Genomic DNA, 70907 nt, shown 5'->3' on the forward strand with positions numbered 1-70907 from the left:
TTTCGGAGCACTAGTACAGTCTTTAGCCATATGGCCCTTGCCTCCGCAGTTAAAGCAGGCTCCAATGGCCCAATAACACTCCCCCCCATGAATCTTGCCACAAGTCTCACAGGGGCGGGCAGAATGTGAACCCCTGCTCGACTGTTGACCAGACCTAGGGGGTCTCTGTCCAGAGAATCGGCCCCTACCAAACCTTCCACCTCGACCCCTGCTGGGTCCACTAAACTTCTTTTTCTTTCCAGAGGTAGCACCAGAACTCTGTTCAACTGATTTTTCCCCCTTGTCTTTTTCTGATTTCTCAGCTTTTTCCTTCACTGGGGTTGCTTCTGCTTCAACTCTTTCCAGTTCAAGTGCTTGGGACATAAGTTCTGAGAAGTTGCTGTGTCGAAATCCCACAACTTGCATCCTTATGCTGGGCTTCAAACCCGTCTCAAATCTCTTGCATCTTGCTTTACTGGTAGTAAGGAGACTCTCCGCATAGTGACTTAAGCGGGAGAACTCCCTCTCATACTCTGCCACTGATCGGTTCCCTTGTTTCAAACTAAAAAATTCTTGCAGTTTCTGATCAACATATGCGTCTGGGATATATTTCATGCGAACTCTCGATGAAGTCATCCTGTGTCAAGATCGTGGTTCGACCAAAGGCGTGGGGATGGTCTTCCACTAGTCATACGCATCCCCTTGCAGTAGTGACACAGAGTATTCAAACTTCAATTCATCTTGGCAGTGCAGCTTCTTAAATACTCTGTCCATCCTTTCAAGCCATTGCTCTGCCTCTAAAGGGTCCACCGTACCCTTAAATTCTGCAGCCCCATACTTTAATAACTTGTCATATTGTCTGGCTGGAGGCAGTGGTTGTGCCACAGGTGGTTGGGGTGGAGCTTGAGCAGGCATACCTGACCATTTCTTTGAAACATCGCGACCATCTGTTGTGCGGTGTCTGAGGAATCTGCGGCATTTGTGGGGTGGTGCTCGACCCACTAACATTCGGCAAAGCTGGGGCTTCCCCTTGTGCCTCAGCTTCAACAGACTGCTCAACTGAGCGATCCCCTTCTTCCATTTCAAGCTAAAGTTAGGGTATCTCCTGAACAAGTAACACATGGAGATTTCCCTCCGTTAGTTCATATTCATGATGTAATGCACTGTATGTAACAATTATGGACATTGAGCAGTTGTACTTAACAAGAAAGACACAAATTTATATGTTAAAACATACTTCAAAAATTTGCTCTGATACCACTAAAATATGTCACACCTTACCCCTCTGTAAGGCATCACATGATCCCGTAGAATACCTAATGAACTACCGCACTTCACCTACCGATAACTCATTAAGTACCCTACAAGGGATTTTAAAACAATTTTCCTATTTCTGATAAGTGGTGAGCATTTCTAATAAGTGTTTAAAACATTTAGTTGAAATTAAAACTAATTAATATTTTTGGCCATTTTAGTTTTCCGCAAATTTTATAAAAATTTTGACAGAGTTTCCTCTGTATTTTGAGAAAACCGTTCTTCGAATACCTGTAAAAAGCACTTCTAAAAGTTTTTCTCAACCACTACTTCGGTTTCACAATCAAACTCAATCAATTTCTCAAAATTCACAAGTTCAATAATTCTCAAAATACTGTCAATCAATATCATTCATATTTCATTAAAAACAAAATAATTTATACACAACCTTACAAATTTATATCAAAAGAAACACAAACTAAACTTTATTACAAACTTCATACAAATTTGTGTACAAGCTGCTCAAGACCCATTTTTACATGTCCATACATTTATGTGCTATATATACATCAAAAGAAGTATTTACAGTTAGAGTATAAATTATACCCGAAAACTTTAGGCTGGTAGCTTCTCACACCTCAAGACTCATCACGCTTCCTCTAGTCTCTCAGATCTGCGACAAAGAATAAAGCTATCACCGAGTACTAGGACTCGGTGCAGTACAATATACTAAAATAATCTTTATGCAAAATTTAAAGCACATTCATTCAAAAATTTGGCTAAACATGAAAATTAAATACAATCATGCATTGTAAGATTTTACATGTAAACCAAGTTCATTTCAAAGTATCAAACACATTTCATAAAACCCACAGTTAGATCACGCCATTCGAAACCAATAGAATCTCAATAGCCAGAGGCTAAGAGAAATCACATGAATCTCAATAGCCAGAGGCTAAAGAGAAATCATATCACAAGGCTAGCTAGCTCAAATATATGGATATCCATTCACATCCTCTTCTACTGGCACACCTCAACACTTCTCCAGAGAAGGAATCAAAATTCGAAACAAATTACCCCCACTAGTCGTGCTAGTGAGGTGTTCAAATATATGGTCATGATACTGTGGTTTCAAAACTTATCTTAACAATTTGCTAAACATTGTCATTTCAAATATACATAATAAATTTCGACAATTTAGATCAAATATCATAAGAATGTCATAATCCAATATTTCACATTATTCAAAACAATATGCAAAAGATGATTATTAAAAAGTATACATTGTGCACAAACCTCAAACGAGTCGTCCTTTAGTCTCGACTCGGTTCCTCGGGTTCCTTCCCGATATTCTTTTCAACTGAAACACACAATTTTACAATGTTTCAGTACTAGAACTTAAAATAAATCCAAAATAAACTTAACTTCACATTTAGCTAGCTCTAACGTGTTAAATTCGATGTTCTCGAAATTTTGTGTTTCGAGTTACTATTCACTGCACTATTCAAGTCAAATTATTGACTTTCTAAGGCTTAATAGGTATGGGAATTCCAACTTCACCCACATACCACATTTTGGTCACCAAACTTGTTGGTTTTGGTCATTTGTTTAAAGCTTAGGTCATTTTGGCAAAATTGCCAATTTTCGGTTTTGGTTCTCCGGTTACACTGTTCCATTGGTCGATCTACTGTTGGAATTTGACAAAACTTCCTTCATAGAAAATGTTCCTTATTGTCTTAAGTGTATTCTCATTTTTGGATCACCTCAATCGGAGTTTTGTAGCTCAAGTTATGGCCAAAATAAGTTTACTGTTTACGTGCACTGTTCATACTGCAATTTAGGTGCTGGCAGATTTTTGATCCAACTTTGGTCAGTAATTTGATCAAGTTAAGTTCATAATTTGGTCTCACTTTCTTCATATGAAATGTTCTACTATGTCTCAGGTTTCCATCGGTTCAAGAATCGCCTAAATCCGAGTTTTCTAGAGAGAGTTATAGCCATCCAAACCTTGCTGCTCAACTGAAAATTCTGCAGAGTTTCAGTACAGTAATTTTAACTTTGCTCAATGATTTGAATGAGTTAATGGCCTAATTTGGGTTGGTGTTCTTCATGAAAGTTTTAGGTCTATATCATATCTAATTGCTGGTAAAATTTCAGGTCAATTTGACCTACCTAGCTCGAGTTATGACCAAATGAACAGTTACTGTTCATTTGGTCAGTTTTGGTGCAGGGCAGCCTGCAATCAATTCACTTTGGTCAATTGTTTCACCAAGTTTTGGTCAGTTTTTTGTCATGGTTCCTTAATGAAAATTGTACTTTTATGTCTATTTTCATCTCCAATTGGTGGCATATCAATTGGACTTGTAAAATTTGAGTTTTGGTCCTTCAGTGGGTTTGGTCATGCTGCCAGCAGCATGACCATTGACCTACGAATTTAGCTAAATTTTCCACCATTCCCATACAATTTATTTGGTCCTAATTGATCATTATTTCATTTCACAATAGGTCAAATATGCCATTTATGCATTTCTCTAATTTTTGGTTCATAAACCCTTGCATTGAAACCCTAAACTCACTAACACTTGCATTTAACCATAACTAGTGCACTTAACCTTAACCATTCAACTAATCAAAGCTTTTAAACTCCTTCTAATGCATCAATTTCATGTAATTCATACTCCTATCAAGCTGCCCAAATTTCAGTTTGGTCCCTCTCCCATATTTGTTTCATTTAAATCAAGTTCTAAGCTCACTTAATTACCTAAACATGCATTTGAATGGATAAATAAAGAGTTTAGCATACTAACCTCAATTTAAATGCCAAACCTTCAATTGTTCTCTTTCTTTCCTCTTTCTTTCTTGTGCTTAAGTTGAGATTAAAGGTTCTAGTGAGGTATTTAAGGAAGTTAAGAAGGTTAAGTGAAGAAAATTTAGCTTAAATGTAAGCTTAAATGAAGAACCATTCATGGAGGATTTTGGGGAAAATGGGGTGGCAAAGAGAGAGGTGAAGAAGAAGAAAACCCTAAATTTTTTTCCTTTGTTTTCCTTTTACACGTTTTTTGCTTATGGAAGACCCCTAAATCCAAATTAATTAATTCAATTTATTAATTTAGTTATGACATCATGCATGATGTCATAACTTTTGACTTTTCCAAACTCTTTCCTTTTTCTCTTTTTTTTTTTTCTATTTTTCTACTAGTTCTTTAATTTAATTCTTGATTCCGAAATTTTCTTTTCTCCGATTTTATTTGACAGTTAGGTCAGGAGTCAGCTCTCGGGGTCAATTGACCAAATTGCCCCTCGCCGGTTCATCCCGGTTTGCAAATAATCCAATATTTCTTCCGGCTCCCTGACCTAATTATTTGACTGACTTAACAGTTTTTTTTCGTGATTTTCTCTTTTCCACTGTGTTCATAAGGGTCCTAAGGACCGCAGCGTCACTTTTTACGGTTCGAAATTTGAGTTTAAAACGACTTCGCAGTCGTTCCCGAGGAGGTCACTCATCGCTGTGACTCTCGGCTCGTTTAACCTCTTATGTTCTGTTTTTCTTATTTATATTTAACTAATTAAACATTACTAATTATTTATATTTATGGCTTCTCAAATTGTCTTAAGTGTGGCCCTAATCCCATTAATTGTCCGGATCGACACCGGTCACCGGAACAGTGAAATATACCAGGCTATACCAATAGGGGTGTTACAATATGACAGGAACATTGGCATTTTTGAGTGAATTGCGTGACATTGTGCCATGCTCAGTCGGGTTACCTAATAGAGAAAAGGCCTTGGCAGTGAAAGAAGGAAATATGTTGCTTGGAGGAGACTTGAAATTGCAACGAGTCCTTTATGTGCCAAATTCGAATTGCAATCTAATCTCCGTATCATAACTACTTAATGATTCAAATTTGGTTATTCAACTCACTAACAAAAGTTATACTATATAGGACCTAAATTCGAGGAACCTGATTGGAGCGGGTGAGCAACGCGAGGGGCTGTACTTTCTCAAGGGAGTGACATCGGTACATGCTTGCAAGGTAGCTGATGTGGGGTCTTTTGAGCTTTGGCATAAGAGAATGGGTCATCCTTCTTATAAAGTGGTAGAGTTAATTTCAGAAGCTGGTAGCATAGTTAGGAAAACTAATAAAACTTGTGAAGTTTGTTTTAGAGCAAAGCAAACAAGAGAGATTTTCTTTTCTAGTGACAATAAAGCTGATGGTTGTTTTGAATTGATACATTGTGATTTGTGGGGACCTTATAGAGTTCTAACTTCTTGTGGAGCAATTTACTTCTTAACAATTATTGATGATTACTCTCGTGCTATTTGGATATATTTGCTGAATGGAAAACAAGAAGTAGCTTGTGTTCTTAAGAAATTTGTTATGATGGTTAAATGTCAATTTGAAAAAAATGTGAAAATTGTCAGAAGTGATAACGGAAGTGAATTTATGTGCTTGAAAGAATATTTTGATGAACAAGGGATGTTGCATCAGACTTCCTGTGTAGGAACACCTCAACAAAATGGCCGAGTGGATAGAAAACATCGCCATATTCTTAATGTGGCAAGAGCCTAGCGTTTCTAAGCAAATTTACCCATAGAATTTTGGGGAGAATGTGTACTTACAGCCAGGTATTTGATTAATAGGACTCTATCTATGTTATTAAATGGTAAAACCCCATATGAGATGCTCTTTGGGAAAGTACCTTCTTACAAACACGTTCGAGTTTTCGGTTGTTTGTGCTATGCGCATAATTTGAATCGAGATAAAGATAAATTTGGTAGTAGAAGTCGTAGGTGTATTTTTATTGGGTATCCATTTGAAAAGAAGGGATGGAGATTGTATGATTTGGAAACTAAAGAATACTTTGTATCAAGAGACGTGGTATTCGCTGAAACAGAATTTCCATATGCAAATGAGAAAACAATGGGTGATGAACTCATTAAAAATGGAGTTGAGGAGTTGGGTGATGAAGTTGATGGTTTAGAAAACAACTTGGGAAAGGAGCATGATGAAAGTGTGGGTAGAGAAAGTGAGGTAAATCCTGAAACGGAAGAATTGATCCATGAAAACAGTGAGGGAGTGGATAGAGGTAAAGTTGTTGAGGAGCAACTAGGTAGGAGACAAAGGGCCAAGCAACCTAGTGTTCGTTTGAAGGATTATGTGACAAACGCCATCAAAACAAGCCCCTCGGTATGCTCACCTTTCCAATCTGATTCCTCAGGTACGCCTTACTCTATAGCATATTATGTGGGTTATGATAAATTCTCTGCACAACACCAATGTTTTTTGGCAGCCATTACTACAGGACATAAACCAAGCTCTTATGCAGATGCAGTTAAGGATGAACGGTGGAGAGCGGCTATGAGAAAAGAAATACAGGCTTTGGAGGATAATGGTACATGGACAGTTGAAAATCTGCCATTTGGGAAGAAAACAATAGGAAGCAAGTAGGTGTACAAAATTAAATACAATTCTGATGGAAGTGTTGAACGATATAAGGCGCGGTTAGTGATATTGGGAACTAATCAAGTTGAAGGCATAGATTATCAGGAGACTTTTGCTCCTACAGCAAAAATGGTTACTGTGCGCACCTTTCTTGCCGTTGCGGCTGCAAAGAATTGGAAACTTCATCAGATGGATGTCCAAAATGCTTTCTTACACGGTGATTTGGAGGAAGAGGTTTACATGAAGATGCCGCCTGGATTTGCTTCTCAATCACCAGGGAAGGTTTGTAAACTCCGGAAATCTCTATACGGTTTGCGGCAAGCACCTAGATTTTGGTTTGCAAAATTGGCTGCATCTCTGAAAGCTTATGGATTTTAGCAATCATATTCAAATTACTCTTCGTTCACTTTTCGAGCTGGGACTGTTCAATTGAATGTGCTTATTTATGTGGATGACCTTATTATCTCCAGCAATGATGTTTCCGCTATACAAAAATTCAAGAACTATTTGAGTCGTTGCTTTCATATGAAAGACTTGGGGAAGCTGAAATTTTTCTTAGGGATTGAAGTAGCCAGAAACTAGAATGGTATTTTCTTGTGTCAACGTAAGTATGCGTTGGATATAATTTCAGAAGTTGGATTACTGGGTTGCAAGCCGGCTAAAACTCCTCTTGAACAAAATCACAAGCTGGCCTTACCGAGAGTGATGATGTGGATGACCCTGCTCAGTATAGGCGTCTGGTGGGAAGGCTTATTTATCTAACAATAACTCGACTCGAGTTGTCTTATTGTGTGCATATTCTTGCCCAGTTCATGCAACAACCGAAGAAAGCTAATTGGGAGGCAGCTATTAGAGTTGTGCATTATTTGAAAGGAAATCCAGATCAGAGTATACTACTGCATGCCAATTTTGATTTCAAATTGTCTGCTTACTGTGATTCTGATTGGGCTAGCTGTCCTTTGACGAGACGGTCTTTGACCGGTTATTTTGTTCTTTTGGGTGAATTCCCTATCTCGTGGAAGACTAAAAAGCAACAGACAGTGTTTCGCTCATCCGCTGAAGTTGAATATCGGTCTATGAGTACTACAACTTTTGAACTTAAATGTTTGAAAGGATTATTGAATTCTCTTGGTGTGTCGCATACTAAACCTATGAATTTGTATTGTGATAGTCAGGCAGCTCTGCATATACCTGCTAATCCTGTCTATCATGAACGTACCAAGCATATTGAAGTGGACTGTCATTTTATCCGTGATGAGATATTGAATGGTAACATTCAAACAGATTATGTACGTAGTTCAATGCAACCTGCGGATATCTTCACAAAGGCGTTGGGAAAGAATCAGTTTGACTTTCTTCTTCGCAAGTTGGGCATTCGAAATTTCCATGCTCCAACTTGAGGGGGATATTGGAAAGGCAGCTGTTAGCTGTCACTTATTTTGCATTTATTTAGGGCATTTATTTAGGAATTTTGTGTGCATATTTGTTCTTATCTTTTATTGTATGATTCTGATACAATTTTGGTAGTTTAGCTTGATTAGGAACCTATTTGTTAGCTGTAATTTTTTATATATATATCTTTGATTTCTGGAACAATAAACATCATAATTCTTATTCCAAAATTTCTTAGTTCTTTTACACAGGCATAGATGCAGATCTTAGAACTTAACAATATATAGCAGAATACTTCATGAGTTCGACAACTATAGTACTCTGTGCTCAAACAGAATCAGGGTGGAAGAATGAGAATTGGATTCCACAGGATGTAAAAATTAGCAATTGCATTGGCCCATTAGTAATCGCAATAATGTGAAAACCAACTGTCAATATATTACAGGACTGGCTTGTGTGTAAGGCTACATGAAATTAAACTGAATTATTTCAACATTCCCCCAGACAACCTTAAAGAAATTCCAAACATCCTGGAGTACCTAAACAATGCTTACAAGAAGCAAAGAAATGCAGGACCAAGTAGACGTGCAAATATATCATACTTCCAAAAAATAACAGTACCATACAACACGTGATTTTTCTTTTGAGATAAACAAAACAAGGCTATGAAAGAGGGAGGATGGACAGGATGGTATAAGTGCATATCAAGGTGCTATGAAATAAAATAATATTTGAGGTATATTTGTTAGATTTTTGTCTTTTAAGGGTACAAGATTCTCACTCTAACAAGCCTAGCAACAGTATCATAGCAAAGATGTAGATGGTCATCTTCGGCCTCACCTTCCTGTGATACAAAAAAATTAAGGAAATCAATTGATCAATAAGAATATTGGATGAAACCCACATGAGAATGACAGAGAGAGAGACCTGTCAAAAATAATGGCAAAAGGAGAAATTACGATGGTGGCAATAGCATGCCCATAGACCACCAATACATGTTGGCTCATCCCTTTATTTAAATTATGGACGAGTCTGCATGCCCAAACTGCAGAAAAATCACAGCCAAAAATGGCTTAGCTTTTTCAAAAAACTTAGTGCAGGATTCCATAAGCTTGTTATTATATTCTTCCAACTCTAGTTATATCTTTCTCAACCTCTCTTCAGAAGCTTATTCTATAAATGGAGAGCTTGCCTTCTAAGTATATATATATCAATATCATGGAATGAAATACAATACCAACACGCCTTGGTTTGAAGTCTAGGGAGCTCAAAAACCACATTTGTTTCCAATATCAAGAGGATGAGAAAGCAGGAGCAGTCACTTCTCACATAATAATAATATCGGACATCATTTTTAAATTTGATGACTAATGATCATTAGCAGAGGATAAGGATGCTGATTGCACCAAGCAAAAATATTGTCTACGAAAGTGGTGGCTTGGTGGGCGTTTCTTGAACGCTACCATGTGTATATGTAAATTTTAAAGCATTTTTTTTCATAGGAAGTTGATGGGACTTTGATGCATTGATGAGTGTTTTTCTTTATTTCTTTCCCATTTTCGCTTTGCTTTATGCTGTCTGAAATGCTTTCGCCATGTGATTAAAAAGCAAGAGTGCCTCTGCTATTTTGAATGTATTAAGCTAATGTGAGACTTAAAATTTTTAAAAATGATGCTTCTATTTCTAGTCTCTAGAAAGAGATTTTCCTCTCAGAGTCTAGGGTTTCTGGGACCTTCGTCCCTTTCTTCTGCCAACGACGTGAAGAAGATGGGAGGGAGCCTCAAGTTCCCAAGTAGACTCTCTGATAACACAAAGGAGCCCAAAATTGTCGCTTAAACTGAAAAGTATTCCAAACTTTTGACTCCAGACATTTAAGTGCGGAGATGCTTTTAGATATGTGTGAACGTAAAATGTACAACGTTGTTTCATGTGGATATATGTCGAGCCTATCCATACACCCATTTTTGTAAAAAAAAAAAAAAAAACCAACTTCTTGATGAACGCTCTTTTTAATACAATTACGACCTGCAAATAAGAAAAAAAAATACAAAAAAGGTAGAGACTAATTTTAGCATCCTCACTTTGCTAAAACTCTCAATGGATCTCTTTTTTTTTAAAAAAAAAAGGACAAAAACACGTTTAGAAATTAATAAACAAGGCCAGCTGAATGAAAGTTGGTTAATTAATTCCATGCAATTATTGCTAATTACTTTTGTAACTGAATAAAAATTCCTTCAAGCAGATTCACCAGTAGGTTTCACTTTGATGACATCAATGGCAACGAATTCTTGATTTGAAGTCTCAAGACTCTCATTTATGGTGTCCATTTCTGAAGCAGTCGCAGCTACCTTATCATTTGTTGAAGTTAATGGAGATTGATCCTTGCTCTTACCCCACAAAACTAGGTATAGCCCAATGACGATGGCTGATGCTCCGATTACCCTACAACAATACATCAATGAACTAAGTTTTAGCCCCTACAAATGCCCAAAATACTTTTCTTCTAAGTCACAATAAGAGAAATTAATAAGAAACTTAAATTCTGACAGTATTTGCACTTCAAAATTCTTCAATTTTTTATTTTTAGGGAACATTTTATATATATATATTTCATTACAATTTGATTAAAATTCGAATCCAGGATCTCATAATTTCAAAGAACCAAAAATTCTCATATGAGGTTATGCAAATATGACAATTAAAGTTTTTTTCTTTTTTTTTTTTTTAACAAATGGTTTTGACTGAAACTTGAACTCAAGATCTTATGAAGAAGTATATTTTACTATTAAAAAAAATTATCATTTAATCACTATATTTTAATGAAATTCGCTATTTAATTATTTTATTTTAAAAAATGTATTATTTCTATTTTTTAGTCTGTGAATTGTTCAACCACTCTCGTTATTTTAAAGTAAATTTTTTTCCAAATCAACCATCCAATCCTATAATTTAAATAATACAACTATTTAGTTTTGATAATTTTACATCCATTAACTATTCAGTCAATGTTTACAATTATTCTCTCTATTTTAACTAACTTGATTGGGACTAAATATTATATGATTTAAAATAAAAAGATTAAGTAATTAGTATGATAAACGTGTAGAGACTAAATAGTCATATTCCTCGTTATTAATAGTAAAACTTGTAGGCAAGTAGGAGGAGGATGAGAGAGAGCCTCACCTTCCTAAGTAGACTATCTCTGATAAGACAAAGGAGCCCAAAATCGTAACAATAACCATGCTTAAAGGACTGAAGGCAGTCACAAAAACAGGACCTTTGCTCTTCATTGCCAGTCCTTGTACATAATATGCAACTCCTGAGCAAATTACCCCCTGCATCCAAAATACATAAAATATTTATAATTAAAAAAGTTTAAGTGAAAGAGGCTTTCTTAGTCCAGATTCAGGACATACTACCAATCAATTTCTTTGAGTGATTACAGTGGAATGCAGGGAGCATAAAATATGTGATATAATGAAATGGGTAAATCTGTAAAAAAAAAAAAATACTGTAAATTCCAAGCAGAAATGCCTTTCAAGTATTAATTACTTACACCGTAAACAGCAGCTAATAACCTAGAATCAAAGTGTATAGACCAAGCAGAGGGATTTCCCTTTTCCATTATAAGAGCAAATATAGAGCCTTCAATAGTGCCCACCAAGCATATCAAAACTGTTAGGGAGAGCTCCGCAGGGTATGTTTTTAGAGTTATTGCCTGCGAACCAATCATTAAATCTATACTGTTAGAAAATTAACTTAAGAAAATATTGAATTTAAAGGAGTATATATACAATTAATTTATTACCTGAAGGATGATGAAACTAGACCAGCATAAGCAGCCTACTCCAATCATAAAAGCACCCTTAATGGGATCATCATGTGTGGTCAGGACACTGGTAGATCCATGATGATCATATCCTTTTGTCCATGGCAAATCAAGCTTTGCCCATTTAATTAGAGTCATTAACATTGCTCCTCCCACTGTCACCAGAGTCCCTAATATCTTTGCCTGGCTATGCAATTTCCTCAAATTAACCTTCTCAAGCCTGCAAAGAAAAAAAAAAAAAAACCAACCAAGAAAAGAATAATCAAATTCACTATACAACAAATATATTTCTTTGGGTTACAGAGAATTATTAATACCTTAAGGCCCAAGCCATGAGAAATGCAAAAGCAGGAACAATATTGCACATAGTAGCAGCAAAAGTTGCTGTGGTGTACTTCATTCCAGTATAAAACAAGTTCTGGTCAATAGTTGGCCTGCAAGCCATTATCTAATTAAGTTAAATACAAACACGCATGAAATAAAATTAATTTGAAGCTCGTTAGTAAAATTTTTGTCTTATAAGGGTATGAGATTCTCACTCTAACAAGCCTAGTAACAGTATCTTGGCAAAGACGGAGAAGGTCATCTTTGGCCTTACCTTCCTGTGATACAAAAAATTATTGAAATCAATATGATTAATAAGAATATTGCATGAAACCCACATGAGAAAGACAGAGAGAGAGACCTATCAAAAATAATGGCAAAAGGAGAAATTACAATGGTGGCAACAGCATGCCTATAGACCACCAATACATGTTGGCTCATCCCTTTATTTAGAGCAAACTTTGAAATTATGGACAAGCCTGCATACCCAAACTGAAGAAAAATCACAGCCAAAAATGGCTTAGCTTTTTCAAAAAACTTAGCCCAGGATTCCATAAGCTTGTTATATTCTTCCAACTCTAGTTATATCTTCTCAACCTCTCTTCAGAAGCTTATTCTGTAAATGGAGAGCTTACAATACTAAGTATGTATATATATATATATATATATATATATATATATATATATATATATATATATATATATATATATATATATATATCATGGAATAGAATACAATACCGGCACGTCTTGGTTTGAAGCAACGGGACTCCACTAGCTAACCAAAATTGGGAGAATACTCAAAAACCACATCTCTTTCCAATACCGACAGGACAGGAGCAGTCACTTCTCAAATAATAAAAATATCAAACACCATTGCTAATTTAATGTGCTGACTGATGATCATTGGCAGAGAGGATAAGGAGGCTGATTGCACCAAGCCAAAATATTGTCTACTAAAGTGGTGGCTTGGTGTGTTGGTGAGCATGTCTTGAAACGCAAACATATCTATACATAAATTTTAAGGCATTTTTTTTATGATAGGAAGTTATGGGATGGGACTTCGATGCATTAATGATTATATTTTTCTTTATTTCTTTCCCATTTTTCGCTTTGCATTATGCTGTGTGAAATGCTTTCGCCATCTAAAGCAAAAGCACCATGTAAACGCCAAAGTACGGTCACAAGTTGGGTGCCCTTCTTTTTTGAATGTATTAAGTGAAGCTGAGGAAGTGTACACTTAAAATTGCTTAAGAACTAAGATTTAATCGATCAATCAACAACCCAAGACTCTAACATTCAATTATTTCTTCAATCACTGTTAATTTCAATTTTCAAATATTGTTTTTTAATTTCTAAAGACTTGTTTTTAATTACTTTTAACAATCAATCCAATTTCAATACATAATTCTATCCAATGTTATTTTCAGCATATATTCTCTTTCTTAATTTACGTTTATATCGCATTAAAAATAAAACTGCGTTCAGTTTTCATAATTGTGCATGGATTAAAAATCAGATTTAAAATATCAAATTTAAAAAAAAAAAATCAGAACATCAAAATCAGATTTTTAAAAAATGGTTATAATATATACTGTGTGTAGATTAAATAAGGTTTTTATTCTCCCCCAGATAGATAACAGTAAGTAGTCAATTTTATAATAATTTCTTAATGAACTTGATTTGGTGCATTCTGACAATTAATTTAATCTAGATTTTGAGTTGGTGGTGCTTATGATTCATAAACTTATATTAACATTTGCCAATGAGAGTTCAAGTTAAGATTTTTTTTTTAGATAATTAAGTGCTGGGAAAGTTAATTAATTAATTAATTAGTGGCTCTAAATCAAAGTAACTTTTAGGCCATTTTCATATCTTCTATTTATTCATTTATTTATTCTCGCGTTGACAACCATATTAATCAATTAATTAATCTTAATATATAGCAATATTGCAATCCTTGTCATGCTCTAATAAGTAACATCATGATTTTGTTGATAAGCATAAAACCTACATCTGGATTTGCCCGTTAAACCGGTTAAACTCGTGTACTTAATCGTAAATGAATTAGATTGAAATTAAATCAGAATCATCTTGTTGAATTTTAGGTTAAACTAAAATTTTCATTTAAAAAAATTAAAAAAGAATTTTAGACCGTTAGATTTAAATTAGACCGGATCAAATCATATTGAACCCAAATCAAAATCAAAACTTAAACAAAAACCAAAATCTTAAATTTTTAAGAGCTGATTTAGATTCATTACTATGAATAAGGATGGTAGCAAGTAGGGTTTTTAGAGTAATTGATCCTCCTAAACCCTAATAGAACAGGTTTGCATAGTACGTAATCGAGTTCGAGTTTGAAAAATAATACCCATAATGAATTTAGGTCAAATTTGAATTTTATATGTTGGGTATTCGTTATCCGAACATGTTTATATAAGTATTTAGTTAAATATAAAATTTTATGTTTTTATAATAATATAAACTTTATATTTTTATTTTAAATAAACTAAAATATAAATATTTTATAAAATTATTAAATTTTAAAGTATAAATTATTGAAAAAATAAATTTTTATGTAAATTATTATTTAAAATATCTATAAAATTAAATAAATTTAATTTTTTTCATGTAATAAAAATTAAATTTGAAACAAATTCGAGTTTTGAAAATATTAATTAGATTTAGATTCGAATAGAGTGATTTTTATGAGTATTCTACCCATTATCATAATCGAAAAGTTACCAGATCCAAACCCGGTCTAATAAGGCCATCATTATATTTTGTAGGCTACTAAAATCAATGTGTCCTTGCTATTATTACCTTCCCTATATGAGAAACGAAATAAGATATATACTTTTAATTTTTTTTTTAATTAGTTCTTCTGTTCCTGTAAATTCCTTGTCATGCAGCATTAATTAATATCTTAATTATTATTTAATCTCATTATTATTTATTCTCAATTTCCTCTTAAATATTATAATTATAAAATTATAACTGAATATACATCCACTATATTGTCCACTTGCAGTATGCCATATCTGGGCCAAAAACTTGTACCAAGGAAAAGAAGCATCTGGTCTTTAAGCCAAATTGGGTACTTGAAAATGCACCATTACCTTAGTTTCATAATGTAGAAATAAGAGATCAAAGAAATTGTCTCTGAGAGCTGGGTTTGGGGGTTTAAGTTCTTAACCCGTCAGCTGTTAGGAGACTGCTCGATCTGTTCCCACAGCAAGAATGCATTGCCGTGTGCCGGCCAAGGGACAAACTGAAAATGGCTCATCCGGAAGCCTTCATTGGGCATTGAACAGACAACTTAGACTTAATATGAATAAGGGGAATCCAACTATTTAATTAAAATAAAGCATTGCGATGAAAAAAATTGAGGTGAACATGTATATTTTATGTAAAAAGAAGTGTAAATATTGTTGAAAATGTATTTTATAACCTTTAAAGATGTCAACAATTAAGATAACTCTGATGTATTTCTTGTACGTGTGGGAATGAAAGCTTAATGATTGATGGGCATATTAAGCATATCCAAACAACCATAACAGACAGCTATAAAACAAAAGTTCCCATGCACGTATATCTTCATTTTGTAGTGGTTTTTCAACAATTAATTAACACACCATTAATTACCATCCTTCAACAATGCCACTAATTGCCCACACACAAAGGATAATATGGTGGCACCAAATGATACTTAGCAGGATTTTCTTGTCTCACTCTAAATTTTTAGAGAGAGAAATATCTCTTTCATTTTTTATTTTTAGGATTAAGATTTACCACACAATATAAAATAAAATTTCGAAAGATCAGCCTTTGAGTTGACTTGTATATATTATTTTGTTTTTCTTTTATTTTTTTTGTGACTAACCTGGCTTCCCCTTGTTGGGTTGGCTTGTATACCTCCCCTTCTTGGGCAACATGAGCAAGACATTGTATATTTAAGAACTATTAATTGACTATAGAAAAAATCAATCAAGCAACCAATGTAAATTTTATAATACAATAGGCAGTAATTAATCAAGTCATTCAAGCAGTAATTCATTTTAATTCATCACTGATTGCATTTAGCAAGAACAAATTCCTCTCTAATAATTTTTGGTAACAATAGTTTGTACAATAAAAAATTTATAGAAACTCAATCTATCATATATTTAAAATATAAATATATGAGACTTATATATTTAATAAGTGAATTCTATCATAGATTTTATATCTTAAATTTATAGCAGACCAGATTTAGATAAGAAAAATCCATGAAATCAAATAATCTAACTCACAAATCAACTATATATTGACACTTATTCTTTATTAAAAAAAAAAAAAAAAAGAAAACTAATCTCACTTTTTTTTTCTTTTATCCAAATATAAATTTTAATTTTAAAACTAAGTAGGAAAGGATTTTAAAAATTAAATTCTCAATAAATGAAAAAGTGACTTAAATAAGAATTATAAATTTAATTTCCATGTTTTACAATAAGCTTCATTCTAAGGATATTTGAAAATTATTTTAGTTTTCATTTTTCTTATATTTCAATCGATTCAAAAAGCTTTATGATTAAAAAAAAAATGATTTTTTTTTAGTATTTATGATTAAGGTATTTTTGGATCAATATGCATTAATACAAATTTTTTATAAGCAATTTTAAAATATATATTTTCCCGTATCAATTTAATATATTTAAAATAAATGTATTTGAATCTTTGTTATTAATTATCTTTCATTTGTTTTTCTCTTCGTGATTTTATGAATTGAGTTATTATTATTATTATTATTATTTTTTTTTTTTTTTTTTTTTTTTTTAAATAACTTACATCAACTAAACTTGAGCAACACTTAGCAGAACTAGCTCTACCGAAAACAAAGACGAAACACTGGATTGCATCACATTATATATTGGGAGTGTGACACAGCTTGTTAAAAAAAAAAAAAAGAAAAAAAGCATTGTGAACAAGACATATAGACAAAATCCAGTCTCCAAATAAGGAGATTTATCAATGGATGAACGGCTATTGTTCTTTTAAAATTTGCAGTTAACAGATTGCAAAGGCTTCAGAAGGGATAATTTATTGGCTCAGGTTGCAGGGCTTTTTGCAGAAGTTCGGTCTGCTCCTTTACATGCACTTGGTAGAAACCAGTAGCTGTTGCAGCAGATGGAGCACGTCCAACATAGTTGATGTCCTCAAAAGATCCTCTTCCCAGTGCTTTCATGGCAGTGCAAAGACGGGGTGCAATGTAATTGTATGCACCCATGTTCATTGGCTCTTCCTGGCACCAAACAATCTCGGCATCTAAAAGAAACAAGGAAAAAAAAATGTCAAAGGCATATTTTCTTTGCAAAGTCCATAGAGAGATGCCGTAAATGGCAAAAAAAAGAAATCAAGCATAATTATTACTCCACATAACCCGCTCAAACAGCCATGATAAACAAACTTACACTATGAGTGTATTTGGCAATGCTATTAAGAACATTTTTTTTTAAATATGCTAGTTAGAGGATATTAAAAATTGATTTAAAATTAAATTTAACATGTTTTAATTATAAGAATTATAAAATAACAAAATATTTTTTACTAAATTATTTTCTTCAAAAACATCTAAAATGGTATTTTCTTTGGAAAGCGCATTTTTGAGCTACCACGTCAATGCTAAAAGGGACCTATGTTTGGTTTGGAGGATGGGAAGGAAGGAAAGAAAAGAAAGAGGGAAAAAACATCGCGAAGAAAGATATATTTCCATTTTTTTGGTTGGAGCAAGGTTAGAAAGGAAGGATACGTCTTCTTCTATTTCTTCAAGGGGCTCACAAAAATCAATCCGTCCAAATTGGAAAGATTGGAGGGGAGAAGCTACTGATTACTCAAATTACCTTTTTATCCCCATGATTTACAAATATGTAGTTTTTCTTGAATGGCTAATTTGTCGATGCAAAAAAAGGGGAGATTCCATCCTGTCCTCATTTGATACCAATCAACACAGGAAATACCATCATCTTTCCTTCGTCACTTCATTCTATTATATACTCAACTCAACTTAACTAAGCCTTTATCTCAAAAATTTGGGGTCGCCTATATGGATTCGCTTTCTCCACTCTAAACGATATTAGGACTTCATTCTATTCTATCCCTTCCTAAAATTCCTTCTAACCCAACACAGCGTTAAGTTCAAATAAACAGGTCATCAGGTTTAATAGACTGGAAATTTAAATAGCAGAATACTAACAAACTATTTCATTTTATTGTTGATAAAAGTTAGAAAATGTTTTATGCATCATAAAATTTTATCAGACTATATTTTTAGAAAACATACTTGGATATCGCTTGAGCTCACGCTGGATGAGATCATATGGAAATGGACACAGCTGCTCCACCCTACAAATTGCAATGTCCTGAGCACCATTCTTTTTGCGCTCTTCATCAAGTTCATAATAAACCTACAAGCAAGAGTTTCAAACGTTAAACGTTAATATCTTCTAAATCTTCAGTTTGAAACCAAAATTCAATAGGAGTATAAGAAAAAAGCAGGCAATAGCTGAAAGCATAACACACCTTTCCAGAGCAAAGAACCAGGCGTCTGATACCCTTTTCAAGATCAGAGTGGTCATTCTGATCCTTTATGAGACGCTTAAATCTGGTTCCCTGTTTGTCAAAGCCAGGGTGGCCTTGGACATCATCAAACTCAGACAGATTTGATTTGCAGTCCTTGTGGCGAAGTAGGTTTTTGGGAGCCATCACAACAAGGGGCTTACGGAATCCCCTGTGTAGCTGGAACATAAAAATATAGAACATAAGAAAATGAAGATGTTCATCCTTTTAAGAGGCTGTTTCATCAAAAAATTAATTAATTGGACCCACCTGACGCCGCAAGACATGGAAGTAATTAGCAGGGGTTGTAACATTTATGACTTGCCAATTACATTCCTGGATTTGCTTCCTAAGAGTTGGGTCCATTTCAGGAATGACATAAGGATTGTCATCACTCATCTGCAAAAATACATAATTATTTTAGTTGTACTGTTTTGGAATCCCAACCAGGTAAGATGCAGATCTGACAACATAACAATATATAGCAGAATACTTCATGAGTTCAACAACTATAGTACTCTGTGCTCAAACAGAATCAGGGTGGAAGAATGAGAATTGGATTCCACAGGATGTAAAAATTAGCAATTGCATTGGCGCTTCAGTAATCGCAATGATGTGAAAACCAACTGTCAATATGTTAAAGGACAGGCTTGTGTGTAAGGCTACATGAAATGAAACTGAATTATTTCAACATACCCCCAAACAACCTTTAAGAAATTCCAAACCCAGGAGTACCTAAACAATGCTTAAAAGAAGCAAAGAAATGCAGGACCAAGTAGACATGCAAATATATTATACTTCCAAAAAATTAACAGTACCATACAACACATGATCTTTCTTTTGAGATAAACAAAACAAGGCTATAAAAGAGGGAGGATGAAGAGGAAGGTATAAGTGCATATCAAGGTGCAAATACAATTCGTTTGCTTGGGAATACCTGAAGGAAGCGTTCCAACCGTGCACTTGAATGTTCAGGACCCTGACCATCATATCCATGAGGAAGAAGTAAAACAAGCCCAGTTTGACGCAACCACTTTGATTCACCGCTGCTAAGGAACTGATCAAATATCACTTGAGCCCCATTAGCAAAGTCACCAAATTGAGCTTCCCAAATTACCAATGAATTGGGACTTTCCATTGAGTAACCCAATTCAAATCCAAGAACGCCAAACTCTGAAAGAGAACTGCAGGAACAAATATTTTGCTCTAATTACCAACAAAAATTGACTATATAAAACCAATTCAACCAGATTTTCTGCATCTCTATAATCATATGGTATAGTTGTAAATTTCCACAAGCAAGTAGGGATAAAATATCCTTTTCCACCACAAACAGAGTCACTTTAAAAAAACTACCAACTTAAGTTCCAAGGATGCTCAAGCTAAGTTCAATTATTTTCTTCCCAACTGAAGTTATGCAATGAAAACATGTGAAAAAGTATAGTACCTGTTACTGACAGTAAACATCTCCCCATTTTGGTTCATGATAACATGGTCCAGAGGGCAATACTTCTCCCCAGTTTCTTGATCATGAATTACTGAATGCCGGTGACTAAATGTGCCTCTTTCAACATCCTGACCACTCAATCTAACATGATTACCTTCTACAACCAAAGTGGCAAAAGCAAGAGCTTCTGCAAGTGCCCAGTCAATTCCTTCCCCAGTTTCAATCATTTGTGCACGCTGTTCATAAACCTTCTTTACAGCTCTGTGAGGCTTAAAATTATCTGGAAGAGTTGTGATTGCCTTGCCAACATTCTTCAAGATCTCAGGTTTCACCCTGCATAACAGCAAAATAGTTTTAACAAAGAAATGCTTAAGTTAGAGGCAGCCCCAACATTCAAACCTGGTAAGCATGCTGGCATACCCAGTGTTTCGGATACGAGATAGCTGCTCGGGTGACTTAAACCCAGCCCAATGAGATGAAAGCCAATCTCTTCTTTTAGGAACATAGTCTTTGCTGGCCAAGAATTCTTCATTGAGGATCTTATTGACCTTCTCTTGTATCTTGAGAATATCTTCTTCACTCACCTGCCCAGATTCTAAAAGTTTCTTTTGGTAAATCTCAAGAGATGAGGGATGATTTCGAATGACCTGTTCACCCAACCAAATAAGAAGTGTGAGAAATCATCTTGACACATCTGAAGACAGCAGTTGAATAAATGCTACTACCTGCCAGTAGAAAATCAGGATATACACCCAAGACAACAAAGTAAAGAACATCACATAATGGAGGGAAAGGTTGGTTACAGAAGATTGTAGTCAAACCTAACAACAAAAACAAATTCTAGCAAACTTAGGCATAGGGGAGGGCAAAAAAGCACATGAAAAATTAGAAGGGCTAACCTGATACATTTTGGGCTGTGTGAAAGATGGCTCATCAATCTCATTATGCCCAAATCGACGGTAACACACCAAATCAACCACAACATCCGAATGGAAAGTCTGGCGCCACTCAGCTGCAAGTTCACAGGCATGAACAACTGCCTCCATATCATCCCCATTAACATGGAAAATAGGGGCATTCAAAGCCTTGGCAACATCCGTACAGTACTGTGAAGATCTGCCTGCCCTTGGATCAGTAGTGAAAGCAACTTGGTTATTCACCACGATGTGTATAGTCCCACCAGTAGCATAGCTTGGCAGTGCACTAAGATGCAGAGTTTCATACACTACACCTTGTCCAGCAAAGCTACCATCACCATGAATCAAAACGCCCATGTTTTTTGTCCTGTGCTCATCATTGGAGTAATATTGCTTAGCCCTAGTCTTTCCAACAACGACAGGATCCACAGCTTCCAAGTGACTAGGATTTGCAACCAATGACAAATGGATTCTCTTCCCGCCTCTGGTTGGACGATCATAAGAGGTTCCCAAGTGATATTTCACATCACCAGTTCCTGTGTAGAGACCAACTTCATCTACAGGCTTTGTTCCACCACTAAACTCGCTAAATATTTGTCGGAGAGGCTTCCTAACAACATTACCAAGAACATTTAATCTTCCTCTATGGGGCATTCCAATAACTATGCTTTCAACGCCAAGATCTGCTGACCTATCAAACATCTCCTTCATACCTGGAATAAGGGTCTCTCCACCTTCAAGTCCAAACCGCTTAGCCGTTGTCCACTTGGTGGCCAAGAAGTTCTCAAATTGCGTACTCCATATTAGCCTATCAAGAATAACTCCACGGCGCTGGCAATTGTACTGCATAGGAGTTGGGGTTTCAATTTTGTCTCTTAACCAGTTACATTTATCACGATCTGCAATGTGCATATACTCAAAGCCAATGCTCCCGCAATAAGCCTGCTCAAGACGGGTCAATATGGACCTAAGGGTCTGCACTGGACGGTTTTCAGACAAAAAACCAGACATTCTCCACACTCCTAAAAAGAATTCTCTATCAAGGTCAGCTTCTGTGAACCCATAAAGTGCTGGGTCTAAATCCTCTGGAATTTCTCTTTCTTCCAACCCCAATGGGTCCAACTTAGCTTTCATGTGGCCATTAACTTGGTAAGCCCTCACAAGTAACAGCAAACGCATACTCTCCTGAATTGTCTGACCCGAAATTCCAGGGGACGTGGCTGCCTGACCCACGAAATTTCTAAAGAAATTGTCCCATGACTCATCCACGCTATTTGGGTCAGCTTCCCAAGCTCGTTGTAACTCCTCCAAGTAAACACTACTGGTTCCATCTAAGAAGCTATCAGTTAGCCTGGAGAGAGGTACAGGACGAGGGACAGGTGCAGTTTGTGCCTTGGACTTAAAGACAGTGGTATGGAAATATCGACTCTGAGAAGGAATGACCCGTGTTCTAGTTGTGTATGATCCACTCTGAGATAAAGTCCTCCTAATGGCAAGCCTTGCCACATTAGTGCCAGCTCTAAACCACGCCATAGAGAACAATGCACACTATTAAATATCACAAATTTGTCAAAGATTGCAACTCCCTGAATCAAACCTCAAGCATAAACATATGAATTTTCTCTTACGGAAAAAGCCCTGTTAAACAAAGTTTAAAATAAATTTAAAAAAAAAAAGAGTTAAAAAAAGAAAACCCAACAATATTCCAAGTATGACAACAAAACCCAAAAAGGACTAACTAGCTGCCCAACATATAAATACATAAAAATGGGGGAAACATAATATATCAATGACAAATTAGTTTGGATTTGGTTTGGAGGTCAGTGACAAAGTTTCAGATTAAAGAACACCAAATAGGATAGCAGAAACAAAAATCAAGTATATAGATAACAAATCTTAACCGAAATCTCCTTATTCAACTAAAGCATAAATGGTGGAACCAGAAACAACATTTTCCATTTGTTGCCTTCAGTCAAGTACTCCCATCCCAGAAACCAACATAGTTAATCAGATACAAGCAAATGATCAAGATGACATAGCTGGAGCAGTAGATTTGAAAGAAAATAACAGATTGAAATGCAGTGTTTGGAGACAAGGAAAGAAAACATTACCGATGAGAGAGATAGAGAGAGAATTGTGAAAAGGAAGAACCTAATCGCTGCTCAGCGATGACCGTCTTAAATCCAGGTGAGGAGGTGGCGACTTTCCATTTTATTCTTTCCTTTCTTTTCCCATATTCTGGAAGCTAGAAACAGAGTTTTCATAATAATAATAATAATAATAATAATAATAATAATATTTTCAAGCTGTTTAATTTTGACAGGCGTTTGGTTGCTGATTCAATCTTCCACGTTTCAAATATTCTTATTTTATTAATAATCTATTGAAAAAACTAATATTTAAACCTTATATTTTGATAAAACTATCTGTTCAACAAATACATTTTAAAAAATATACTATTTATTTTTTATATTTTATTTTTATTAAATTATTTAACATCTTGTTAAATTTTTTTTAGTTAATTTTTTTTATTAGTGGTTATCAAATTATTATTTAATTTTTTTATTTTAATAAAATTAATTATTTAGTTTATGTATTTTAAAAAATATTTTTATTTAATTTTTTATTTTAATAAAATTAATTAGTTAATTCTCTATTTTGAAAACACAATATTTTAAAAAATATATTCTTAAATTAAAATAAAAAATCTTGTTATATAAAGATTAAATTTGAATTCACTTGTTTTTTTAATTCTTTAAGTATTTTTATCTAATTACCTGAGTATATTTTTATATTTTATTTATTTAAAAACAAATTTTCTTGATTAATTTTCTTACACATATAATTTATACTAATTTTAATAAAAAAATAAGAAATAAAGAGAGAATAAGAGGGAGAAAAGTGTGGGTGTAAAAAGAAAGAAATAAGGGGTGAGAAAGAGATTAGAAGGTGAGAGATAAATAAAGAAGAAGGATTAGAGTAATTTATGTATAAAATAAATAACAAGAAAAATTAATACTCTGTTTGGGAGAAAGTAGAGAAAACGAAGGTTTTATAAAATAAAGTTTTTCATAATTTTCAAACCTTCTTTATTTTTTAGTGTTTGGAAAGACGGGATAAGATTTTTTAAAATGTTTGAAGGTTTTAAAGAAAAAATTTTATTAACCCATTAATTTGATAGGTTGAAAAATTAAAGTTTTTGAAGATTTTTTAAAACCTCTAAAAAATATACTTTAAAAATATTTCATTCTTTCAAACACAAATTCAAAGTTTTAAAATCTTGAAAAATCTCTCATTATTTTATAAAACTTCCGCCTAAATAAAAGGTAAGAAGTTAATGAAATCAAATTAGAGGACTAATTAATGTATTTTTAAAATATAAAAATTCATTAATTAATTTCACTAAATAAAAAACTAAATAATTTTAAAAATTTTTACTAAGGACGACCAAACTAAATAATTTAGTGAAAGTAAAATATAGAAATTAAATATTGTGTTTTTTAAAATATATAAATTAAATAATTAATTTTATTATAATAGAAAAATTAAATAATAATTTTTTCTACATAAAATTAAAATTTATTAATAAAAAAATAATTTTCTTATTTTTAAGAATTCATGCGCATTTCTTCGAGTCATCACATGTTATATATTTAAAATCTTCATACATACTTGACTAGAAAAATCAATAAGAGCCGATCGAAATTGAATTCACTTGTTTTTTTCTTCTCCATTTCTCTGATTTTACTTTCAGACCATCACATCTCATCACAAAATCGCATTAAATCTGGCCACAGATTCGCAACATCACATACAAAATTCAAACGTCAATCGCTATCCGCCACCTCGCAACGTTCACTATCTAGATTTGAGTTTGATAATTTGGGTTTTATTTGATTGTTTGTTGATAGAGTTTGATTTGTGTAATGTTTGGGTGAATTTGAAGTCGTTTGTGACAGTGAGGGTTGGGGAATTGATTGAGTTTAATTGTCGTAGAATTAGGTTTGCTGATTGATATTTGATAGGACTTGTTCCATTCAAATTATTATGGTCTTGCTTTTTGAGGTCACTTTCATCTCTTGCTTGGCCATTTTGTGTATTATGAAGAAAATAGTCAACCCAAATTGAACTCCCATTTGTTTTTATTAAACTCAATCAACTTCAATTTAATATTTTTAATGATTTTTATAAAAAAGAAGTAGCCTTTGCCTCCAATGCCCATAAATGAGAGAAAGAGAGAGGATCCATGCTTGGACTTCAACCTTAGTTAAGTGTTTTTTTTTTTTAATTTAATAGTGTATTTTATACTGCTAAAACTTAACTCACATAATAATTAACATATAATTTTTTATAATATAATAATAAATAAAATATAATAAAACTTAACTCACATAATAATTAACATATAATTTTTTATAGTATAATAATAAATAAAATATAATAAAAAATTCATCATAAAATACAATAAAAATTTTTGAATTTAATTTAATTAAAATTTTTCTTTATGTTAATGCATGTTAATAATACCATGCAATTTTTTCCATGGACCACTGCCCATTAGCGGACACAACCCTTCAATTCCCATTAACCTTTGCCCAAAAACTCTACTATAGAGAAAAACAATAGGGGTAACGTTGGAAGTAAGAGGATTTATGCTCAGTAACTTGAACAGTGTTTTTTTTTTTTTAATTAAAAAAAAAAACAGAAAGAAAGAAAGAAAGATGGATGGGATATCTTCAATTCTTCATGACGTGGGGTTTCATTACCCTCCATTTGTTTCGTAAACATCCTTTTCTGGCCTAGAAAGGATGGTCTCAGTGAACATTTAGCCTCTATATGATTTATATATAAAAAAATAAAAAATAAAATAAAAAATAAAATAAAAAAAGGCCAACACAAACGCGAAGATGAAATAATGACATCCAAAATGCACATAAAAAATCAAAAGAAAGAAAGAGAAAAGGGCACAAACAACTCTAGATATCATATATCAGAAGAAATGAGCTAAATTTTGATTATCTATCTACATGAACACTAGTCAAATGAGTTCGAGCCCCAAAGGAAATGTAAAAGGGTGTCATAATAAATTGCAAATATTAATCAAATAAAATACTGCCTCAAACACACTAAGCTTGGTAATTGGGAAAAATAACAAGGGCACAAATAACTGGGCCCAGCACAATGTCATCAGAATCAATTTTATACCCCAACGGGGGCCACTGGCATAACCTTCCCCCCCTCGGTCTGTATTTTAACTTCCCCTTTATGAACCGCAGCAAGCTGACTTTTGGGCTGCTTGGCCACCACTGGCTGCCTGGCCTGGTTGGTTGATCTTGATTGTTTGAGGCTGGTAGCACCAAGGAAAAAATGCAGAAATATATCATCATTTGAAAAGAACTATAGGCAGGTAAGAAAAAAAGAAAGAAATAACAAAGGATTCCTCTGTAAAATGGTATAAATCTAACTTATCAGAAAGAGGGGGAAAAAAAGGAAATATAATGTAACAAAATAAAAACAAAAAATTACCTCAGCCCTGGAATCAGTTTCTGCAAGCCTTTGCTTGATATCCCTTGCAATTGAAAAGAAAACCTCCTCGACATTCAAATTTGTCTTTGCACTCTGCAAAACAAGAATTTTTGGTATAAACAGAGAAACACAGATGACACTCTGAAAGTTCAATTGTGGCAGCATATAACTGATACTTACAGTTTCAAAGAACTTGATACCATACTCATCTGCAAGAGCTTGACCCTTGGACGTAGGCACAGCCTAAGGAAGTGACAAAGAATACCTTCCTGATCATCAGTGGATGGCACACATGACACACACACACACACATATGGAGAGAGTGATTGAAAAGAGACACCCAACTTCTAAGGCATAACAGTTTTAGATCCGCCCATAACTCGTATTTCTTTCACACTTTTTGGGTGAGAAAAATTGTGTTTGTACGGGTGAAGTCAGTTACAGAACTTTGTCACAGAAAAGTTGACGGTTGATGCTCAATTGATGAACTCGTAGTCCAATCTACCAGGCAAGGAAACAATCTAGGTTACAAAATACAATACCTACCCTTTTACTTTCATCCATGTCTGCCTTGTTTCCCACCAGTATTTTGTTGACATTGTCAGAGGCATGTTGCTCAATATTGCGAATCCAGTTCCTAATATCTGATCATGAAGAGAAGCAATATCCATAAGCATTCAAGGGATGAAAGTTTAAACATAGAAGAAAAAGTTAGAGGATATGGAGAAGCTCCGCTCTATCAAAGATTTTGGGTCATCCATCCAAGCAAACTACTGAGTAAGAATCAAATGAGAAACATATTTTATTGATTACCAAGAACAAAGAAAGGAAAAATGCAAGCACTAGATATGGTGATAAAACACCAACATTATGATTAGCATATTCAACAAATCTTTTCAAATTAAAAACTGAGAGGAATATGTAAGGTGAATTTACTGTTGAAAGACGATTCATCAGTAACATCATACACCAGCAAAATCCCCATGGCTCCACGATAATATGCTGCAGAAAAATATAAAATACATAAGCAAATTCCAGCACTATCCAAAAATAACGAAAAACACAATTCACAATAAAAATGGAATGAAAGCATTTAAATGAGCAAAAATAAGCATTTAACTTAACTTATCCCTCCTCATAATAAACGGCAGTTCATCCAGATACAAGCAACCAACAATCTTATCAACTTGATCGATTTATCCTATATATATGAGATTCCCCAATTTTCAATAAAAAACTTTTATTTGCACACTCTTTTTCCCCTTTGAGATTGTTTGCCTTTAAGGTTTCAAAAATATTGTTTTCCTTCTTATTCACATTCAGTACGCTCAACAGCCAGGTGAAGTCACACTGCAGTCTCCAGGGTTGAAGGATATACAATGCTGATGCATTATATGAAAACTTTCAAATGCAAATAAGGAAAGCAGCATCTACAAAACCACCCAAAAATTTTGAAAACAAAAGGTCAACAGGTAGCAGCCCAAAGACAAACCTGTTGTGATAGTTCGAAAACGCTCCTGACCAGCTGTATCCCAGATTTGCAATTTAATCCGTTTTCCATGAAGCTCGATTGTTCTTATTTTAAAGTCAATGCTGTTCAAAGAAGTAAAGAAGTAGATAAAAAAAAGAAATGAAGCTTTTATCTTTTCAGCAATAGACTAATATTTTGAACATATGTGAACAGCCATATTCTAGACTCTCCACAGAACAATTACAAGCATAGCTGAAAGATTAACTATCCACTGATTTCTAACTTAATTTGCATGAGCAGAACCTACTGCTAATAATCATTAACCTACTTCTCTCAACATCAAAGTCATACTTAATATATTAGCCTACATCTCAATATTCATGTCCTGCTAAATATAATTAACCTACTACTCAACATTAAAGTTGGAAAATAATGCCAAAATAGTTTTGCAAAACAAAGATAGCAGAGTTTTCAAAGATATAAACCCAATAGTGGTAATGAAACTGGTTGTGAAGGAACCATCAGAGAAGCGCAGTAGCAGACAACTCTTCCCGACACCTGCAAAGTCACAAGAACAAAATTGTCAAAAAATCAAACCATAATAACCAAGAGGCACCAGACAAATCAACAAATAATGCCAGGATAGGAGTAGCAAATTTTATCAGGTTTCACATATTCATCTAAACGTCAAATATCAGAATTTGTATAATAATAAGAACAACTCAACTCAACTCAACTAAGTTTTTATCTCAAAAATTTATTGGGGTCAGCTATATGGATTCTCTTTCTCCACTCTAAAGGATTTTAGATTAAATCCTCGAGAATGTGTAATGTTTCTAGATCATATTTTATTACTCTCCTTCAAGTCAATTTAGGTCTAACCCTTCTTTTCTTTCTGTCCTCTAACCCAATGTGGTATCTAGTTGTCTAACTAGAGCCTCCGTGTGTCTACACTTCACATGACCAAACCACTTCAATCTCTATTTTCTCAACTTATCCTCAATTGGTAACACTCCTACCTTTTTTCTAATACTCTCGTTACGGACTTTATCTAGTTTAATATGACCACTCATCCACCTTAACATTCTCATCTTCGCAACTCTCATCTTAGACACATACAGCTCCTTTATTACCCAATACTCACTATCATATAACATGGCCGGTCGTATGGCTGTACGGTAAAATTTTCCTTTCAACCTATTGGGAATCTTGCGATCACATAAAGCTTCCGTGGCACGTCTTCACTTCAACCATTCGGCTTTAATCCTATGATTAAAATCCTCCTCACATCCCCCATCTACTTGAAGGATTGAGCTGAGATATTTAAAGAGATTACTTCTGGGCAATACCACTCCATCCAAACTAACTCCTTCCCTATCATCAATTTGGCCTTCACTGAACCTGCAATGTATGTATTCTGTATTCGTTCTACTTAACTTAAAACCCTTTGACTCTAGAGTACTTCTCCGAAGCTTTAGCTTTCAAGTGACTCCTTTTCGCGTTTCATCTATCAGAACTATATCATCCACAAACATCATGCATCAAGGGATACTCTCTTGTATATGTTTTGTTAATTAATCTAAAACTAATGTAAAAAGGTAAGGGCTCACAGCTTAACCTTGGAGTAATCCAACTGAGATAAGAAAATCTCATGTGTCCCCTCCCACTATGCGCACAATAATAGTTGCTCTTTCATACATATCTTTCAACATTTTTATGTACCTAATAGATACCCTCATTTTTTAGAATAATAAGAACATGAGAAAATTTTCTTATTGTTCTCATAACAGAGTAGAAAACAACCCTGAGGATAATTACAAATTTTTTTTAAAACTATTTAGAGGGTTGCTCTTTATGCCCACATGTATGATTTTAAATTATGATATGCCTGTTACATATCAGAATTTCAAGATAAAGATCCATTATTTACCGTTTCATCCATGGTGATTCACAATTCACAGTTAAGTGCATTTGAAACGGGTGATATGGGCAAGTTGGGATGATAAAGGATGTTTCACCGTTTCATACGACCAAAGCTGGAGAAACTAGAATACTCGGTTGAGTTATTGATTTACTTTTCATTTTGGTCATTTTGCTAACGCTTAAAAATATTCCTGGAATCGGCAGATGATTCATTCACTTTCAGCCTGATTCATCCCATTTTCATTTCACTGTTTTTGTTTCTGAAACCATTTCCAATTCCGTTAATTAAAACCCTGCCCACATGGCAGGACTTCACAATCCAAAATAAAGAAGAAAATGAATACCCTGCTATTCATCCAAAGCTCTTCAAGACCTCCAAAATAATTACAGAGATAGAAACTGATTTTACTCACAAGCAACAGCATGGTGACTCATGCAACTCTGCTGTCTAACATACATTTTCAATTTTTAAAACCTAAATCCACTAATTTCCCTGGATGCAACTAAAAAAATATGGTATGACTGAGCCTGGAAACAGCGAATGCCTTAAAATTCAGACTCAGCTAGGCTAACAAGGGAGCCTTCATAGAGCTTCTCCGATGCAGCAGAATCCAATTAAGATAATACAAATCAATCACTGCCTTGCCTGAGTTCATTAGACAATGCATGCCCACACAAATTTTATAGGTATAACTTAAAGAAGCATTAACAAATCTTTTATCAGTTCAGTTATGCAATAAAACTGGCATATCCATATCTGTGTAAGACTTCACAAAGAAACAAACTTGCCTTTCCTTGTAAATAACATCCAATAAAAAGAAAAGAATTTTCGAAGCACAATCACCCGGATTAAGCATCACAAAGCACCAATCCTTAAATAAAATATAATTCCAAACCACATTAACACCTAACCAGAGGCTAAACATCAGCACATGTGCGACAAACTCGAAAATGTGGCATCTAAAAAGGACAAAAACAAAAAATGGCCAGTACCCATTTGTTGAAATGATGAAATAAACCCTTCAAATCACTGCATCACATTGCAAATCCATAAACAAAATGGCCTATCCTCAGAAACAAATCAAAACCAAACAGTGATAAAAAAAAAAAAAATCATATAGAAGAGGGGGAAATGACAAATGAGCATCTCACTAACCGCTATCCCCAATCAAGAGAAGCTTAATCAAGCAATCGTAATCAGTACGAGCCCTTGCTGGTGGTGCGGCCATCCTTTCTCCTCCAAATCAATTCAACCCACGAATCAAATTCCCTCTGTGCGCAAACAAAAACTACAGAAACAGAGAGAGAGACCTATGTAAGATCAAAATCAGAGAGGGAGAGAGCAACCTTAGGTTTACCAAGCAAGAGAGAGCGAGATGCAGAGATCGTGTCCAACGAGTTTGGGACACCCTTGTCTCTCTCCGCGTATATTACGTGGCCACATTTCTTTGTGCTTGCATTCGTATCCCGCCAATTGGAGTCAACCTGGAATTTTCTTAACGTACTTTCGCGTACACCTGATAGATTCTTCTTCCAAATGAATAGTTTCAGATTTTTAGAATTAGTTTCCACAAAAATTATAATTTAATCTTTCTTATTTATTTTAATAAATATAAATTAATACTTTTTTAAAGCAAATATAAATTAATATATTAATATTTATTAATTAGTTAAAAATTATAATAATTTAGTTCACCACACTTATTTTTTTCATAACAATTTAATTTTTATAATTTTTTAATATTTATTATAATCCATCCAGTAAATATAAAACCTAAGTGCAAATCTTTTAAGCATTACAATTATAAATATAATTCATCTTATCTCTCTTTACTTTCTCTTCTTCTTAAACAAATTTTTTATTTCATAAAAAATAATTTATATATAAAAAATAATTTTCATAAAAAATATTTTTTATTATTTAATTATAATATTAAATTAATAATATATTTATATCATATATATATATATATTTATGTTTTAATAAAATTATTAAAAGTTAGAAAAATAGAAATTGACTTTTCTTTTAAAAATGAGTTAGTTTTTCTTATTTTCTTAAATGCCTTACATGCTAAAAAATATACAAACTTAGAAAAATTACACCTTAAAACTTAACTATTAAGATTAGAGAGTCTAAGTATATATATACCTGATATTAAAATCTCATACTTTTAATGTGAGATATAAGATTTCTTGTAATGAGATTGTAATATTCTATCATGCTCTGCAGCCTAAACGCTTACGTAGGCTGACTTTGCACTAACTTAATTTAGCTCACGGCGCTGCACGATTGTAACTGAGAGTTATAGTGGACAACTCTAATACCATCGATACGAACTTAGGAAAATCACACCATAAAAGCTATCTATTGAAATTGACAAGTCTAAATCCATATATATCTCACATTGAAATCTCATATTTTTAATCTGAGACATGAAATAATTGTTTTTTATAAAACAAAAAGAGCCTTAAGATTTGAATTTTTTTTTATTGATCACAACAAATCATTGGAACCAATTGATTTTATGGTAGCATCACCCCTTGTAACAAGTGTTATTAGTTAAATATAACATAGGTGTGTTGGCTTAAAGGATTATCAAATGTCTAATAAGATAAAAAAGCCAAACATTTATTCTAATTTTGGATCATTTTGTTAACCAGAATAAAATGTATTGATTGTAAATTATTTTTTAACTTCTTTTGTTATTATCAATTATTGCTCAAGTGGACATGCTAATTGCAAAGTAAGATTAACACCCCTTTAATCAGTTTTCACAGTGAAAGGAAAAAGGGAAAATCTTTCAATTTCATTAGCACATAGTATAACAGGATAACAATGGTAAGCAGATCCTTTTAGTGCACAATATTGTATTCATCTATGTTGATTGCTAGAAAAATTATATTTTTGGTGTCAGCTGGAGCAATTAGGATCCTCTTGATCACTGAAAGGCTGCATTGATTTGTAATTCCTCAGTTGATTTCCCTCCTGAATTTTCTTGAGGGCTACAAAATTGAACCGGTGCTGTTAGATGTAAGGGTGAGTAGATTTCGGTTCAAACCAAAAAATCAAACCAAACCGAATCAATTTGGTTCAATCGATTCGATTTTAAAATTCATTCGGTTTAGTTTGGTTTTATATTATAAAAATTTCGGTTATTTCGGTTTGGTTCAGTTTTGAAGAGAAAAAATCGATTAAACCGAACCGAATAGTAATTTTATATATTCAAATCGAACTAAATAGAACCAAATCAATTTTTGAATTGATTTATTTTTATGGGGAATTTATGAATTATATTTAATTATATATATAAATTGTTTAATTTCATTAATTAATAGTTATTATGTTCAAACTAAAGTCAAAATTAGACCAAATAACTTGAAAATCAAATTTAAATTAAAAAATAATCAAAAATCAAAACCGATCGATTTGAATCGAACTGAATCAAAATAGAGCGGTTCGGTTCAATTTGATTTTTCATCCATTTTTGTTCGATTCGATTTCTAAAATATATAATTCAATTTTCATAATTTAATTCAGTTCGATTCTGTTTGAACCGAATGCTCACCCCTAGTTAGATGCTCTTCTCAAGGTAAGCCAAAAGGACTGCTATGGTGAAATTCCACCACAAATTTTTTTAAAAATTCTGCAGTAGTGTATCATAGTGATCCTAATGAATCTGTTCTTGCAGGAATGGAAGATAAAAATGTCAACTATTTTAATCCTCTGCAGCTTGCAACAGAACTTTGCTTTCACTATGGAAATTGCACATTCCAAAGTTATATGCCCAAGAATCTCTTGCAGTATTTCAGAAAGAACTACAAATTGTCTGCAACAAAAATTTACAGTCTATATTGATAAGTGTTCATGCATAGGCACGCAAAGACGCCTCTTACCTTACTGAAGCAAGTTTTATTTGTTGCCGCCGTAGCTTTAGCTCCTTTGGTTGTCCTGATTGTGGAGTAATTACACGGTGAAGCTGTAATTCTATACAAGCAATTTTTATGAAAAAGGCAAATCAATCAGATGTTGATAAATATTTAAAATAATTGAGTAATTATTCTTTTTAATCAATTATTTAACGGTTATTATTTGATGAGACCCATTTTCATATATTTGTCTATATTTTATTAGCTTATCATTTTATATAAAATATTTTACATGAAATTACCACATTCCCTCAAAACAAATAACAAAAGCAACAAATTAGAAGATTGATTGAATAAGGGAAATTTATTATTTGATTTTTGGGTTTTGATAGATGTTACAAATTGATATCTACACGTTGAAAATTAAACGATTTAATCATTCATTTATAGTTGTATTCAAATCAAAGTTTTTTTTCCAATATTACTATTAGTTTAAATAAAAAAAATAACTATATTTTTATTTACTTAAAAAAATTTACTATTTAATCCTTGAAGTTTAATTAATATTACAATTTCATACCTATATTTTAAAAATTAAACGGTCTAATTCTTTACTTATATTTCCTTCAATTAAAATTAATTTTATCAAATAAATTAATTATTTCTATTCTATAAAAAAATTCAAGAAAAAATTTTAATAAAAATAAAGTTAATAAGAAAATAAAAATTAATTCTAATAATTTCAGCAATTATTTAATTTCTAAAATGAAAGAAATTAAATTGTAATATCATTCAAGATGCAAGAATCAAATAGTAAATTTATCTTTATTAAATAAATGATATATATTTTTTTTACTTAAAAAAGTGCAACATTAAATAAAATGATACTTAATTTTCACGAAAATATAAATAAAAAAAATTAAATCATTTAATTTTTAAAATGTGTGAACTAAATTATAATATTAATCAAATCCGAAAAATAAATAGCAAATTACCCATTGAATAATCAACCATTCAGCTCGATCTGTCAAAGAAGACAGATTTATTGATTATTTCCCTGACATGTCCAAAATCTCAGCAGGAAACTTACCCGCCGCTGCTTCGTTCCCACTTCCCATGCATATCGAAGAGGAGACATCTCTTGATTATTCTTTTGATAAAACAAAATCTCAGTAAAATCCTCACAATCCAAACTGCCTTGTTCCCATTCATATGGCGACCATTCCTTGTTAAAATTCTCCCTTCATACATCAGTTAAATGGAATTTTTTTCTCAGGGAAGATCTACCTCACTCATGCCATCTTACTTGTTTATGTTTCTACCCAATATCAATCACAGCTCCAAGAACACACCAACAAAAGTGACTTGCATAAAAATGAAGAGCAGAAACTATAAGCAGCAGTCATAAAATTGAACTTTGCATGATTACTTCTACTCAAGGAAATAGTACTTCAACGAATTTAATTCATGCAATGAAGAATAAACACTAGATTTTTAGAAATGGCATAAATCCAAAAAAAAAAAAGCTCAGTCTAGTAAAAGAATCCAAGCACTTTGCCGCCAACATTCTTTCTTCTAGCTTCTTCATGGTCCATAATGCCAGCAGAAGTTGTCAACACAATATAACCAAACTGCAAATTTGAAATCATTTTAGATGTCAAGAACACAAACCATAGATATTTAATTAAATACTGAAAACTAATGAAAAAAAGCACCTGTGCAGAAAAAGATGCAAGTACATATCAAGATATAATTGATGTTGGTATGAACTTAATTGAAGAACAAATGAGTTTACTTGCTTGTGGACACTAACTTGGATTTTTTTTTTTTTTTGGGGGGGCCAAAGCACACTAACTTGACCCAGATCAATTCTCCATGTGAAATATCTATGTATAACTTAAAGGTTTTTGTGCTGACCTGTCTAGAAGGGAGCAACCTTGCAGTCCATCCTTCAATCTCCTTGACACCAATGTCAAAACGAGGGCTGATAACTCCACACTTGTTCAGCCTTCCATTCAATTCAACCACAATTTTACCAGCTCTGTGATCATCAACATACTCAAACTCACCAATGTATCCTACATACCAGAACCAAAGAGATAATGATAAAAAATCAGTACAGAATTTTTCAAGAGCCAGGAGGAAAAAAAAATATACAAGCGAAAATAAAATGATACCATGCTTCTGCATCACCAGCAGAAATTTGATGATCACTTTTGATGAAGGCCTGATCATAACCTGGCGCTTCCCACGCTTTTCAGCATTGTACATGCTCTTCAAAGCATCATTCAAAACGCTAACTCTCACCATTGTTGCTAAATACATATTTTAAGAAGTGTCAATGACATAAAAGAAGTGTGTAGCAAATACAATTGATAATTAAGAAAAATAAACAGAAGGGTCATAAACATATAACTTTGGATAAAATGTATTGAAAGAGGACTAAAGGTTAGCAGCATTATAATTTAACTAACAGAAATGCCAGCCTTCTGAGATATGATAAGAAGGCATAAACTCCATTCAAGTTTGTTATGACGCAAACCCTTTCGTCTACTACAGCTAAACTAAACATCTAGTTAAACAAGCAAAAGAGCCAATTTAAAATAACAGAGTGATCCCTAAAAGCCTCAGAACTGCACTAGTAACCACAGAATCAACATAAACAACAAGGAGAAATAAAAAGCAGAATAAATTACAAGATTTTAATAATCCAAACTACATAAACAAAGATTTTTCCGTGTCGTAGCTAATGGGATAAGGAAATATTTCATCAAGGACAGCTCTATTCAGTTAATATCATATCAATTCTATAATAGATCAACCTATAATAACCCAAGAGAATCTTCAAAAAAACCACTAAGCGCACCAACAGGGTTTGCAATAAATTCCTTTTTCATTTTCTTTTTGCAGAAATCAAACAGAAAAATAACGAACATACGTACCCCAGGCGAAAGCAAGGAAGGATCTGCGGAGGAACCTCCAAGGAAGTGAGAACGGAGAGCTAGGGTTTGAGAGAAGTTCCAAAACGGGAAACCCCTAGTTTATATAGCACGGGCTTGGGCTAAAGGCCCAGAATAATCTCCAGCTCTTCTTAAACCTAATTTGGATTTTTTTTTTAACTAATTTCCTTCGAAATTAAAAAAAAAAATCCACAAATTTGGAGATGATTTAATAGGGCATGTCGCGATAAAAACTCGAAAATTTTCGATAATTAATAAAATTATTTATATTAGAATTAATTAATTTTAATTTAATAATATTAGAATATTTTTAAACCCTTGAGATTTCAAATAAATAAAAGAATGGTACATCTATAAAAAAAAATTTGAACTCACATGAGTATAATAATTATTAAATTAAATATTTATATTTAAATTCGTACATTTATTATATACACATTAATAAATCTTATACAAATATTAATATTTCTATATTAATATTTAATTTAATAATTATTAAATTTATATTAAATGCACCCATAAAAGAAAATATTCTCATTAAAATTAAGAAATTCACATCAAAATTATTTATAACACATTGGCATAATTATATATATATATATATATATATATATATATATATATATATAATTGACTTTGATTGAGACTGTGAATTGAAATTTCATTACCTTAAAGGTTACTCCTGAGCTGAAACTCATTAATATGAATAACCATCTTTTAATTATTAATGGTTATTTCGGTTAGAATAAATTTGATTCAGTTTGGTTTTTAGTTAGTAATAATAAAAATTTTTAGTTTTTAATTATCGATTCAGTTATCTTTGATTTGGTAATCGAATTAACCAAAATAACCGAATTTCAATTAATTAATATATTAATTATAATTTTATTAATATTATATTATTTATAATTTTTATTTTTATGATTTTATAATAATATTTAACTTATAATTATTATATTATTAATATTAAATTATATTTATTATTTTTTATAAATAAAAAATATATAAATATATTTTTACTAATATTTTATTAAACAATTAATAATATAAAATATATACTTTATTTGTTTCGGTTAGTTCAATTATAACTGATAACCGACCGAATATTTTTTATTTCGGTTAATTTTGATTTTCTTTTAATTTCAATTTGGTTAGGTTAATATTTTTAGAATCGATTAATAATTTAATTAATTAAAATTTGATTTAATTCAGTTCGGTTAATCAAATGCTCACCCCTGTATTGAAATATGGCTAATAAATTTAGGATTTTTCCTATAATGAATTTGAATTCCAAACTTTTAATTTGACAAGCCAAAATTTTATTATTAATTGCACAATCATTTTACTACATATATATGCAATTAATCCCTTAATTATTTAATAAATATATTAGATATGTGCAAATCTAAGTATAAGAACATATATTGCATTACAAATCGCTGCATTATATCAGCTAACATCAAACTACTTCTTGCAACTTTTATTTGTTTATTTAGCCATCTAATAAATCTCATCACCAGCAGATCACTAGGAAGACATTGTTGCATCATCATCAATATTCTCAACCCTATCTTGAGTCGCCTGCTCAAAATAATACAAACCATATAAATTGTTTAGAAGAGTGATTAAACCAGCTAGTCAATTTTACATATTGATGTGAAAATATTATTACCTTCTGGATAAGCAAGCTTAGAATTCCTTGTGGACCTACATTTGCATGATACAATGACCAACAATCAATCTTGTCACCAACCCTAAATCCATTTTTAACCACAACATCAAGCCATTCGATTTTATCTAATTTGAAATTTTTATTTGCTTGTTCATACCTCATCATCACCCAATTCTTACAATTTGGTGTGTAAATCTCGATTTCTAATCCGCTTTTAGCAACTTGGTTCAACAATGAATTTGGTAAACCTTGAAAATAGTCATTTGAATCTTTGTCAAGATTTAAACCTAGCATATCGTCTCGACTCAAAGTTTTTGTAAATAAGTATTGTACTTCCCCATCAAGAGGATAATTTGAAATTTGGTTAGGTTGAGGGTTTTCCATCTTATTGTTTCTCTTCTCCTGCCCTTGAAAATTCACTTGAATAATTTTAAATGCAATATGCATACTATTATACACATAGAGAAAAGGTATGGTAATGGCATGAGTGTTGAACTTACCAAAATTTGCATGATTTATCAATAACATATGAGAAAACTTAACAATCCCATTGTTAGTCATTTGATCTCTATTTACAACTAAAAAATAACAAAACAATTACTTCATGACATCCACCAAAATGTGAGTTTAAGTGGCAGAAATGGGAGCATAATTCAATGATAGCTGCATATATATTGTATGTGTGAAATTCAGTTTCAATCCCTCTTTTTCGGTTATGTAATAAAAAAAATATGAGCTCAATTAAATATGTTTAAAATTAATTTAGAGTTATATCTATTTACAAATTAATAATTAAAAAAATTAATTAATAGTTGAAAAGTGATTAAATATGGCATTATCTTAGGTTAGAACTTGAAAAAAAAGAGCATTAAGAGCAGGAGGCTATGGATAATACACTTGAAATGAGAGTCTTGTGAAAGGAAAGGAAAGGAAAGGAGCTGATGATCACTTCTGTCATGTTTTCAGAGAGATCACAAAAATAATGCAGCTTTGCTAGCAAAAAAAGCTTTAGTTTCAACTCATGAATGTATTTAAGCATTGAATGACAAAAATGGAACTAAAAAAAATAAAAAAAATTTATAAAAACTGAAATTACAAATATACCCTCACACCATATAAATAGTATAGAGAGACCTTTATAACTGTAAAATGGACTTTATAATTTTTTTTTTCTACCCATTTCCTCACATAAATTAATAAAATACTAATATAATAAAAAAATAGATTTTCTTTATTTAATTTCTTTTTTTTACACAATTAAAAAATTAAATAAAAGTTAAGAGAGAGATTATATTTAATTATATTTAAATGTTTATAATTTATCCATTGCCAATAGCTTTACTTAAAAAATTAAATTGAATTGAAAAGTAAAAATTCAAAAAGCCTAAATCTGTCACGACCCAACCTATGAGTCGGACCGATACTAGGACCTGGGCCGGCATAAAGCCCCCGAGGCCCGTAGTAAGCCTTACTGTTCTCAAATCCATACCCAAGCCCACAATTTAGGCCCAATATGCATATAAAATAATTTTAAATTAATCTGTTATAATTTTATTTCGAGCCATCTTAGCCCAGAAATTATCAGAAACAAAAATTAGAGGAGCCCAGCTCAACCCTATTACCTCATTTATAACCATTTAAAACTCATAAAATTTTTTTCTTTTCATTTATTAATATGAAAACTTGAATTCATACAGTCTCTGATAGGCTTAATGCTACTACTAGCACATGCGGAATCCTAAATTACAAATTTAGAGAATAATAATACAATTAAGTAATCTTTTCATAACCTGAGAGGAAAGGGACAGGTTATTCTGAAAAATGTCTCCTCCTGTAGCCTGGAAAAATATGGTGAACAGGAGTGAGCGTTCGACTCAGAGAGTAAAATATCAATTTTAACCATAATCTCTATAACTATCTAAAACTAATGCACCCTGTAGAGTGAAATGCAACATCAACATCATTTTCACATCATAACATCAAAAAGGTAATTTGGAGCACTCACACACCCTGTAGTATCAATCATAACATATGGGAGTGATCCCTATCTGACTCTCTTAAATCCAACACGTGCGGTGAATTACTCAAGCTCGGACTTCCACTTAATAACCAAATCGAGGGTCCCAGCGAATTACTCAAGCCGTGACTACCCCTCGAAGGATCGGGTCCCAGCGAATTACTCAAGCCATGACTACCCCGTCCTATCCATAGTCCACACCACATCACACGCACGCCAACGCACACACACTGCTCCAAATTACCACAACAACATCCATGGCACATCAACAGTTTTGAATGCAACATAAATCGTGCCTAGAGTTTAACTACATAAATATATGCATATAAGTGATGCATGGGCATGCTTGAACATATAATAATATCGAAATTACAATTAAAATTAATATTTTACTCACAGACTTGACGACAATCACTGTGGCGGCTGGGCGGAGGAAGAAGGCTGTCCCGGCTCACCTGATAATTATATTATAATTATTTAATACAACTGACTCAATACAATTCAAGAAAAGACCAATTGCGTCCTAAGTCGTGCCGAAAATCAGGCAGAGTTTCCCCTATACCTAGGACCTACCCAACCTGCAAAAGGCTCAAATAACACTTATAAATTCTCAATTTCCACAATCACATCTCATCAATATCACATGGCCCCTCCTGGGCCCTCCAAATCAGACAATACTCAAAATCTTAAAAATTACGTTTTAGTCCCTATAATTGACATTTTTCAAAAATCCACTCAAACAAGCTCTAAAAATTCTAAAATTTTTGCCCCGCGGTCCTTAATAATATTATAAAGCTATTGCAAAATGAATTGTAATTTTCTAATCACCCATGAATATTTTATTCAAGAATTTTACTCGATTCCATAAGTTTCTAACATCTAACGTATTCTTAATCCAACCCAATTAAATATTTACATATTTAAACTTCCATCCTCAAGCTTCAACCAATTATATAAAATTTAATTATCTTAATTTCAAATAATCTTATATGCCCATATGCTAAAAATCTAACTAAAATCTATCTATATTTTTCAAAAATATTCTACAATCACTCAAAAATTCAACAAACACCATAGAATATCTCCAAATAATTTTACTTTCATCATATATTTTTCTTAGAATTTTTCTCCAATTTTTCCTGTTTAAGAAACACTGTATTTATGCTCCACAGACAGAGAAATAATGAAAATTGTCTTACCCGAAGTTTATCTGTGTCTCAAAATTTTCAAAAATTTATGAGGAAGCCTCTGGAAGTTGAACCATCTCCATAGCTCACCGGAGCCACCGCCGGCAACATTTGCCGGGTCTGATCATACCACCATGTTCCTCTCCTCTTCCTCAGTCCATATGTGGTCTCGGATCGTCGATCCAATGGTTGGATCGTCGTAGATCTGACGAAAAAGCTTGAAAAACCCGAAATTTCTCTCCTCCATATCTCACTCATCCGACCTCCATTTGCTTCAAAATTGGCATCAAAAGAAAGCTCTCGGAACAAGCTTTCCAACGCCACCGGAATCGCCTCGATCGGACTTCGGATGAAGCCGGAATCGCGCCGGAAAGCCGTTGCCCACTGTGCGCGCGTTTTCTCTCTCCTCTCCCTCTCTTGCCGCCGTTTCTGGTGGTCGCGGGCCGGTGGGGAGCTGCTTGGGACGTCACCGGAGAAAGGAAGAAGAAGAAGAAGAGAGGGAAGGAAAGGGAGAGAAGAGAAAATGGGGATGGGGGGGGGGGGGGCTTCCTCCTCCCGTTTTTGATTTTGATTTTTTTTTTTTTTTTAAAGCTGCTATGACAGTGGGAAACCCACTGTCACACGCCAATCCCATTTTTCAAATTTTTTTTTTTTTTAATTTTCTGGGTTGTTACAAAATCCAAGTTAAACCCACAGATTAGATGAATCAATTTTAAGATTTTAGATGTAATTTTTCTTGCCCATTCTTACACTTTGTTTGGATGGAGTGAATGAAAGTTGAGTAAAATAAGGTCAAGTATGATAAGGTAAGGTTATAATTTGTTTTATATTTGGATGAAGGTGAAGTAAAGTAAGGTAAATGAATGTTTAATAGCATTATTTTATTTAGAGGGAAGGTATTATAAAGTAAGTTAAATATGAATATTATAAATGTACTATTTTTATAAAAAAAATAAACATAAAAATAAGAAAATGGTATTTTTGAATTTTTAAAAATTGAAAAAGAATAATATAAGAATATAAAACCTTAAACCTCAATCCACCAAATCAACGGGTTGAAAAATGAAATGATTCAACCCCCCAAATAATCACCAAAATGCCATCCCTCTCTTATACTCTCATCCCAAATAATCTAAAAATCACTTGAAATCTTACTTTACTTTCCTTTACCCTCAAATCCCCCATCAAAATAATTTTTTAGGGTCTATTTACATGAGGATGAAGATGAGTAAATAAAGATAAATAGTGATAAGTGAGTTATTTTATTCCTATTTAGAAAGTGCTGAATTAATTAAAGATAAGAATAAATAAGATAAGTCTTACCATTCTTTACCTCTCGAATTTTAATTTTTTATATACTCAAAATTAGAGTGTAATCAGGAATAAAAAGAGAGAGTTAAGAGTTATAATTATTTTTATTTCTACATCATTTAAATTTGCTATTTTTTCATTTTTTTTAAACATAAAAAATATATATTACTTCTCTTTACCTTTTCATTGATTCAACCATTTTTAAACATAATTTTTTTTTATTATACTCTCTTTATTTTCTTTCTCCTTATTTTTCCTTGCCATTTCATTACTTATATTCAAATATGCTAGTAAACGACGTCGGCGAGCTCTATTAGCCCCACAACGAAGCAGCCTTATTACGTGACAAACATGCCAATCTCACCGCCCAAGACGTGCCATACTTTTCCTACTGTGCAACACTTGTCAACTCGTTAGTGGATTAAACGCCCTTACCTCGCCATTCATCATTGACCGTGACCGTGATATTAGCTAGGCAGCCACCGTACATAACAAACGAGAAATAAAGAAAAGGGCTACGCATTTTCGATTTTCGAGTAAAGGAAGTCTATCTAGATCATCCACACAACCCCTCTCTCTCTCTCTCTCTCCTCCAAGCCCTAGATTTTCTCTCTCGTTCTCGTCCATTATATTTCTCGAGAAAATGGTAAGCGTCTCGACTTCTATAACTCTATTACACACACTGTGCTTTAATTTCAATTCTAATCTCTTTCTTCGTTTCTTTGTTTCAATGGTTTTTGGTGATGATGATGATGATGATGATGGTGATGGTGGTGGTGGTGGTGGTGATGGTGTGTGCTTGTGGGATCGGTGAAGTTTGATAGGAAATTTTTATATGAATTTGTCAAAATTTTCGCTTGACTATAAGTATTGATTAGGTTTTTTGTGGGTTAACGATCTGAATTGTACTTGGCTTGGTTGATTTTGATGATCTTTCTTAGTATTTGGATCGGTCGTGTTGCTTGTGCTTTTGCTATGATGATAATAACAGTGTAAATTTCTGTGATTTCTTTAGCGTGTGGGTTGCCGTTTACTTTGCTATTTTTCTTTGAAATTGTTACTTGCATTAGTATTTTGCTTTTGCTATTTGTGGTACTTCAGGCAATGGTTAATTATAGGTTTTGTTGTATGTTTCTTAAACCAGGTTTTTTTTTTCAATTTTCTAATTCAAATTATATTATTTTATTTCCTCAATTTTAAAGAAATTTTGTTGTGTGGTGTGGCGTGTTAAATTTATCTTCTTTTTATTTTATTTTATCTGCAACAGCTACGTGTTTTGATTGCTCCATTATTTATTTACTTATTTATTCTTTTAAATTTAAATTTTGATGGCTTGATGAATTATAGGGATGGAATTGTTGTTAGATGTTAGGAGGGTCGTGACAATTCCTAAGAGGGGGTAAAACTTTCCTTTTCTTATTTTTTTCTTTTTCACTATACTGGGTAAATTTATAAAGGTTGAGCAATTTGGAAATATCGTTTTTTCTTCGTCTCCTTTTCCTTTTCTTATTATGGGAGGAAATAAAAATTAATGATAATTTGGAAATGAATTATATTGAGTCAATTTTCTTAATAATTGTGAAATCAGAACTGTAAATTATATGCTAGATAGTTGAGGAGTAACCTGAAAGTGAAAAGAAATGTGTTTTGTTGTCAAAGTACTATGCTTTTTGTAATATTTGTGGACACTGTTTATTGGGTATTGATTTTAAAATTGTATACTACTGATGGACTGGGTTGGCACCCATAAATTTGTTCTTGAAGAGAATGGATCGTAATGCAAGTATTCTGTGGAGGGAAAAATTACTTCTGTAGTCTATCAATTTTACAAGCTGAATCACACAATAGTTAGAGAAATGTGTTCATTCTTAATGCTTGTATCAGAATGAAGATGTAAAATGGACCTGGGATTATATGGATGCTGCTAGATAGGGGCACAAAGAAGGTAAAAATCATTTGTCCACCCTTGAAAGCAAAACTAGGAAAATCATGGGGCCTAAACAGAGAAATTATTAAGCTTGTTGTTGTTGCAGTTCTTTTATTAGTACTTGAATGTTGACTAATAGATGTTTTTATCAGATGTAAGAATATATGGATTGCCAGCCATTTTGTGTCTAATATTTCAGTTTTTCCTAGTCGATTTGCTTAATAGTATTTCTTTCCATTTTCAGGCAAATGCAGCATCTGGGATCGCTGTACATGATGACTGCAAGCTGAAGTTTTTAGAATTGAAGGCAAAGAGAACCCATCGCTTCATTGTCTTCAAGATTGAGGAGAAGCAGAAGCAGGTGATTGTGGAGAAGCTCGGTGAGCCAACTGATAGTTACGAGGACTTTGCTGCAAGCCTTCCTGCTGATGAGTGCCGATATGCTGTCTATGATTTTGATTATGTAACGGATGAGAACTGCCAGAAGAGTAGGATTGTTTTTATTGCATGGTAAATAATTCAAATTTTGTTTTATGATTTTCTGTCTTATCTATTTATTTTTATTTATATTTATTGTTGATATACGTGTGAAGGTCTCCTGATACATCCAAAGTGAGAAGCAAGATGATTTATGCTAGCTCCAAGGACAGGTTCAAAAGAGAGTTAGATGGTATTCAGGTAGAGTTGCAAGCTACAGATCCTACAGAAATGGGTCTTGATGTTATTAGAAGCCGATCAAATTGAATGCAGGAATACCTACAATGTGATGGAGAAGGCCATATTATCGGGTCACTAAGTTTAATGTTTAATATATTTTGAACCTAGAATTTGCTTCTTTAAGCGTGTATCTATAATATTTGTGGATTTACGGGGAGAGTATCCCCTTTCAGTGTGATATTTACGAACAATTTATATGATGTTTTGTGGGGTATAGTTCTCAACTTGATTTGCTGGGTTGCTATTGATTCTCTTTGTTATTTGATTATGTTCTGTTCGACATCTCTCTCTCTCTCTGAACACACCGATACCAGATGGTTTCGATAAGGAGTTGGCGAGAAATCCATCTGATCTTTAACGGTTGTCCAGGGTGCTTAATTGGAGCCGGGGTTGTGATGCAAGGCAGCAGTGGCAGAAATGCTCGAGTAGGCTCCAAATAATAAAATATATTTGAAACTATTGAACGTGATCTCATATCAAAATGCTAATATTTTAGAATAAATATAAAATAAATAATTATTTAAATTTAAATTTAAATGTAAGAATTATTTTATTAATAAAATAAAATTTTAGAGATTAAATTATTATAAATTAAAAATAAGTTAATGTAGTAAATTGACATTTCAATTTACGTGGAGAATTAATCTGTTGATGGAATTAGACCTTACGAATTGATTTGTTATTCATAAAAAAATTGCAGGGATTTGACTTATGGATTTTCACGTGGAGACAAATTTATAAATTACCCTTAACTTTTTCTACCAAAGATCATGATCCAACTTTGGCACTTGGCTTATTGGGCCCTTTTTTTTTTTTTTCTTTGCCTCTGGTTGGTTGCTCAGAAAGCTCTGATAAAGCGAAGGAACTTCCTGCTACTTCTTCATTAGGGGGTTAATAACATATCAATTTCAAATGCAAAAGTGCTATTCTTCTTCACGTAAGCCATCTTCAAACAATAATGGGTAAACATGCAGCCCCACTTCGTTGATTATTCCATGCACTGACACCAAACTATAAGTTTTCAGTCTTTCCTCCAGATGCAATTGAAAATTATCACAACTGCCCACCTTCGCCTTCTCTCCCCATGCAAAGACCTGAACTCTCTCCTTCAAGTTCATGCCCGCTTGATAGTCTCAGGTCTTCAAGAAGACCATTCGACAAGTGCCCATCTTGTTAAGTCTTACCTTTCGTTTAAAAAATGTGACTCTGCTCGTTTTGTGTTTGATTCTTTGCCAAACCCAAGTGTCAGGTTATACAACTCCATGATACGAGCTTACGCAAGTGTGAGAAGTCACCAAGAAGCTATTCAATTGTATCATTGCATGTTAAGTAAACGCTTAGAGCCAGATAAGTATACGTTTACGTTTGTTTTGAAAGCTTGCACTGGTGCATTAGAGTTTAAAGAGGGCGTTTTAGTTCATCGTGATATAGTTTTTAGAGAGTTAGATTATGACATTTTTATTGGGACTGCTCTTGTTGACATGTATTGTAAATTGGGTGATTTAGAATTGGCAAGAAAAGTATTTGATAAAATGCCCAAGAAAGATGTTATAACGTGGAATGTAATGATTTTGGGTTTGTCACAGAGTGTGAATCCTCAAGAGGCACTGGGGTTTATTAGGAATATGCAATTGGTTGGTATGGAACCTGATTTAGTAAGCATTGTCAATTTGGTTCCAGCTGTTTCAAGTTTGGGTGATATTGATGCTTGTAGTACCATACATGGTTATGTGATTAGGAGGGGTTTTGATGCAGTTGTTTCGAATGGGTTAATTGATATGTACTCTAAGTGTGGGAACATTGATGTGGCTAGTCAGGTCTTCAAACAAATGCAAGACAGGAATGATATTTCATGGATAACAATGATGACAGGGTATGCACATAATGAATGCTTCTTTGAGGTTTTGGACTTGTTTGATTGCATGAAGAGAGGGAATGTTAGGTTGAATTATGTATCAATTGTAAATGCTCTTTTGGCTGCTGCAGAGATGAGAGATTTAAGGAGAGGGAAAGAAATTCATGATTATGCTAGAAAACAAAAAATTGACTCGGATGTTTTGATTGCTACTGCTTTGATGACTATGTATGCAAAATTTGGAGATCCAGATGCAGCTAAATCTTTGCTTCAAGGGCTTAAAGGAAGGGATTTGGTTGCTTGGTCAGCAATCATAGCTGCTCTTGTTCAATCAGGGTATCCTGAAGATGCACTGTCATTATTTCGGGAGATGCAGAATGATTGTTTGAAAGCAAATAATGTTACCCTCATGAGTGTACTTTCAGCTTGTGCGGAAGTATTGTGCCCAAGAATAGGTAAAAGCGTGCACTGTTATGCTGTTAAAAGCCATATTGATTTAGATATCTCACTTGGAACAACCTTAGTTTCTATGTATGCTAAATGTGGATTCTTTGCTTCTGCATTGACTATATTCAATAGAATGCCATGTAAAGATATTGTTATGTGGAATGCTTTGATAAATGGGTACACCCAGAATGGTGACCCTTATCATGCAATGGAGATTTTCCATGAAGTGCAGGTATCTGAAATATGCCCAGACTCAGGAACCCTGGTGGGTTTGCTTTCAGCATGTGTCCTATCATATGACCAAGGCCAAGGATCCTGCATCCATGGAAAAATAATTAGGTATGGCTTTGAATCTCAATGTCATGTAAAAAATGCTCTTATTGACATGTATGCCAAATGTGGAAGCCTTTCCATTGCTGAATTATTGTTTAAGGGAACTGATTTTAAAAAGGATGAGGTATCTTGGAATGTACTGATTGTGGGATATGTGCACAGTGGACATGCCAAAGAAGCTATTTCTGCATTTTGCCAGATGAAATTAGAGAATTTTCATCCTAATCTAGTCACAATTGTGAGTGTCCTTCCTGCTGTAGCATGTCTGTCATCCTTAACGGAAGGCATGGCTTTTCATGCCTGCATTATCAGAATGGGATTTGAGTATAATATACTTGTCCAGAATTGTCTTATTGATATGTATGCCAAATGTGGGCAGCTTCATAACTCAGAGAACCTATTTTATGGGATGAAGAGTAAAAACACTGTTTCATGGAATGTGATGCTCACAGGGTATGCAGTTCATGGGCAAGGGCACCATGCTATTGAACTTTTCTCACTTATGCAAAAGAGTGATATCAGGGTTGATTCTATATCCTTCCTCAGTGTGTTGTCTGCTTGTAGACATGCAGGTTTAATAGATGAAGGGAGGACCATATTTGATGCCATGTGCAAAAAGCACCATCTTGAACCAGGTTTGGAACACTATGCTTGCATGGTTGATCTATTAGGTCGTGCTGGATTATTTGATGAAATATTGCATTTAATCAAGGCAATGCCATTGGAACCTGATGCCAGAGTGTGGGGTGCCTTACTGGGTGCATGTAAAATGCATTCTAAAATCCTGTTAGCAGAATTTGCAGTAGATCATCTTCTTAAACTTGAGCCTAAGAATCCAACCCATCATGTAGTTTTATCAAATATCTATGCTAAATCTGCAAGGTGGGGAGATGCAGGCGACACAAGATCAAAGATGATCAATACAGGGCTGAGAAAAGGCCCAGGATGGAGTTGGGTGTGACGCAGTGCACCAATATAAGGTATACTTGCATTTGGAGTGGGTGATAAGGGCTATTCATGAGTAAGGAATGTGGCTTCATTCTGAAACATTTATTTTAAGAAGATTGGAAAAGAATATTATATGTTTCCAGACAGGACTGGTTTGCTACAGGATGTGGAGGAGAGAACTGTTGCTTTTAAAGCATAGCTGATGTTAGCCATAGTTTTTGCTCCTCTGGAGCCCAGATGCTTGTCCAGAAGTGTAAGAATTTCTATATTTCCACTGATCATTGCCTTACCTTACGTATCCTTACAAAAATGCCCAACCTGCAAGATGAAAACTCATTGTTTGAGAAACTGCTAGTTAGTCATTCCCTTCATTTTGTTGTGCTATCTGCTTGTGCAGTTATTATGAAGAAGTACAAACACTTCTTCGCTTACAAATTTGCAAGCAGTGTATGCAAGAAGCTTGCTGCTGTGAGGAGTATTAATCTTTAGCACTCAAGATTTAATGAACAGCTCCCTTGATGAAGATTTGACTGGTTATAGTTCCATGAAATAGTAGTCTGAGATCCACAATGGATGGGCCTTGAGCAGGGAAAATAATATAAACTTGCAATAAAACTTCCTACAGTTGCAAGAGCATATTGATCAAGGCCTATCAATGATCATTTCATTGCTTTGACTTACTGATCATTACATTATATTGGAAGGTATCTCATATATTATTCATGCGGAAGGTAATTAACTCAATTATATCCATTTTCTTGCTGCTTATATTTTCAACATTTTGCTAATTTTTTTCAATGTGTTTGCTCTCATTTGCAGCTTGGAATGATTTTTCCAAAGAGGAAAAGATTAACACTCAGCTCTACAAGTTACAGCATCTTCTTGAAAGGTATGCCTCCATCTGAATGATGACATGGGTTATTCCTGGAAGGAAAACTTGCAGTTTTTCTTGGACACTGATTGCAGTATTTTCTTACAACTATATGATGCATGCTTTGGTGCCTTGAAACCCAATTTTCCTTTTTTTAGTCTGGATGAACCAACATGTTATCGCTTTAAAATGATTATAACCTAGAATGGGGCTTTTAATATTTCAATTGACACTCAACTCAACTGAGCCTTGGTCTGAGACTAGTCTGATTGAGGTGTTTGGATCCTTCAATATCTTAATGATCGTAAAGGAAATCAAAACAGAGGACATGAAGCATATGCCATCACCCTGGCCTTTAATTTGATCTGCTTTTGTATTAAGGTTGAGATAATTCTGTTGTTGATATATGGCCATCTGTTCTTCTATCCTGAGTTCTTGAAAATATACATAGTCCATTCTAATCACAAGGAAATCACTTGGTACAGGAGCAGGAGATTGAGCCACTGAAACACAATTGCTATACTCATCATTGCTTCTTGCCAAATATTCCAACAAGCTAGATTTAAAACTTGGACCATGAGCAATGTGGTTCACAGAATTGTCAAGGCAAGGTTTTCCCATGAAAAGCAGCTCGATGAACGTTCTTCAGTGGGAATTCCATTCTCAAGTATTGCTACCAATATCTCTTTTCCATGATTTGCTGTTGTAATTGAGGTATTTTTCATATATCCAAAGGTATTAATACACAGATACATATATGTATGCAATCATATCCTATACAATTTTCTTGTGAACAAGATGGTTTGGCTGCCTGCAGATGTTGCCAGAGATCCTTGTGTTTTATGTTATAGTTTGGAGAAGAGGATTGTCTCAAGGTGTTCAGTTGTAAAAGTCTTGCTATTGAAGGGTTTGGTCAAGGGACATATTGATTTAAGTACTGTATAGTCAAGCACTGAGAAGTACTTCCTGGATAGTTTTTTGATTGAGTATCGGGAAAAGGTACCTTAACTCTTGAGCATCTTCCGAGGAGAAACAAATATTGTGCAATTGGGATTTGGATTTGAGGAAAAACACTCGTTATCCTCCCTTACTTGATGCTGGGTAATCGGAGCTTTAGCCTTATTCTACTTTCACTGCTGGCTGCTGACTATACCACCGCCTCCAATGTGGTTGTCTTTTTAAGTGGTTTTACTGCATACCTTTATTTTTATGAGAGAGATAATTGAGGCATCGATAGGGAAGTCATAGGTGTGGATGACTCAACTGCTTTGCAGTGTTCCTTTAAGAAGGTTAAGTGCTCTATTATTGAACTAATTTGATTTTGGAAGTACTGGGATTGACGTATTAATATTGACATAATGTAGACATTAAATTATAATTTACTTCTTAATTTAATGCCATAGATTCAGTGGGAAGTTTACATGTGACTTGAAACTTTCTGCACAATCCATGGCAAGCATCCTTGAGTTGGTGGCATCACATTGGCTATTAGATCGTTTTTAAGATTACCCTTTTAGTGGTGTGTTCATGAGAATGAAAGAGTAGAAACGCTAAATGTCTCAAAAGTTGGAATAGTAAAAAATGTTGTCCTTCAAAACTAATAAGCCCAAGTTAAGAGAGTCCGTTATTTAGTCCAATTGAGTAATGAATGTTGCAACTCCGCCTAAGTAGTTTGCGCTTAGCCGGTCCTAAGCCCGGATAAAGGAGGAGGGTTGCAGTAGGTCAACCAGCGTAAAAATTTTGTCACACTCTATGATATGAATTCAAATGATATAAACGTTGGGGCATCCTCTACTAACGACACGCTACATCGGAGCTCGGGTGTAGTGAGAAATATGCAAGGGTGTAGGGCGTTCACCGAAAGCGACGCGCCATGCCGGCGCTCGGGTGTGGTGTTAAGTGAGCAAGGGTTCCCACATCATGGACGGGTGTGGATAAAGAAGTTAGTCCATAGGACAGATAGTAGAATAAATAGTGAAACAGAACACAAGATAGACATAGAAAACAATAGAAGATATCATAGAAGGAGACCAATTAGGAAGGAGCAGGATAGGAGGAGGATCAGGGTTGGTACTTGGAATGTTGGATCACTTACAGGAAAATTAATGGAGCTTGTGGATACCTTAGAAAGGAGAAGGGTGAATATTGCTTGCATTCAGGAGACTAAATGGGTAGGAGAGAAAAGTAAGGAAGTGGGTAATTCAGGGTACAAACTGTGGTTTACCGAAAAGGAGAGAAACAAGAACGGAGTGGGCATAATCATAGACAGGACATTGAAAGACGCAGTAATAGCTGTGAAAAGAGTAGGAGATAGAATTATACTAGTAAAGCTAGTACTAGAAGGAGAAACAATAAATATAGTTAGTGCTTATGCCCTACAAATAGGACTAGACAGTGAGAGTAAACAAAGGTTTTTGGAAGATATGGATGATTTAATGTAAAGCATACCGAATGAGGAGAATGTTTTCATTGGTGGAGATTTGAATGGGCATGTAGGAAGTGATAGACAAGGTTATGAGAATGCTCATGGAGGTTTTGGTTTTGGCAGTCGAAATGAGGAGGGAAAAAGCATGCTGGATTTTGCTATGGCATATGACCTAATACTAGCAAATACCTACTTTATAAAAAGAGAGTCACATTTAGTGACTTTCAAAAGTGGGCAACATAGAAGTCAAATCGACTTCCTCTTAACTAGGAAGACAAATAGAGCTCTATGCAAGGATTGCAAGGTCATTTCAGGAGAGGCTTTAACAAGTCAACATCGGTTGGTGGTCTTGGATGTCAAGTTTAGCAACAATTCAAGTAAGGTTAGAAGAAAATAGTGTAGCTCGAACAAAGTGGTGGGAGTTCAAAGGAGTAAAGCAAATGAAGTTCAAAAATGAGCTTCTCAAGTCCGAAGTATGGAAGCTGGATATGGAGGCCAATGATATGTAGATACAGATGGCATCAAAGATTAGACAAGTAGCTAGAAAAGTACTTGGAGAGTCTAAAGGACAGGGACCACCCTCAAAAGAGAGATGGTGGTGGAATGAGGAAGTACAAAAGGCAGTGAAGAGAAAAAGGAAATGGTATAAGAAATTACCTAAATGTGATAATAATGAGGCATATGAAGAGTACAAGATAGCAAAGAAAGAGGCAAAAAAGGCAGTTAGTCAAGTAAGAGCACAGGCCTTTGAAAAGTTATATGAGAAACTTGGAACTAAAGAAGGGGAGAAATATATTTATAGATTAGCAAGGAGGAGAGAAAGGAAATGTCAAGATCTCAATCAAGTTAGGTGCATTAAGGATAAAGAAGGAAAAGTATTAGTGAAAGATGTGACATTAAAGAAAGATGGAGAAATTATTTTAATAATCTCTTTAATAATAGTCAAAATTGTAATAGCGTGAATATAGATTATAGAACAATAGAAAAGAATGTGAATTATACTAAAAGGATTAGATCTTTAGAAGTAAAGGAAGCACTTAAGATAATGAAAATGGGTAAAGCCTGTGGACCCGATGAAATACCAATTGAAGTGTGAAAGTATTTGGGAGATATGGGAGTGGCATGGTTAACTAAATTATTTAATAAGATTCTAAACTCAAAGAAAATGCCTGATGAATGGAGGAAGAGTATTTTAGTACCTATTTTAAAAATAAGGGAGACATACAAGTTGCTCAAACTATAGGGGAATTAAACTCATGAGCCATACTATGAAGTTGTAGGAGAGAGTTGTGGAGCATCGACTACGTCATGATACTTCTATCTCTCTCAATCAATTTGGTTTCATGCTCGGTCGTTCAACTATGGAAGCAATCTTTCTCATTAAAAGCTTGATGGAGAAATATAGAGATGTGAAGAAAGATCTACATATGGTTTTTATTGATTTGGAGAAGGCTTATGATAGTGTTCCAAGAGAGGTCTTATGGAATGTGTTAGAACAAAAGAGGGCATCTATTAGGTACATACAAGTATTGAAAGATATGTATGAAGGAGCAACTACTATTGTGCGCACAGTGGGAGGGGACACAAGAGATTTTTCGATCTCAATTGGATTACACCAAGGATCAGCCATAAGCCCTTACCTTTTTACATTAGTTTTAGATGAACTGATGAAATATATACAAGAGAGTATTCCTTGGTGCATGATGTTTGCGGATGATATTGTTCTGATAGATGAGACACGAGAAGCATTCAATAGAAAGCTAGAACTTTGGAGAAGTACCCTAGAGTCAAAGGGTTTTAAGTTAAGTAGAACAAAGACAGAATACATGCATTGCAAGTTTAGTGAAGGCCAAACTGGTGATAGGGAAGGAGTTAGTTTGAAAGGAGTGATACTGCCTCAAAGTAATCACTTTAAATATCTAGGCTCAGTTCTTCAAGTAGATGGGGGATGTGAGGAGGATATTAGTCATAGGAGGATGGTTGAAGTGGAGACGTGTCACGGGAGTTTTATGTGATCGTAAGATTCCCAATAAATTGAAAGGAAAATTTTACCGTACAGCCATACGACCGGCTATGTTATATGGTAGTGAGTGTTGGGCACTGAAAGAGTCGTATGCATCTAAGATAAGAGTTGCAGAGATGAGAATGTTAAGGTGGATGAGTGGCCATACTAGACTAGATAAAGTCCGTAATGAGAGTATTAGAGAACATGTAGGAGTTGTGCCAATTGAAGATAAGTTGAGAGAATGGAGATTGATGTGGTTTGGTCATGTAAAGCGTAGACATACGGAGGCTCCAGTTAGACAAGTAGAGCACATTAGGTTAGAGGATAAAAAGAAAAAAAATGAGTAGACCTAAATTGACTTGGAGGAGAGTAATACAACATGACCTAGAAGCATTACACATTTCTAAGGATTTAACCCAAAATCGTTCAGAGTGGAGAAAGTGAATCTATATAGCCAACCCCAAATTTTTGGGATAAAGGCTTAGTTGAATTGAGTTGAGTTGAGTTGAGTTGAGTAATGAATGTTGCATGGGTAATCGAAGAAGTCAATATTAACAAGGGAATGTGAGATTGCTTGGATACTGTGTTGGTCAAGTTCAAGCTCTGGTTTCATGAGAGACCCTCGATGTTGGCACTAAAGTTTAATTAAATAAAAAAAATATGTATTTTAAGTTAATTATATTCTAAATTTAGCAAAATGTCTCATATGCTCTCAAAAATGAGAAATTTTTACCTAAATTCAGATAAAAGATAATGAGATATATGAAACTCATATATTTAATAAGTAAGTCTGATCTGGATAATAAATATGCATCTAATGCACATAATTATATTATACTAGAAGGGAATTGCTATTTTATTTGTTATATTGCTTATTTATTTATTTATTTTCTTTTACTTTTTTTTATTTTTTATATAATTAAACTAATTAATATTTAAATAAAAATAATATTATTTTAATACTTTATTCAATTCGATTAAAATTTTAATTAATTTATAAATTTAATGTAAACAACATTTTTATTTTTTTCATAAACAAATAATTTAAATTATAGTATTACACAATTAATAATTTCACATGCACGCATATATATATATATTCCCCCACCACACAATTAATAATTAAGTTTTTCCTTCTTAAAATTCCCCCCACCCCATATATATATATATATATTCAATTTTTCCTTTTTAAAATTTTCCCACAAAGAACAAATTCTCATTAAGGATTTTGATTTGGTAGAGAACTAGAAACTTTAACCAAGCCGTTCCCATCTTTTTTGATGTTTTCCAAATCCAAAATTAACAAAAGCTACTCCACAAGTAATGGAATTAGTTGTAATCAATAGAATAGGTGAAAAAAATCTTTTACCTTTCGAAATAGATATTGACAGATTAATGAGGAAATAGATCAGTGATAAAGCTTTTGGTTAATGAAAAATAAAAAGAAAACAAAGGTTCAAAGTGGATGTTTTCCTGTGCCAAAACGGAGCGTTTGACTATAGTGTCAAGACGGTGCGTTTCTGTATTTCAAAATTTCCCAACTCTTCATAAACCTTAAAATTGAACACTCCTCACTCCCCTAGTGCCCCTCTCCGTTCTCTTTCGCTCTCGGCCTCTCTCCATGAATGTATCCAGTCAAGTAGCTGAATTTCTGGTGCATATTCTTTTGGAAGAGACAAAATGGCGGTTCGATAGCTACAGAGCATGTGGAAAATCAAGTAATCAGTCGATTCTAGCTATAAAAAGATTTACCCTCATTTGTAGGTTCTAACATAATCAATTATGATTGCGTTTCTCTGTAGAAGAACACTACAAATGCCAGTTCCTACTTGTAGGTATTCACTGATGAGCTACACAGTCCAACTGGGTTTTATTCAAAATGGCTTATTATTCAGTGTTGGATCTCTGTCAACATCAGTGAAATCTGTGGGCCATGAGCAGAAGCAATACTCTTATACAGTGTCTTATCTTGTAAACTCATGTGCGTTTTCCATAGAATCTGCTGAATCTATATGTAAGAAGGTAAATTTTGAATCCCCTGATAGACCGGATGCAGTGGTTAGCCTTCTCACAGAGTACGGATTCATGAAATACCACATCTCCAGGCTTATTAGGAAAGCGCCCCAGCTGCTTTTGGCCAATCCTACTAAGACCCTTTTGCCCAAAATCGAGTTTCTACGTTCTATTGGGGCTTCAGGCTCAGAAATTGGTCAGATGGCTTCTTAGAACCCTTCCTTTTTGCGCCGGAACTTAGAACGGCATCTAATTCCTTGCTATAATGTCCTCAAAAGTGTACTTGTTTCTGATGAGAAAGTGGTCAAGGCTTTGAAGCGCACATCTGAGATTTGTTTTTTCTCTTTGCACAAGACTTTACCTGTCAATTTATCAATTTTAAGAGAAGTTGGAATGCCTCAATCTATCATCTCTTATTTGTTGGTTCAAAACCCTTATATAGCATGCATGAAGCCTGCTAAATTTAGGCAACTTGTTAACAAGGTTATCGAAATTGGATTTGACCTTCTGAAGTTTACATTTACACACGCACTAGGATTTCTGTCTCGTCCCAATGTCTGGCAGCAGAGAATAAAGGTTTATAAGAGTTCTGGCTTATCAGAAGATGAAATTTTGTTGGCTTTCAGAAAGTTTCTCTTGTGTATGGATTTATCAGTGAAGAAAATTACGAAAAACATGGATTTTCTTGTGAATAAAATGGGTTGGCTGCCTGCAGATGTTGCCAGAGCTCCATGTGTTTTATGTTATAGTTTGGAGAAGAGGATTGTCCCAAGGTGTTCAGTTGTAAAAGTTTTGCTATTGAAGGGTTTGTTCAAGGGACTTAGGGACATATTAATTTATGTACTGTATTGACAAGCACCGAAAAGCACTTCCTGGATAGTTTTCTGATTGAGCATCAGAAAGAGGTGCCTCAACTCTTGAGCATCTTCCGAGAAGAAACAAATATTGTGGAATTGGGATTTGGATTTGAGGAAAAAGCCTCATTATCCTCGCTTACTTGATACTGGGTAATCGGAGCATGGCCTTATTGGACTTTTACTGCTGAGTGCTGACTATACCACTGCCTTCAATGTGGTTCTCTTGTAAGTTGTTTTACTGCATACCTTCATTCTCAATAGAGATATTTGAGGCATTGATGGGGAAGTCATAGCTGTGGATGACTCAACTGCCTTGGAGCGCTCTAATGCTTTATCATTGCAGAACTGTCTGCCATCAAACTGATAATGATGAAGCATTACGAAGAAGAAAAAGTGTTATGCTCACCTATCCTATTTTCTGTTTCCCTATGATTTGCCAGAGTTTTCATGTTATCTAATCCTCTTTTATGCAATTTTTGGCTTATTTCATACACATGCAACGCCAACACATGATAATCCCTTGCAGAACCAGAACTTGTTAAATTAATGGTTTAATTACTATTAATCTCTATAATTTATCATAATTAACTATTCAGTCTATTTATCTTTAAAACTGAATTAAAAAGTTTTTATCATTCGTTTCTACCGATAATTTAATTATATTTATTAAATTTGGAGAGAGTATTAGTTAAATTACTTATTAATTTATTTTAATTAGAGCTTGTATAAGTGATTAAATTACTTTACACATTAAAATAATTAATCAATTCAATATCAACTCAACCACTTATATATTGCCTTTCCAATACTCCTCTCAAGTGTAATCATATTATTATCACTTGATAATTAGTATTTTAACCCAATAGGATTTCAATTATGCAGCTTTGTCTACAACTCAATGGGGACTCCGATATCAAATTAAACTTGAAAAGATTATTGGGTAAATTATATTAATTTATTTTAATCTGAGCTTATATAAGTGATTGAACTACTTTACATATTACAATGACTAGTCAATTTATTTTTGCAATTCAATTACTTATATATTGTCTTTTATATTTTTTTAATGTGAAATTCTCAATATTATTTTAAAATTAACCACGTACTTAAATAAATAAAAAAATTAACTATTAACTATTAAATCATATTTATAAGCATCTCTTCACCAATCATCTAATTCTAAGGACATCACAATAACATCTTTGTCCTCAAGATGAACCAAACTTTTCTCTAATTTTGCTGAAAAAAAATCCCATAAAACTACTGGTGAATTTTCCTCAATTGATTTCATTTCACTGACTCAAAAATGCAATCAGAAGTGTATTCTTACAGGTATGCAATTCGAAATTATTGACATTAACATTATCACAAACACCTCTTGTGCAAGAAATTGATCTTCTTCCCCTCCCCTTCTTGCTGATAGTGGGAACAGATTGAATTACTTCATATAGATAGTCAAGCTTAGCAAAGTATATAAGTAATCATGAACCAAGTTTAATAACCTATCTATGAATAGCTTTACAACAATAACCCACATAACTTAATAAAAATACTTAACATATTCTTAATTTTTATTTTTTATTTTTGTAAAAAAAAAAGCTTATCATATTAAATATTAATTTTTTATCTAAACATTTTCAAATTTCAGCTATTAAAATATTATCTAATACAAAAAGATTAATTATCTAAATATCTCTTTACAACATCTAATAAGAATTTTAAAATTCTTAGGTATATAATTTCAAACATCTATTCATATATAGTAAAGCTGAACATTAAAAATGATTTTATAAGAGTAAGTTAATAAAAATGCATAAAATTTTTTCATGTGGGATTAATCTTTATCTTTATATTTTTTTTAATATAAAAATTTGGATTATCATATTAAAAGCAATTTTTTATCTAAACATTTTTAGTTATTAACATCTTATCTCATAAAAAAAATCTAAAATTATTTTGTAAAAAGAATTTTAAAATTTTCAATTTCAAACATTACAAAACTCTACCCATTATATTATATATATCTAAAAATTAATCTTTTTAAATTATATTTCCAGTTAGATAACAAAAAAATGAATTACATTCTGACCTCTAGGTTTTGTTGTCATTCATAATAAATTTAAATGCATTTTTATTTTAAATTATAATAATATATATTTAAATAATTATCCACTAAAAATTATTTATAAAATTTTAATATTTATTTTTAAAAACATCTCATATATATATATATATATATCTCAAAAATAATAAAAATAATTATTAATCATTTCATTTTAAAATTTAAAACTAAGGTTACATTTAGTAGAGTATAATGTAATGTAATATAATTAATTATGTAATGCAATCAAAGTTATAATGTAAGATAATTATCATTATATTCATTTGCTTAGTTGCAAAATAAAAATATAAGTAGTGTAATATAATGATATTATTAATTTAATATTTAATTTATTTATAATGTTAAAAATAAGTAGTAATTGTTGCATTAATTGGTAGTCGAATAGTAGTGATGGCGATATCGGTGGTGGTGGTGGTGGTAACAATGATAATTAGTGGTCAAATAGTAGTAAAGGTGATAATAGTGGTCAAGTGATAGTAATAATGATGGTGGTAATAGGCTATGAAGCACGGAAACGGCACTGAGTCACATTTCCGATGATGAAACGAACTGATACGGCTGGGAAACATTTCCGGGCCGTTTCCGAAAATATTGAAAATCGGAAACGCGTTTTCGTTCCCGGAAACGCATTTCTTTAAAGAAAATTAAAAAAAAAAAAGAAAAATGGGCAGGTTAAAATCGATTACTTCACAGTTCACAACATTCACCAACAGAAAAGGAAGAAGAAGAAAAAGAAAAAGAAAAGGAGTACCTTCAACGGCAGTCGGCAGCGTCCAGTTCGCAACGCGGGTAAGAATCGCAACACCACCTTTCTCTTCTTTTCTCTCTGATCTGCCATATTAACTCTTTGATATGCTCTCTCCATTCTTATCAACAGAAGAAGAAGAAGAAGAAGAAGAAGAAGAAGAAGAAGAAGAAGAAGAAGCAGCAGCAGCAACCAAAGGGAGAACATCAAAAGGTAAGTGGCGTTTCTCTTTTTTTTTTTTTTTTTTTCTTCCTGATTGTGAATGAGGGTAATTAGGTTTATATTGGGGTGGTTTTATTAATTTATTATTATTTAATTTATTATTTTCTTTATTATTAATTTATTATTTTCCTTTTCTAATTTTTTTGTGAAATAATTTTATCAAGCAATTTTTATTAATTAATTATAATTTTATTCCATTAATTAATCATAAATTTATCATATTTAATATCAAATTTTTTTCTCTAAATGTATATTCTATAATTAGATTTTTCTCAAACTAAATTTGAGGAGTTATCATAAATATTTTTTTTTAAAAAAAAAAGATAAAATTTTTTTTTCCCAAATTCACTAAAAATTTTCAAGATTTGCCATATTTTTACAATCAACATTTTGAAGGAAATTAAGGACAAATGTAAATATATTTTTAAAGTTATTTTAAAATTATAAAATTTCAAGTTTAAATTCTAATTAATGATAAATAAAAAAAATTCCAACATTCAAAATTTGTATTTTATATTAATATATTTTATATTTTTGTAATAGTTTATATATAATGTGTTTAATATAATTTGTTTTAATGTATCGTTATATTATATATTAAAATTTTCCATAATATAGTCAATTTATTCAATTCTATTATTTAATTCTTTAATCTTTTAATATATAATTTACATTGTGCTTTAATTCTTAGTATATAATTTGTTTAAATAATTTGTAAATTATATAAAATTGCATTTTCTTTTTGTCATTTTGATAGGACAATATTTGAATGGATTCTTCGAACTAAAATTCTACCCAAGCAAATAGCACTAGTGCCACTTCTTCAAAAACTAGGGAGGAAGAATTTAATCATCTGTGGAGATATGTAACTAAACTAGAGAAAACTGGAGAAGGAGGGGGTAATTGTAAATGTACATGCAATTTTTGTGGACAAGAAAAGCAAGGGACTTATACTAGAGTGAGGGCTCATTTATTGAAAATCACTGGAAAAGGGATTGGTGTGTGTAAAAAAGTGATGAATGATAGTATTTCTGAAATGAGGAAACAGGAGGATGAGGCAACAAACAAAATTACCAATTCACAATCTAGGCGAGTTTCTTTGCCTATTAGTATAACTTCTGTTCCTTCATTGAATATGACTGAACCAAGTATTTCAACAGCTTTGAAGAAAAGAAGAGTTAATGATTCTCCTCTTGGTAGAGCTTTTGACTTGCAAACTAGAGCTCAATTAGATGCAAAGATTGCTAGAATGTTCTACACTGGGGATCTACCTTTTAATTTTGCTAGAAATCCTTATTATGTGAGTTCTTATTCTTTTGCTGCTAATCATGTTTTGGATGGTTATGTGCCGCCTGGTTATAACAAATTGAGAACCACATTACTTCAACAAGAAAAAGCAAATGTAGAGAGGTTGTGACACCCCGTACCCGTGTACAGTATACCCGAGTAAGTAATGCCACACGGTGTACCGGCACACTCTAATATACCCTAATTAATTTTCATCATAATTTTGAATATAACTTGTAAAATATAACTCATTTAAGTCATTTATTGAAATCATAATTTATTTGAGGTTCCGTAAATTTTAAAGAAAATCCGGCAGAGTACCGGCTAAAAATGGAGAAAACAGTTCTTCGGAACCTGTGAAAAACACTTCCAATAAACAAATTCATTCATTCTCAACTCCAATATCATCACAAAACTCAATATCAAGATCTCAACATTTCAATTTCAATTCTCAATCATCCATCACATGTGATGATCACATATAAATCATAAATAACCATTTACTTTTCCATTCACAAATACAATTTTCATAATTTACATAAACCTCAATATACATTACACAAGTTTAATTACATATGAGAAAATCAAAATTAAGTTACAAAATGTCAAAATGACACCTAGTGTCCTACCAATGCAATCGCAGTTGAGGTGACACGGACACTGTGCAGAGCTGCAGGATGGACTCACCCAGTCTGTGGTCTACTGGGCTCACGATCTGTATCTCCAGTACCTACGCGTGGCAAAAGCAACGCGCTAAGCAATAATGCTTAGTGGTGCAATAATATAATAAAAGAAAATAGCAAGAAATTAAATGTGTAGTGAATGTGTACGTTTTATTTGTTTGGTATTTGTATATCATTTACTTTATCCACTTTTATTCATTTGGTTGCCCCAAGTAACCTACACTAGACGACTGGACTGGATAACGGGTAAACTGGCACTGGGTATCTAGTACCTCGGGCCGTCACACCATCGGTCACATATGCATCTCCCGGTGTGCAACAAAACAACTAACAAGCTGTAAATAATATCAGGCACAAGGCCAAGTCTCAATACAAGGTCAGAATGGCTAAAAGCCATGAAATCACAGAATGGCATATTGCCATGTGCAGTACTGCTAACTGAACCCTATTGGCATGCCAAACTATCCAAACCAATCATGTTAGGTATACTAGGGCATTTGAAACTTTTAAATTCTTCAATTTGTGCATTTCAAGTTTTGGGGTACTATTCACCTCATTGGTCAACAAAAATGTTGACTTTTGGATAAAAAATATGTGTATTAGTTTTAACACCCCAAACATACCACATTTTGTATTTAAAACTTGTTGGAATTGATTGCCATTTCCATTTCTCAACTTAAATCTAGGATGGCAGAATTTTCAGTTTTGGAGACCCAACTTTACTGTTCCATTGGGCCCTGTTACAGTAGGAATTTGAAGAAATGGCAAACATGAAAGTTGTTCTTTATTTTGTCTAGTTGAATTTTCTTTTTTGAATCACTCCATTTGGAGTTTTGTAGCTCCAGATATGGTCCAAAAACCACAGCTGGCCGGATTACCATTCTGCAGAAATTACCATATCTACAGTAACATGAACAGTGACTGTGAGTGCATGTTTGAATTGGTTCTGGCCATAATTTGGGGTAGGTTCCTTCATGAAAGTTGTTTTTCTATGTCTTAACTTGTTGCTGTAAAAATTTCAGGTCAATTGACCAAATCTACAGTGAGTTATGGCCAAATGAACAGTTGGTCATTCTGCAGAATCAGTTGCAGGGTATCCGGATTGGGGCCAAGTTTTGGTCCTCTTGCTTTGGTCTTTTGGGCATGGTTTCTTCAGCAAAAATGTGTCATTATAAGCCTAGTTTCATGTCCAATTGGCCAAACACCAATTGGACCAACACAGCCCAAGTTATGGCAGTCCAAGTGGACTGAATTTTGATCCTCTCCACGCCCTAGGGCAGCCTACATCTTCACTTTGCAATCCTATTTTTCAGTCCAAATTGTGCTCAACTTACCTAAAATAGTCACTAATTGACCATTAAAATGTTCTCTAACAATTTCCTAAGCCAAGTCAATCTTTCACTTCTCAAAACCCTAATGTCCAATTCAAATTACACATAAACCTTAATTAGCATACTAGTTCAACATCCATGCATATTCATACCTTAAACATCATTTCTAGCCACTCTAAGTTCATTAAAACAATCAAACTCATCCTTCCTTAGGGCTGCCGAAAATTGAAGATACCCTAACATAGATGATTTACTTCAAATTCTTACAATTTCTTGTCTTAAAATGATGCTCTAACAAGGATTAAAGGAGTGAGAGTGAAAGTATAGCACTAACCTTGAATAGGGCAAATTTTTCCTAAGCTTGAACTTCACTTTCTTTTGTTTTCTTGGCTGCCAAACACTCTAGCAACGTTGGGTGACCAATTTTTGTGAAGGGACCTAAGGGTTTTGGGGTGAAAAATCAAGGATTTAAGGTATGAAAGAACAAGAATTATGGAGGAAGAAGAAGAAGCTCACGGCTGGCTGAAGAAGAAGAAGGAAACAGCAGAATTTTTGGGTCTATTTGTCTCTTTTAATTGTTTTAAGAAGGCTTGTTGAATGGTGATTGGTGGAGGGTATGTAAATGACATCATGTGATGTCATTATCCCTAATTTCCTTCATTTTTCTTTTCTTTTCTTTTCTACCACATTTCAATTTAATTTTTAGCAATATTTATTCATATTTTGAGTCATAATAATTATTTACTTAACTGGACAAGTCGGCCAAAAATCACCTCTGAAGGCGAAATGACCAAAATGCCCTCCGTTTGGCTTAACGGGTCAAAATTGTCTGTACCGATTGAAAAATTTTTTTAGGTATTTTCTTGGCATTCTAATGCCATGGGAACCTCAATGACCCTTCTCTTGAGTCCCAAAAATTATTTTATGAATTTTTCCTCGGGTCTAGGGCTCCTCGTTGCGAGAACCGCAACTTCCCTCTGGTTACCCATCGCTTGGGCACCGGCTCGTTTAACTCGGTTGTATTTTATTTCTAAAATTTTACCAAATTTTTCTTATTAATATTTGAGTTAATTATGGTCCCTCACTGTAGTTTAAATATTTTTCCGGACGTTCTAGCTGTCCGGACCGACACCGGTCACCGGAACAGTAGAATGTACAGAATTGCTACCGGGAGGGTGTTACAACTCTTCCCCTCTAATTTAAATTTCGTCCTCGAAATTTACCTGATGCAAACAGTTGAGGGAACTGTTGCCTCATCGTCTCTTCACTTTCCCAAGTTGCCTTCTCGGTGTTGTGGTGCCTCCAAAGCACTTTCACCAGTGGAATCTGCTTGTTCCTCAACACTTTCACTTCCCGAGCTAGGATCCGTAGAGGTTCTTCTTCATACGTCAAATCCGGTTGTATTTCAATTTCTTCCCTGGAGATGACATGCGAAGGATCTGAGCGGTATCTTCTGAGCATGGACACGTGGAACACATTGTGGATCTTATCCAGCTCTGGTGGTAAAGCTAGCCTATAGGCCACTGGACCCACACGTTCAATGACTTCATATGGGCCAATGAACCTAGGGCTCAACTTACCTTTTCTTTCAAACCTCAACACTTTCTTCCATGGTGACACCTTGAGGAACACTTTGTCGCCAACCACATATTCTATTTCTTTTCTCTTCAAGTTGACATAGGATTTCTGTCTGTCTGAGGCAACCTTGAGATTGGCTTTAATTAGTTTCACTTTCTCCTCAGTCTGTTTCACAGTGTCAGCCCTACCAGCTTGTCTTCACCCAATTCACCCAAAGACACTGAGTTCTACATTTTCTCCCATACAAGGCTTCATATGGGGCCATTTGAATGCTAGCTTGGTAGCTATTGTTGTATGCAAATTACGCGATGGGAGGTATCTATCCCAACTTCCTCAAACTCAATGACACAACTCCTCAAAGATATCCTCAAGGACACGACATATATATTATGTAATTGATATCATTTAAATTCAAAATTTGTATCAATTACATTGGTTTCAATTGTTTACAGGATTACTCTTCGATTGCCCATCCGTCGAGGATGGAAAGTCTTTGAAGTGGAGTTGTGTACCCAAGGATTCATGCAACTTCTTCCAAAATCTCGATGTAAACCTTGGGTCTCGATCGATATGATGGAAAGTGGAATTCCATGCGATCTAACTATCTCACTGATATACAATTCTGCTAACTTCTCTAGTGAGTAGTCAGTCCTAACTGGTAGAAAGTGTGCTGATTTCGTCAATCTATCAACTATCACCCATGCTGCATCATGTTTCTTCCGGGTGAGAGGTAAACCACTTACAAAATCCATAGTGACCCGATCCCATTTCCATTCAGGTATGCGTATAGGCTGTAGCAAACCCGATGGAACTTGATGTTCTGCCTTGACTTGCTGACATGTCAAGCATTTAGTCACATAGTCAGCTATGTCCTTCTTCATACCAGGCCACCAATACTGGAGCTTCAGATCATGATACATCTTTGTACTTCCTGGGTGCATAGCATATACACTAGTGTGTGCCTCTTTTAGAATATTGACCTTCAATTCCCCATCATCTGGTACACACAGTCTTTCTTTGTAATACAGACACCCATTTACCTTCACCTCATAATCAGTTGCTTTTCCTTCTGGGATTTTGCTCATAATGGCCGTTAATTTTCCATCTGCCATTTGCCCATCCAAAATCTGTCAGAGCAGTTTGGCCTCACTTGCAACTCAGCCAAAATAGCTCCATCTCGAATCAAAGTTAGACGGGCATTCAATGATCTCAAAGCGGTGACGGACTTTCTGCTCAAAGCATTAGCAACTACATTTGCCTTCCCAGGATGGTAGTCAATTACACAGTCATAATCCTTTAAGAATTCAATCCATCGCCTCTGTCTAAGGTTGAGCTCCTTCTGGGTTGGCAAGTATTTCAAGCTTTTGTGGTCTGTGTAAATGTAGCACTTTTCACCATACAAGTAATGCCTCCATATCTTCAGTGCGAAGATAATTGCTGCAAGTTCTAGATCATGGGTAGGGTAGTTCTGTTCATGTGGTCTTAGCTGTCTGGAAGCATAAGCGACCACTTTCCCCTCTTGCATCAATACACACCCTAACCCATTATGAGAGGCATCACCGTAGACCACGAAGTCCTTTCCTGACACTGGCTGTGTTAACACTGGTGCCTCTGTCAACATAGCCTTCAACTTCTCAAAACTGGTCTGACACTTGTCATTCCAGTCAAATCTGACATTCTTGTGTAACAACTTGGTCATTGGAGCAGCTATTAAGGAAAATCCCTTTACAAATCTTCTGTAATACCCAGCTAGCCCCAAGAAGCTTCTGACCTCAGTTGTGTTTCTGGGAGGCTTCCATTCCATCACTGCTTCTATTTTCTTGGGATCCACCCTAATCCCATCAGCTGACACTATGTGTCCAAGGAATGCAATCTCATTCAGCCAAAAGTCACACTTGGACAACTTAGCATACAGTTCCTTTTCTCTCAGGGTTTGCAGAACAATCCACAAATGCTCATCATGTTCTTCCCTGGTCTTAGAATACACCAAAATATCATCAATAAAGACCACTACGAACCGATCTAGGTATGGATGGAAGATACGGTTCATAAGGTCCATAAATGCCGCTGGTGCATTTGTTAGGCCAAAGGGCATCACCAGAAACTCATAATGCCCGTATCGAGTCCTGAATGCAGTCTTGGGCACATCTACATCCTTCACCCTCAACTGATGATACCCTGATCTGAGATCAATCTTAGAAAATACTCCTGCTCCCTTCAACTGATCAAACAGATCGTCAATTCTAGGCAACGGATATTTGTTCTTCACAGTCACTTTATTCAACTGCCGGTAATCGATGCATAGCCTCAAAGTCCCATCCTTCTTTTTCACAAACAGTACTGGAGCTCCCCATGGTGACACACTGGGGCGTATAAACCCCTTTTCCAGCAACTCTTGCAACTGAGTTTTCAACTCCCTCAATTCAGTGGGTGCCATCCTATAAGGAGCAATGGAAATGGGTCTGATCTTGCAGTTGTCTCAATAGCAAATTCAACTTCCCTTTCTCGGTGGCAAACTGTGCAACTCTTCAGGAAATACCTCTGGGAAGTCTCTCACTGTGGGTATGTCACTCAGGTTTGGCTTAGCCTGCCTAGTATCCACCACATGTGCTAGGTAGGCTTCACAGCCTTTTCTCATCATTCTTCTTGCAACTGTGGCTGAGATGACATTGGACAAGAAATCTGTCCTTTCCCCCACAACTGTGATCTCATTACCCTCTGAAGTTTTTAGAGAAATTCTCTTCAATTTGCAATCAACTATTGCCTGATGACGTGACAACCAGTCCATTCCCAAAATCACGTCAAACTCATGGAAAGGCAACTCAATCAGGTCTGCCAAGAATTCATACCCCTGAATCCTCAACGGGCAACCCTTGTATACTTTGTTCACTACTACACTGTGGCCCAATGGATTAGTGACTAGAATGTCTTGGTCACTCTCCCCTACCAATATCCCCCTTTCTACGGGTAGGTTGATGCAAATGTAGGAATGAGTGGATCCTGGATCCACCAATGCATGCACAGGAGTAGTGTAGAGGGAGAACGTACCCCTGATGACGTCCGGGGCATCTTGCTCCTCCTGAGCTCTCAGGGCATAATTTCTGGCAGGTGGTCTGTTATCTGGCCTCTCTGGCCTGGCTCGATGAGCCTCGTGATGGTCCCACAGATTTACGGACCTTCTACCCCTTGGTGGTGCAGGGAGTGCATGTCGCTTGTGTTGGAGCATTGTAGTAGTTCTGCGTGGGCGCTTCTTCAAGCGATGCTCTGTTGACCCACACCTCAAGCAGGCACCAGTTACTCTCCAACATTCCCCCTTGTGCCATTTCAGGCAATGCGGACATGCAGAAGATGTTGGGGCTGGTCCCCTAAACCCCATCCCTGGAGAGCTGCCCACTGATGGTGTGGACTGACCTCTCCTAGGGGTGAACTGTGGCCTGGGCCCCTGAGACTGACCCTGACCCTGTGGTTGACCTGAACTCTGTGCAGGTGGACCTCTGAACTTCTTCCCAAATGCAGGAGCTGAACTAGACTGACCCGGTCCCCTCTTCTGCTGTCTCTCTCTTCTAGTATGCTCACTGATTCTTACTTTTTCCACCTTTATTGTAGCTTCCACTAACTTGGTAAATTCTGGGATTCCCAGGGCAGTGAGCTGGATCTTGATGTTGTCATTTAGTCCCTCTTCAAATCTCTTACATCTTTCAGCTTCATTAGGGACTATCTCCCTTCCATAGCGGCTTAATCGAACAAATTCCTTCTCATATTCGGCCACTGACAACTGTCTCTGCCTCAGGTTAATAAACTCTCTTCTTCTCTCTTCCAGGTATACAGTACCCACATATTTCTTCTTGAACTCGGAGAGAAAGAAGTCCTAAGTTACAGCTTCTGGCTGCACTTCAATGGACACAGTGTCCCACCATTCGTAGGCATCGTCTTGCAACAAGGATACTGCAGCTTCTAGGTTTTGCTCTGGGGTGCAGTGGAGTTGTTTTAGAACTTTGCCCGTTCTGTTCAACCAATTCTCGGCTGCAACAGAGTCATCTTCTCTCTTGCCATAGAAGTCCACAGCTCCAAACTTCCTTAACCTTTCCAGGTGTGATTTATGCTGTGGAGCTGGTGGTGGTGGTGGTGGTGCTGGCATTACCCCGGCCATTTGTCTGAAGAAGTCGGCCATTTGTTGGAACATGGCCTGTGGAGGCTGAGCAGGCTCTACTTGAGCTGGCAGAGCAGATTCTCTCATGCCCCCAGTCTCAGCTGCTGCAGGTGGAGCATGACTCTCCACTTCCTCCTCAACGGCTCTCTGAGATGAAGGATCCATATCCTATTCAAAATAAGAAAGATAAACAGATCTGCGTTAGTGTCACCTCGACTCTTACAAATGCAATGCATGGTATGGACTCAATCTAGGCCCAGAAATGCCTAAACCATGCTCTGATACCACTAAATGTGACACCCCGTACCCGTGTACAGTATACCCGAGTAAGTAATGCCACACGGTGTACCGGCACACTCTAATATACCCTAATTAATTTTCATCATAATTTTGAATATAACTTGTAAAATATAACTCATTTAAGTCATTTATTGAAATCATAATTTATTTGAGGTTCCGTAAATTTTAAAGAAAATCCGGCAGAGTACCGGCTAAAAATGGAGAAAACAATTCTTCGGAACCTATGAAAAACACTTCCAATAAACAAATTCATTCATTCTCAACTCCAATATCATCACAAAACTCAATATCAAGATCTCAACATTTCAATTTCAATTCTCAATCATCCATCACATGTGATGATCACATATAAATCATAAATAACCATTTACTTTTCCATTCACAAATACAATTTTCATAATTTACATAAACCTCAATATACATTACACAAGTTTAATTACATATGAGAAAATCAAAATTAAGTTACAAAATGTCAAAATGACACCTAGTGTCCTACCAATGCAACTGCGAAGTTGAGGTGACACGGACCTTTGTGCAGGCTGCAGGATGGACTCACCCGATCTGTGGTCTCTGGGCTCACGATCTGTATCTCTAGTACCTACGCGTGGCAAAAGCAACGCGCTAAGCAATAATGCTTAGTGGTGCAATAATATAATAAAAGAAAATAGCAAGAAATTAAATGTGTAGTGAATGTGTACGTTTTATTTGTTTGGTATTTGTATATCATTTACTTTATCCACTTTTATTCATTTGGTTGCCCCAAGTAACCTACACTAGACGACTGGACTAGATAACGGGTAAATAGCGCTTTGGGTATCTAGTACCTCGGGCCACACCATCGGTCACATATGCATCTCCAGATTGTAATGAGCGGCTAACAAGTCAGAATAATATCAGGCACAAGGCCAAGTCTCAATACAAGGTCAGAATGGCTAAAAGCCATGAAATCACAGAATGACATATTGCCATGTGCA

At 34.2% G+C, this 70907-nt stretch overlaps 8 protein-coding genes and 1 pseudogene across 12 annotated transcripts in view; 4 read left to right on the forward strand and 5 right to left on the reverse strand.

Moving 5' to 3' along the window:
* Positions 1 to 10061: 10061 nt before the first annotated feature.
* Positions 10062 to 13302, reverse strand: LOC110640155 (WAT1-related protein At2g39510). The gene is made up of 8 exons (XM_058152084.1): positions 12964 to 13302; positions 12584 to 12838; positions 12438 to 12500; positions 12216 to 12332; positions 11878 to 12118; positions 11626 to 11787; positions 11253 to 11404; positions 10062 to 10511 (listed from the first exon to the last, which is right to left on the reverse strand). The coding sequence occupies exons 2-8, from the start codon at positions 12775 to 12777 to the stop codon at positions 10304 to 10306; spliced, it is 1137 nt and encodes a 378-aa protein (XP_058008067.1). The 5' UTR covers positions 12778 to 12838; positions 12964 to 13302; the 3' UTR covers positions 10062 to 10303.
* Positions 13303 to 17198: 3896 nt separating this feature from the next.
* LOC110640168 (uncharacterized) lies at positions 17199 to 23463 on the reverse strand. Its single transcript, XM_021791372.2, has 9 exons — positions 23295 to 23463; positions 21166 to 22821; positions 20687 to 20913; positions 20267 to 20599; positions 19757 to 20003; positions 19090 to 19218; positions 18784 to 18999; positions 18545 to 18668; positions 17199 to 17529 (listed from the first exon to the last, which is right to left on the reverse strand). Exons 2-9 carry the CDS (start codon positions 22714 to 22716, stop codon positions 17291 to 17293), a joined length of 3066 nt encoding a protein of 1021 aa, XP_021647064.2. The 5' UTR covers positions 22717 to 22821; positions 23295 to 23463; the 3' UTR covers positions 17199 to 17290.
* A 2708-nt stretch (positions 23464 to 26171) lies between these two features.
* Positions 26172 to 31584, reverse strand: LOC110640172 (ras-related protein RABE1c). Of its 3 annotated transcripts, none has more exons than XM_021791378.2 (9): positions 31451 to 31584; positions 31260 to 31375; positions 28666 to 28738; positions 28202 to 28302; positions 27646 to 27711; positions 27256 to 27353; positions 26890 to 26952; positions 26710 to 26802; positions 26172 to 26530 (listed from the first exon to the last, which is right to left on the reverse strand). In XM_021791378.2, the coding sequence occupies exons 2-9, from the start codon at positions 31330 to 31332 to the stop codon at positions 26447 to 26449; spliced, it is 651 nt and encodes a 216-aa protein (XP_021647070.2). In that variant the 5' UTR covers positions 31333 to 31375; positions 31451 to 31584; the 3' UTR covers positions 26172 to 26446. The 3 variants fall into 3 exon arrangements, with proteins under 3 accessions (XP_021647070.2, XP_021647071.2, XP_021647072.2); XM_021791379.2 differs by having other exon boundaries at positions 31260 to 31333; positions 31451 to 31530; XM_021791380.2 differs by adding an exon at positions 31097 to 31133 and having other exon boundaries at positions 31260 to 31524.
* LOC110640176 (actin-depolymerizing factor 1) lies at positions 27967 to 45985 on the forward strand. Its single transcript, XM_021791381.2, has 4 exons — positions 27967 to 27970; positions 43695 to 43763; positions 45289 to 45554; positions 45638 to 45985. Exons 2-4 carry the CDS (start codon positions 43761 to 43763, stop codon positions 45786 to 45788), a joined length of 420 nt encoding a protein of 139 aa, XP_021647073.1. The 5' UTR covers positions 27967 to 27970; positions 43695 to 43760; the 3' UTR covers positions 45789 to 45985.
* LOC110640153 (40S ribosomal protein S15a-1) lies at positions 35376 to 37038 on the reverse strand. 2 transcript variants are annotated; one of them, XM_021791355.2, is made up of 4 exons: positions 36913 to 37038; positions 36148 to 36285; positions 35888 to 36048; positions 35376 to 35601 (listed from the first exon to the last, which is right to left on the reverse strand). In XM_021791355.2, the coding sequence occupies exons 2-4, from the start codon at positions 36278 to 36280 to the stop codon at positions 35503 to 35505; spliced, it is 393 nt and encodes a 130-aa protein (XP_021647047.1). In that variant the 5' UTR covers positions 36281 to 36285; positions 36913 to 37038; the 3' UTR covers positions 35376 to 35502. The 2 variants fall into 2 exon arrangements, with proteins under 2 accessions (XP_021647047.1, XP_021647048.1); XM_021791356.2 differs by having other exon boundaries at positions 36909 to 37024.
* On the reverse strand, positions 38249 to 38991 carry LOC131182360 (uncharacterized). Its single transcript, XM_058151716.1, has 2 exons — positions 38603 to 38991; positions 38249 to 38511 (listed from the first exon to the last, which is right to left on the reverse strand). Exons 1-2 carry the CDS (start codon positions 38984 to 38986, stop codon positions 38458 to 38460), a joined length of 438 nt encoding a protein of 145 aa, XP_058007699.1. The 5' UTR covers positions 38987 to 38991; the 3' UTR covers positions 38249 to 38457.
* Positions 45986 to 46338: 353 nt separating the features above from the next.
* LOC110640152 (pentatricopeptide repeat-containing protein At2g39620) lies at positions 46339 to 51691 on the forward strand. Of its 2 annotated transcripts, XM_058151715.1 has the most exons (5): positions 46339 to 49597; positions 49742 to 50075; positions 50164 to 50233; positions 50701 to 50929; positions 51033 to 51691. In XM_058151715.1, exon 1 carries the CDS (start codon positions 46799 to 46801, stop codon positions 49355 to 49357), a length of 2559 nt encoding a protein of 852 aa, XP_058007698.1. In that variant the 5' UTR covers positions 46339 to 46798; the 3' UTR covers positions 49358 to 49597; positions 49742 to 50075; positions 50164 to 50233; positions 50701 to 50929; positions 51033 to 51691. The 2 variants fall into 2 exon arrangements, with proteins under 2 accessions (XP_058007698.1, XP_058007697.1); XM_058151714.1 differs by having other exon boundaries at positions 46339 to 50075.
* A 4545-nt stretch (positions 51692 to 56236) lies between these two features.
* On the forward strand, positions 56237 to 57669 carry LOC131182169 (uncharacterized; annotated as a pseudogene).
* A 3856-nt stretch (positions 57670 to 61525) lies between these two features.
* Positions 61526 to 70907, forward strand: part of LOC131182361 (uncharacterized) — a 13361-nt gene continuing 3979 nt past the window's right edge. The window contains exon 1 of the mRNA XM_058151718.1: positions 61526 to 62014. Within this exon, the coding sequence (XP_058007701.1) occupies positions 61620 to 62014 (395 nt within the window). The 5' untranslated portion in view covers positions 61526 to 61619. The remainder of the gene's footprint in view (positions 62015 to 70907) is intronic.

The sequence above is a fragment of the Hevea brasiliensis genome, chromosome 8 (assembly GCF_030052815.1).
Source record: "Hevea brasiliensis isolate MT/VB/25A 57/8 chromosome 8, ASM3005281v1, whole genome shotgun sequence".
NCBI lineage: Eukaryota > Viridiplantae > Streptophyta > Magnoliopsida > Malpighiales > Euphorbiaceae > Hevea > Hevea brasiliensis.

Bases quoted from the DNA above. Each gene is read 5' to 3' on its own strand.
- LOC110640155 (XM_058152084.1), bottom strand. From the start codon at position 12,777: ATGGAATCCTGGGCTAAGTTTTTTGAAAAAGCTAAGCCATTTTTGGCT. The intron at 12,119-12,215 runs GTATTAATAATT...TTTTCTTTGCAG, and splicing joins CTCATGGCTTGGGCCTTAAG to GCTTGAGAAGGTTAATTTGA. The intron at 11,788-11,877 runs GTAATAAATTAA...ATTGGTTCGCAG, and splicing joins CTAGTTTCATCATCCTTCAG to GCAATAACTCTAAAAACATA.
- LOC110640176 (XM_021791381.2), top strand. The intron at 45,555-45,637 runs GTAAATAATTCA...ATACGTGTGAAG, and splicing joins AGGATTGTTTTTATTGCATG to GTCTCCTGATACATCCAAAG.
- LOC131182360 (XM_058151716.1), bottom strand. From the start codon at position 38,986: ATGGAAAACCCTCAACCTAACCAAATTTCAAATTATCCTCTTGATGGG. The intron at 38,512-38,602 runs GTAATAATATTT...TATTTTGAGCAG, and splicing joins TAAGCTTGCTTATCCAGAAG to GCGACTCAAGATAGGGTTGA.
- LOC110640168 (XM_021791372.2), bottom strand. From the start codon at position 22,716: ATGGCGTGGTTTAGAGCTGGCACTAATGTGGCAAGGCTTGCCATTAGG. The intron at 20,600-20,686 runs GTATGCCAGCAT...GCTGTTATGCAG, and splicing joins TCTCGTATCCGAAACACTGG to GGTGAAACCTGAGATCTTGA. The intron at 18,669-18,783 runs GTGTGTTATGCT...TCTTGCTTGTAG, and splicing joins TGGTTCTTTGCTCTGGAAAG to GTTTATTATGAACTTGATGA.
- LOC110640153 (XM_021791355.2), bottom strand. From the start codon at position 36,280: ATGGTGAGAGTTAGCGTTTTGAATGATGCTTTGAAGAGCATGTACAAT. The intron at 36,049-36,147 runs GTATCATTTTAT...TCTGGTATGTAG, and splicing joins GCTGGTGATGCAGAAGCATG to GATACATTGGTGAGTTTGAG. The intron at 35,602-35,887 runs GTCAGCACAAAA...TCAAATTTGCAG, and splicing joins GGTTGCTCCCTTCTAGACAG to TTTGGTTATATTGTGTTGAC.
- LOC110640172 (XM_021791378.2), bottom strand. From the start codon at position 31,332: ATGGCCGCACCACCAGCAAGGGCTCGTACTGATTACGATTGCTTGATT. The intron at 27,712-28,201 runs GTTTGTCTTTGG...ATTTTTCTGCAG, and splicing joins TTTTCGAACTATCACAACAG to CATATTATCGTGGAGCCATG. The intron at 26,531-26,709 runs GTAATTTTTTGT...TGGTGCTACCAG, and splicing joins AAACTGATTCCAGGGCTGAG to CCTCAAACAATCAAGATCAA.
- LOC110640152 (XM_058151714.1), top strand. From the start codon at position 46,799: ATGCAATTGAAAATTATCACAACTGCCCACCTTCGCCTTCTCTCCCCA.